We start from the raw sequence: 70,898 nt of genomic DNA, 5'->3' as shown, positions 1-70,898 counted from the left end.
AAGAGTGATAAACTCAGCCGTTGCATCCAAGGCCTCTTCACAACTCAGCGAGGCCAGGAGAGGCGCGGCGCGTCGGGACGTGTCTTTTCTAAGAACTGCTGCTATTTGCTCCTGGAAACCAAACGAGTGTCACTGCAAACTGCCGGCTTTCACCTTGAACTGAACGGAACAATGCCGACTTCAAGGAGTTGCAGTTCAGTCTGAATGTCTCTAGGAAATGTTTTGCCTCCAGTGGTCATTTGAAGAGGGTACACTGAATAATGTGAGAGTAAATGTGTTGGTCATCATTTTACTGGTTGGAAAGAAACATTTGTCAGCTCTCTACATGTGATGTGTGGCTGGTTCAGTTTAACTTCTTCTTTGATGGTGCAGTTTGTCCCCGTTTGGCATTTCCTGTCATGATTTCTTGAGATGGTTCTCTTTGCTGTGCATTGGACCTTTTGAAGCCTTAAACCCAATTTGGACTTGACATTTCTAGACGTAAAACTGTCCTTTACCCACGGCCTCATACAATGTTTATGCATATCCAGCCAAATATGAGATTTGAGTGCATCCGTCTCGGCGTTCTCACCCTAAATGACTTCAACATCTCAAATAAACTTGGAGCAACAGTGGAAAATAACATATTTTAGGTTGATATGGGAAACTTGCTGGTGTGCAGTTGCACATGTGCACGTTCAGAAGACACAGAGAAACATTAGCACTCATTTGGAGCGTTGTTTTCCGGCCACCTGGTGTACATTAGTCTAGTATTCACCAACTCTTCGGGGAAATATCTGGCTTTTCAGCTGCTAAATGCATCATTATGTTTACCAGCTAGTTGCTAGCTTTGTCTGCCTGCCATTTGGTAGTGAGCAGGTAGTGAAGGCTACACGGTCGGGGGTTAGAGCTTTTCTACGGAAAGCAGCTGTCAGCTGTTGCCAAAAACAACGCTGCTGTGAGAGCAGTGAGAGTGAACCCTTACAGTGCAGTTGCGGGCCATAAAACCGAAACAATTAGCTGAAAGGTGCTGCAAGAGCTGTGGGGAGCAGTGATCGTCTCTGGGTTCATCATAACGAGCGACACCTTACAGTCATTTGATCCAGTGATCATAAAAAATACTGATTATATCAAATCAATCAAACTTTATTCAGAGAGCACCTTCAGACAAATCAAATGAAGACATAAAAAGTTAATTGAAGACGACGACAATAAAAGATGGGTAGTCTAAAATGATAAAATCTAAATCATAAAAGACAATACAAGCAATATAAGTGATTTAAAAAAAATGATTTAAACTTGCTAAACAGACACTCCGGTCCAGTAGATGGCAGTAATGTAACTAAAAAAAAAAAAAAAACAGGATTAAGAAAAGGCAGAGCGACTAGCATTTCTGAATACCATGTACTGAAAACAGATTAACTAGCCAGCTAACAGCTAACACATGCAGGTATGTGTCATTCAAGTGTCGATTGTATATGCAACCTGCACCATTTAATCATCTGAGTAACGTAACTAAACGGCAGTCAGTCTCTTGTATCACCAAAGTGTTCAACTAAGAAGCAACAGATAGATAGAGAGGGGTGTATCTGCAGTCTGACAGTCTACATGACACATCGCCTGAGATCTGTTCCCTCCTCTGTTTCCTGCTGAGGGTTCACATGTGTGTACACTTGCAAAATGGTCAGCCATGTTTCTCGTTTACGTTTGGCATCATGCACCTGGAGCATTTTTGGGTTGGAAGTTGGACATTATAACATGCAGTAAAAGTGATTGGGATATATTATTATGACTTCACTGTGTTTAGCTGGTGTTTCAGAGAATGTCCTCTCTGTGGCTCGTGTCATGGCTAAGCGGCTGCTGGCACGTCAGTAACGGCAGTTAATCATCTTCCTCCGAGACTCAGAGGTTTACAGACCAGAAGAAGCCGTCCAGCGTCCTCAGAGACACCAGATTCTGAACATTCAAAGCTCGACGATCAGACGCAGGCCACGATCACATTTTAACAATTCTTTCATCCTCTTTTGTACTTTTCCAAACTTAGCTCATCTATTCTTAGATAATGAAAATGTAACTTGATACTTGAGAGGAGACAAAGGAATGAACTGGGACCAATATGATGTAACTATTACAGGGAAGGAGACTTTGAAATCTCTTTTATCTCAGTGTAATGATGTGAGAATGTCTCGCCTGGATGGGCAGTTTTCTCACCGTGGTCTCGTCTCATTTATCTATAATATGGATTATTTTAAATATTGATTACATCGCTTTGATACGCCATCACAGACTCACCAGTTAGATTGCTGGATTTTCGTTTCTTCTCTTTCGTGTCGAGGGAAAGCTAACTTGTTGTTTTGCGAGGGTCAAAAGCCAGAAGAGCTTTGCTTTTTTAGCAGCAGAGCACAGAGCAAGACGCTCGTTCCCCGACACTCTGTAAATTAGCACAGTCTGTGATCAGAATCTTCCCTTTCGCCCTCGCTGGTAAATGCAGCAACATGACCCGAGGAGCATGCCAATGCTCATCGGCTGCCATTTCCCGGCTTCTCCCGCTGAGCTGCGTAGGCGTGACTCAACAGAACGTCCCCCTGCTAGGCAGAGAACAGCCACGAGGCCCCGCAGCTAAACCCCTGCTGGAATATCAGAGCATCTGTCCCCCCCGCGGCTCGCCTTTCAAACAGCGCAAGGCCATCTTCTCTCAGCACCAGCATTTTTCAAAGGCAGAGCCAACGCCTGGGGAATACATTATCATCGCATCCCGAGCCCATCTGGTGGAGCAACACCTGGGAGGGCGTTCTCACTTATTCTCAGGCCCACACCGGGAGGGAAACTCTTGCCCTGCGACGCTAATAAAGAACCCCTCCGCCATTGTGAGGAGTTCATCATTAAAATTCATTTCCATGCACTTCCTTTTCTCCGTCTTGCAGAGGTGAAGAGTAAAGGTGACATCTGATAAGAAAATGGCCTTTTTTTTTTTTTTTGCTTCTTTTATCTGAGTTCTGATATCAGATGGATGAAATGAACTGAGAGCTATTTCCTCGTGGCCAATGCGAGAATCACAAAGGTGCAGCAATGAATAACATGCCGGGTTATAATGTGTCATAAGACCCAGCAAATTTTCATTTAGAATAGATGACAATCAAAGGCAATAAAAGCTGTGAAGCTCCAATATTTCCTTAAAATGAAATCCCCCTTCCTTTCTCTGCTCCTGAAGGGTGTTTTGGCAGGATTTGCTGATTACATGGTTCACATAGCTTTGACAAAAGAGGAAATTGGTTTCTTCATTATTCCAATCCACTGGGACACAACAGGTCTCCGGTGGACAAAGATGGTCTTGACCTGACCTTCGTAAATATTCAGATGTTGTGCATCCCAAATGAGGGACATGAAACAAAGAGGAAGAGTGACAGAAATCACCTCGGCACATCCTTTGTCGCCCCGCTGCGGGGAGAATAGATTAGCTTCCTCATCAAGCACAGATTTCTCCGAGGTGTGCATGTTAGTCACACGATGATGTGGCCCGTACATGAACACAGAACCCAAATGTGATCATGAGCGAGGACACGTGAAGCAGAACACTGATTGTGTATCGATTACCTGAACTGGAATAGAAAGCATTAGACGTATAATGCACATTGATTTATGTCGCTCCCTGTGATATAAGAAGAGTAACAGAGCTGTATGTGCAGGTACTGTATGTGCTGTGAGCTCAGACATGGTGAAAAGCTAAATCAGGTGGCAGGAAATCAAACTTTTCAATCAGGAGTGCTTCTACATATCGAACTTCAGTGCGATCCCTCTATCCTGTTGTCTCTTGGTGTCCAGGCTATTTACTCTCAACCATTATAAGATATATGCAACAGTTCCACATTAAAATGTCTAAAAACAACTAAACCTTTTTTAGATATTTTGTTGCATTGTGTACTGACTAGGGATGCAATGATCCATTCATCTGGATCGATAACTCAATGATCCAGTATAATCAAACTGACACATCAGTCCGTGTTTTCAACTCTATGATACACCTTTATTTTGAAATCTGTCCGTGTCCATCCAAGTGCAACATCTTCCTAAACATTCAGACGGTGTCAGTGCCAGGCAGGTAGAGGCAAGCAGCCAGAAGAAAAAAAAAAAAAAAAGAAACAAGTCAGGGATATTAAGAGAAACAGGATGTCTCACTCAGCAGCCCTCTCTTGTTGCTCTCGCCACAGTAATATCAGCCGCTCGGGTTCAGCAATGTTCGGCTGAAAAAACACGCACGCAGCCTGATCTTCAACTGGGATGTTGTGTCAAGAGATTCAGTGACTTAAATCAACAGAATATGAAAAATACAATTTGTTGGGTATGAGGAGGAAAAGATCGCTAGCTGTTTTAAGCTAACAATGAAAATAACAATTGTTTTGTCTCCTAGTCGAGTTTTGAAGCCACGTTTGATTTGTTAGTGGAGTCAATTTAAAGTAAACTTTACTGCACTTACAAGTGGTGCAAATTATGTATGTGTTGTGTCCAAAAGCAGAAGTGAGGGGTGACAGCTTCTTCTGTAATAACATCATGTCTCATATCGATCGCAGGCCCCTGGACTAAATCCAGTATCCTATTGTTTTGTGACAAAGCTGGTGATTTGCACGTGTAATACTTACATTATTCAAAATGTTTCCAACGATGTCCAAACCCAGAGAAACCTGACATTTTACTTGATGATGGCTGTGTTTTATGTGGTCGCTGTAACTTCGGGGGAAACATCAGATGAAAGAGTGAAGAAGGAAGTCGGTGAACGTGACTTAACGTAAAGTGTATAAATCTCTAATCTATTAACACGTCTGCGTCAGATAGATTTTAATGTGCAATGGCAGTTGTTTAACAATGAAGACTACAACTCCCATGATCCCACGCTACTTCGCGATGTAACCAAACTACTACTTTTGTTTTCATTTGTTTTGATTGAGAGACCACTAGCGGCAGGAATTACAAACTGTGCCTTTAAGTCAGCAGCGTCATGAGCTTTTAAAAACATCTCCCTCTGCTGCTGCCAGGCGTCGGCTCTGGGCCGCTGCTGATGGGACTCACCTCCAACACCTCCTGTGTTCATCATGAGCCACAGTGGACCCCCGCTCCCGGCGCTGCTCAACATGCTCGTCAGGAAGTCCTGCTCCAGATGAAGATCAGCACTCAAAGAAGTGATTCAGGTCATCGCAGGGTCGTCGCCGTGTTCCCACAATCCACTCAGCCAACAGAATGATAATAATAGAATATTCTGCACACATGCGTCATGTTTTATTATTGTTCCCTGCAAACATGTTTTAAAATGATTATTCCCACAACGTCAGGAGGATTTAAAAGGAAAGCGCCGTTATTGCAGCTTTGTTCTTCTTTTTGTACTTTGACTATCGTCTCTGTGGTCGAAACAACTCACCAGTTTAATTACAGAGATCTCAGCAGCGACATCGCCAACACTAATGATGTGTTTTTGTTCTTTCTTGAGAGATGAATCTGGTTCGTAGTTTAGTTTTATCACACTACACAAAGCAGGAAACACTCAGAATCTTACATGTTTTTGTTCTTAACTTGATTACAGCCCGATCACCAGAATAAATGTTTGCATTGTAGGTGTCTGCAAACCACAGATATGTTAAATTTGTATGTTTCATATTGACAAGGCTGGAAAAGTCCTCCCGTTAAAAAACATCCACTTCTGTCACCAAAAACATGCCTAACCCGACATCTCGTAAAAAAAATGATCTGGTTGTCGGTCTCAGATGTAATCTGAGCTGCATTACCTCAGAAATGTTGAAATAATAACTACAGTACTAAATGTACTAATGTTACATATCTGTGGTTTGCAGAAATGTACAATGCCAATATTTTATTCTGCAGATTTGGCTGCTTCAGTGTGTTCAGAAGCAACTAAAATAAACCTAAATGTCTTTTTTTTGGACATTTTCTCTCGACCAGTCTGAAAGAAGACGTGTGAAGGAAGCCAACAGCCTTGAAATGGTGTTTTCACCTGCACCGTCTCCACCGTTCTGTCTGTGAAATATCTCTTATAACATGAGTTTCTGAAAATACTTTAAACAAGATGAATGTGCATTATACTCTTTGTACCGCCTGCGAAGGGAACATGAGACTGTTTTCAGCTCGAAAAGTGCAAAGCACTGAGGGAATCGTACAGTAGGTACACTACCAGAAGCCATATGCTCAGTGTTTTCTTCACCACCATCAGTGTGTAGATTCCAGGGGGATCAGATCATTAATTCTCGATGGGGCCTAATCACTGAGGAGGATCTTTTTAGGTGTCTGCACTAATGTCTAAAACACAATCGCATCTCGCATCATTGATCTCACACTATTCCTCTCTCACTTCCAGCTAATTCCTGTCACAAATCTGAACTCTGTTTGAATTTGAATGTTAAACATGAAACATGTTACTTCAAACTTGAGAGCAGAAGTGTGAGGCTTCGGTGTCGGCTGAGGTTGCCCTTTTTCAATACAAGCGAGTAACGTCATCTCCCTCTTATTACCTCTGCATTTAGCACTGAATGAATATTGACTGTGCCTGGAATAGTAGCTTACAAAGCACAAAGTCTGGGCTATTCAAATATTGCTCCCTTGCAAATGCAGACTCATGAGCTCCTCTGAATCCTCCTCCCAATAATTTAATTTCCCTCCTCCTTTCCCTCCTCGTGTCCTCACCACTCCGACCCTCTCTTGTCTGTGGAGTGTTCGTTCTCGGTGTTCCTTCCCTCAGGATCTCACCATATGCCGCTTTATCCTCGCTACCTTCAGCATCCCGTGTCTCTGCAATAGAATTAATATTTCACAGGCGGCTCCTCGGCCATTTTTCTTGCTGACGAATTGGAGGAGGAAAGAAAGTTTCCGACCAGCCACAGAACAATAAATATTAAAGTGTTTCCCTTGGAAGTTCTCCAATCCGGTGCTCCTTATGTACACTGTCAAACACGTGCTCTCGTGCCATTTCTCTCTTTCCCTGTCTCACCCTCGCTCCTTATCTATCCATCTATCCCTCCCATCTCATCTGCTGCACCATCTGTGCAGCTGTAATAAGCAGGACTCCTCGTGTGCTCTCTTTCACTCCCTCGCTCTCTCTTCCCTCCTGATTCTGGCTCATCCCCTCTCACCAGGCACGGCCTCCCCTGCAAGGCTGGTTTGACTGACTTGTTTGCGTCCCACGATGGAGCGAGCACGCCGCCACGCTCGCTGTGTGCAAAAATGGCTCAGGCGCCTCTTGTCACACATTACGTCCTGCCATTACTCAGCGAGCCCAGCCAGTTAACAAACACCGCTTTCATCTTGCGCTGAACGCATGCTGCAAGCGTAAATGTGATAACCTTACACGTGGCATGTACAAGAAGCGTGATCGCTCTCAATTACCCCAACAAAACAGACCATCTCCCTCTCATACTGAAGAGTGCGCAGCCCCACATCTGACAATTCAAGTCCTCACCAGCAGCACGCTATTGATCCGAGCCTGTCATCACAGTAACATCCCACTCAGCTGGATAATGGAAAAATCTGTGTGAAATATCGTGTGTGTGATTCCTTTGGCTTCGGGTTCAAACACAACAACAAAAACCATCTTTGAAGACAAACTAGTATGTGATTAGTTTTCTTTCTTTTCTTTAACCATGTAAAGTGTCTGGTGAAAGCCTTCCATCAGCAGGCAAGGACACTGTGCCACACTGCAAATGGTGATAGGCTTTTGTGGTGTCTGTATTGATTGTATGCCCACCAGAACGAAATGGCATGAGTGGAGGAAAACAAGGCGTATCATCCAACACAACAAAGAGCTCTACTGCCTCACAGTGGCACATTTGGGCAACACTGCAACATGATTTGGATGAGAGGAGGGACATCGAGTACTCAAACTGTGCATTCATCATTCTGAGATGTCTGGAAATAGTCAACAACAAATGTCTGACTGAAGGAAACTGTTGAGACACAAACACTGGGGCTGTGAGAGAAGTGTTTGTCCAGCCCTTCTAGTGACTGAGAATGTCTGTATTTGGCTACGATGATTTAATTTTCTAATTGTAATGGTATATTCAAATTTTAATGGGATTTAGAGAGGCCATTTTCACTTACATTAAAGGTCTGGAAAACTCAGCCTGAACATGAATTTTTTCTGCAGGTTTTGTGTATTTCCCGCTTTTTTCATTGGTCTGGGCGCTGCTCAGTCTGTAGCAGGTGCTGCCCGATGTAAGAACTGACCACATGTCCAATTCGCCCTCAAAACAAACAGCATACGACCAGAGTCACCGCTAACTGCTGCCAACTAGAGCAGCTGTTATTTAGTTAGCTCTGTTAGCTGTGCACATAGTGGTCCGGACTGGGAGATCGGAGCGTCCGGGGAGTGTTGGAGCTAGCTGGTTAGCATGCTAACTTCAGTATCAGTTTCATCTGATCAAACCGTACACCCACACACACACACACCCACACACCTCTTCAAACTATCAATAACTAAAGGTATTCTTCAGAACTGTAATTGCTGCATAGTGATGAATATTTAATGTTTAAGTTTTCAGGGTTGAAGTCTTTAAGTCTGTCTGTTTGAGGTGAATAATTAAGAGAGCAAAGTGAGCTCTTTACAACCTTAATATAAAACACATTAACTTTAAAACAGAAACGCCGTGTGAGCGAGTTTATCCATTCATATAAAACAAAGCAGGCGGCTGCACTTGAAAATATCAGAGAGAAATATGTAAGAGCCAACGAGGACCCTCACAAAGGAATAGAAAACTTGAGAACTGCATCAGCAAGGTGAATTGCTTTTGATGCAGCTTTTTTCTCCACAGATTCCTCCCCGTCGAGTTCAAGGGTGCAGATCAGCTGAGACAATATTAAACTCTCTCTCCCTGATAGCTCTTCCTTCCATTAGATTGGATTTTAAAATCTCCTCTTAAGCAGCAGAAATTCTATAGGAACGATTCCTCAAGAGTTATTGATTATAAAAAAGCCCGATATCTCCGGACAGTGCAGAATCAATATTACTAAGCTATCTCATATCTATCCGTATAATGCCTCCAGTTAGCCGAGCCTTCCAGTTTAGAGGTCAAGGAGTTGGCCTAATCTCCAAACAATTTAGCTGCTAAGCCGGAGACAAACCAATTTTTGGGGGGGAAGGCTGCGGCCATAATTAAGGAAATATATTACACAGGAAGACGAGCGCGGTCCCTCAATGAGTTATCGATGGGAGTTTATTGAATGGGAGTCACTGGCAGAGCTGAGGAACCATCTCTGGCTCTCTGATCCACCATCAGACGACAGACAGCCAGCCTCCTGCACATCCCCAGTGAGGGTCTTCACAGACTACGGGGATGTGGGTGGGGATTAACCTGGCAGCGCGGAGCAGGGTTCCTGTGGCGCCGAGCGGGTCTCAGCGGCACCGCGAGGACTCAGTGGATAATGAGCCGTCTTTGTGATGTGTGCTACAGGGGCCAGCGAAGGCTGAGCCAGGCTACAGTAATGAAGCTCAGGCCTCCAATCTAAAGCCACACAGACACTCAGATATGAATCCTCCTCTATTGTCCACCACAGCCACTTTTTTTTTTCCACCTTCGCAGCAGTTTGAAAAGATTTCACTAATCACCCTGAATCTTATTCTCATTATGGAAATCAGGGACTGAGTTGGCCAAAGTACTTTTTTTTCCATGGCCAGAGGTCCAAGCTGTAAAGACAACTTGTAGAGATATATGTAGAATTTTATAGTCGCATGAATAAATGAAATAGCGTCTTGAATAAAACAAGACTCCTCCGTCTTTAACTACATTCATTTAAAAGTAAAATATACAACATTCATTGCCACGAGATATACGGTACCACATCTCAGAGCAAACTCAGAACACACACGTCACAAAACCCAGATCATGCTGTAAATTTAGGCAGCGCTGATCAAATATGGATCAAGATTCTGTTTCTGCACGGCTCAAAATGTTTTCAGAACACATTTTAGTGTAATGTGAGAAAGTTTCTTACCAGAGACCTTGTTGGAAACAGCCGTGGGGAGGAGGCGTTGTTGTGGATCCCACCGCTTTTCTTGCCAAAACCAGAGCAAGAAAACAAGCAGAAACACATCTCAGTGTTCTGTTCAGCTATTGTGTTGTTTCAAAACAAAGCTCACCAAACTCGGATCAAACTGTTAAACAAGGTGGCGCTGATCAAACATCAATCACTGTTCTGGTACTACAGAGTCTGGTTCTGGCCTCAAATGTTTTAGAAATATATCCGAGTGTGCTGTTTAGCTGTAATATGAGAAAATGTCATAGTAGGCTGCCATGTTGGAAACGGAGATGTTATCATGGATCCCACTGCTTTTCTAGCTAGTATCTTCCCTACTCGTAAGCCAATCAGAGGCAGAGTAGGGAGGGTCACATTGCTCGCATGAGCGATTGCAGAACCACTTGCTTTTTACCTCGCTGCCCGTGTTAACAGGTGAAAGGAGCCACACGGCCCACGTGAGCAGCGCCGCAACATCAAGACATTCACAGTGTCGCCTATTTTTTTTCCATGTCACACATTTTGTTCTCATTAAAAATAGATCTCCTAATGATCTGAGGCGAGACATTTTGACAGCATAGCAGCGTCTAACTACAGTTACAGCGTCTATATGTGTAGAATATGTCACAGACATGAAAGAAATGTACGCCAGATGGGAAATGTTAAACTATCGCACCAGGGGCTGAAAATGATTGTATTCGGGGAAGAATTAGCATATTTTGCTAGCAGGAATTAATTAAATTGAGAGAGCGTAGACTAAAAACAAACTACTGATGTAAACGTCACAGAATATTCAGATAATACTATATTTTGTCTTTGCCGTATATTGTACAGAGGGCACAATTAGTGCACAAATCATCTGGCAACGCTGGGTGAAGGGCAGGATTTCCCTGGTGTGCTCCCTCTCAAAAGTCACGTCATCATCATTGTTGATCATTGATCATCAAGGTAAACTCCATGTAGAATAAACAAGGGCTGGCAGCAGCAGCAGCACTGTCTGTGCAGACAGACACACACATGCAGCCAATCCTTCATGAGCTGCTCACGTAGGTAAAGTGGCCCAGACATTAGCCAGAACAGCAGTGGGACCCGTAAAGATGCAGGAGGGACAGAGAGGGACTCACATAGTTGTTTGCTGCTGTATTAATGTTCAAAATCTTAAACAAGCTGCATCTTCTCGTCTTCACACTGTCCAGAAAATCCAACATTAAAAGCAATAAATCTTGAGATTCTGGACAAAATATGTGCAGCACTTTCTAAACAACAAAAAAACAAGTTTGTGTGAGCGTGCTCGTTTGTATGCAGTGGCAGTGAGTGGATGACTGGCGAGGACAAGACACCCTGACCTTTACTTCGACAACAACATGTAATGCACTTGTCACTGCTGCTTTACAATTCATGGACCGCCCATGGAACGTGCCGCTCAGAATAAAGTCCTCAGATTTGTGTAATTAAGAGGCTCACGCACGTGCACACACAAACACAAGCGCATTGTGTTTTCACCTCGTCGCCACTTAACTGCCGGACAACTTGTCCCACACTTTGCAGCTCCATCTCATTAAACGAACACAGCACATTTCTGCTAAAACGGCATGGTAATGTCCCAGTTATCAAAAGGAGCAGGTTCTACTTGAGTTACTGCCGTCAGCGAGGACTGAAAACATAATGACGGCTGCCTGCTGCTTAAACCTCTCTAAACACAGCATAATACACACGGCTGCTACTGTATGGGTGTCACAGTTCTGCGTGGGGGCCGGCAATATGACTTGTAGATGGAGGCTCACAATAGCACAATACCACAGTGTGATCTTTGGGTTTGCACGGACCGCTGCACCTATTGGCCTTTTGCCCATTTATGTTGCATAGTCAATCTGTTGTGTGCACTCATGCTCAGGAGAGAGATGCAGTGAAATCCCTGCCTGGGCGTCGTATCTTCACAGCCAAGAGGGATGCAATTTCGTCTTTAAGAAAGCGAATTTCTCATTACTTTTCTTTTTCTGACAACTATTTGAATATCTATATGGACTTAATTTCATGCTTGACCTGCATTTCACCAAAGATGTAAGCAGAAATGGCAAAGAGAGAACGAGTTGCTTGGAACAATCAGAAATGGCTAAAAAACGTTGCCTCGTCTTTGTTTTCCATTTAAATCGATGCCACTTTCGTGAGAGTTACAGTCGTTTTTAAGCCCTTTGACTCTTTGTCCCGAGTTCAAACTGAGGTAAAATTATATAAGTCATCTAAAACCAATAACCCAGAATGTCAAAGTAGACTCTTTTATTGTGAAGGGGGTTTAACTGTATAACTACAGTGGCCCTGAGGTGCTTAACACAACATTTCACAACACAGGAAAAAGTAGATACCGACCATTTGTAATTCATAAAACTTTTACTTATAAAGTCTCCATTTCGCAGTAGATCAGAGTTTTAAACTCTGGTGTCTTGAGTGTCTTTCCCACACTGGTGCATCAGAAGAAATAAGTTTATGTCAACCACAAAAGCTGGAGCAACAGAGAGCCATGAGCACGTCCACAGTGTTTGTCTAATAACTCTCAGAGCCAGAAGTGGAAACAAAAGATCCACACTGCAGGTTTAAAGTTATAATCCTTAACATTTTCATTAAATCAGACCCATTTCCATGCCCGATTCAAATTATTTTCACATGCGCAAGTTATTCACAGGAAAACAATGCACGCATGAAGTCCAGTGTGATTTTATCTCATTGATATCACCCTCACAGCTTACCGTTCACTGTTTACATCATGTCAGAGCCATTAAAAGGGTAACATTTTCAACCCAGACCCAGATTTTTCCATGTTTGTGTGACTAAAGGGGACAGCAATAATGTTTAACTGGTCCAGTACTGAAGGAGACTCCTGCAGCAGCAGCCACAAAACAGGCTGTAATGATAATAATCCCCTCAGGCAATTGCTCACCGTCAAAGTATGTACACTTAAAGTACTTTCCACTGTTTCTGACAACATTACGGAAAGGATCCCTGCAGAGATGGACCCTTTTGTTCAGGAATAAAATCCTTTTTTGTTGAACCAGAAACAACTGCTCGCCAAAGCCACCAGACTCCATTTTAAAACACAGAAAAACAAAATAAAGCTCACAGAAACCATCTCTTTTCCACTTTTCTAGCAATCAGTCTGATTATTTTTCGCTCAATACTGGACCAATTTTTTAAATTGTCACCATTGGTTACTTAAGACACAAACACATGGGAAAATTGGGTCCAGGTTGAAAAACGCCCCAGTTATCCTTTAAGTTACTACTAATATTAGCTGCTGCTGCTCTGCAACATTAAAATCTTTCATCTGGCGGGAAACAAGGAGGCTTTTTATTGTGAAGCAGCCACAGAAAAACAACGTGTTTGTCACTGTGGTTGGCAGAGTTGTGAAAACGCTGCTATATACAGCTGTACTGTGGGATCTTATCTATGATGTTGAATGTTGGTAGGGATATGTAATTAGGTGAAATCACGGCGAGTAATGAATTAAAAAATGTTACATTACATTGTAAATAAACTGAGTGAGTGCTGACAGTGTGCAGGAAGTCGTCACTTTATTTCAAACCAGCGTCGTCATCCAACACCCTTTGGTTGACGCGTAGAAATTAAATCAATGCATTCACTTCACATTTTATTTCTCACACGAGCTCGTTTCCTTTACATTGCAGCTTGCGCGCCAATAGACGGCCTCAGAGGGAGTTAAGCTACAGTTCAGCAATAAACCTCATAATTGAATTAGGTGAATAACTGTCTGTGATGTCGGTTCAATATCTGGGACAAGTTAATGTTGTGATCCGAGCAGCACAGAAGCGCCAACAGCCTGCATTACTGGAGAGAGTCCAGAGGAGCCTATATGATCTGCATCTTCTGATATCACCAGAGACCATCCACCTCTGAGGATGAACACTAAAATATTCATAGAAGGAATTTCTGGTTATGATAAATCACATCCGGTTACTCCCGCAAATCAAAGTGATCCTGATCATATAGGATTACAGAAAAATATCAGATCTGGTTAAAATATTCACAATTTAGTCTAATTTTTAATGTCGGTGTGTGTTTGTCGGTCTGTCGGTCTGTCAGCGGTCCAGAGTGAGTTCGTGCTGGGAAACCAGGAATAATAAAATCCAACCTCCAGTCAGGCTCCTTTGTCACCTCTGATTCACTGGAGCATGAGAGTGGCAGAGATGACCAGAGGCAGGAGGAGGCCAGAAGACAGATGTCTGCTTCCTGAGGTGAGAGTCGCCCCATACTGGTCCAGGAGCTGCAGGGCCACGCCATTGGTCCAGCCGAAACCCAGCTACAGGGCAAAACAAGGCAAAACAACGGAGCACAGGGGATGTTTTTGTTTTTATTTAGCATTTTAGAAGGCAGCAAAACATGGTGATAAAAAAAAAGACTGATAAAAATACATGACAAAGGAAGACATGAAACAATTAGTTTATGCTGATGACAACGAGAACCAACAAGGTAGAAAATTACACAAAAAGGGAAGACAGATAATGACAAAGACGTGAGGAGCAGTGAGCGTATACTGTATGTGTGTGTGTGTGTGTGAGTATGCAAATGTGATAAAGCTAAGAAGCAGACGTGAGGCAGAAAGCAGTGACAGGGCCCAGCGTGAAATTAGAAAGACGTGTGTGACTATAAGCATATTAGTTTTACCATCAACACATGAAAGGAAATACCTGAACTTCATATTCTCCTCCACCGCCAGGTTTGCCATCTCCGTTCACATCGTACTGTCAGGAGGAGGAAAAGCACACACTCTGAGCCAGCTGTGTTATCACTGAGCAACACCGGGTCGGAAACACTGAGACTTCAGAAGATTCACCTTTTCAAACATGGCTTCGTACTTCGTGTACGCCAACCAGTTGGTCTTGATCCAACGCTGGGCCAAGTTGAGTGCTAGTTGTTTAGCGTCCTCTGAAGGCAGTTTGGATAAACCTGGAGATGCGAGAAGATTTCAATCATTACACAAACCAATGAAACTCTTTTTTAACATTAGGCTGCTCATACATATGAATAATATAAGGTAGGTTACATGTTTTAACCGTGTTGGTTCTGTACTCCAGCAGATTGGATGTAAATTAAACAGTGACTGAGTTTTAAGTGCTGCTGACGCTAAGTAAATGTGATGAAGTCGTCTTTCAGGTGGGACTGCTGGTTATACATCAAGCAGTAGGTGAGAGGTTGACCTGAAGTCATGCGAGGGGAAAATGCTTGCTGATGGTAAACAGCACTTAACAACCACTGCTGATGAAAATCTCTCTGATGTGACTCAGGCGAGGTAATTTTTTTGTTTTATTCGCGTTATGTTAAGTCTCATTCGCCGCCTTCCTTCCTCACTCTCTGACTCTCTCCTATAAGTTATGGCGACCAAATGAAACATTGAGTAAACGTTCTCAGGGTTTGAACATTGTTGGAAACGTTTGGGATGATGTAGACACACAACTAAACAAAATATATAATGATGGTCTACTAGTTTTTAGACATTTTGATACAGAAATGTTACATAATATGTCTTTAACTGATGACGCACTTGTCTTAAGGCGATGACATTTGAAAGCAGCACCCTCTAAGTACTGTTTACTACTACAATGTGGAAGGGTTGTTGGTCGCCAGGCTGCTTATCATCCTGGACTTTCAGGCTGTTGTTACAATCTTGTTTGGTGTCTACCACAAAACAGCGACAGGAAATCAAGATGGATCTGGAAGAGGGAGCTGCCATTCCTCCCTGAATGAAGACAAAGCCCATCTGACGTCACCGCAACCTGCTCGGAGGCGGTCCGGCACACTTTAACTTGGGTCATTTAAACTGGTAATGGAGACACAAATCAACAAGGCATGGTTTGACTCTGCAAATGGAAAAATCCTAATGGTTCCCTAGTCTGAGGAAAATTCAGCAGGACAGTGATCTTAATCATACAGACTCAGCAACGAAGGGGTTTTTAGGGCAGGAAATCAGTCACTCTCTGATCATGTGTCACACTTTCCAAAGACCTGACTAAAGGCAAAAATCCTTCAGAATAAGCAGGAAGTGAAGCTGGCTTCAGTGCAGCTCTGGCAGATCATCACCAGGGCAGATGCCAAGCGTCTGCTGATGTCTGTGGGTGGTTAGTTTGAAGTCGAATAATAATTACGATGACTTTATGTAACTATACCAATTACTTTCTGTCCCCTTTAACCTTTAAAAGGTATCCTGGGAGTTTTTCAGGTCGCACTACAGCGCAATGTTTTTGTGCCTGTGAATGATGTGATACATATTCGTGCCAGTAGAGAAGAAGACCGCTCGCAGGCAAATGTGGATGATGACAATAGCAGTTTAACACTTTTATCTTTGCAAATGTTGACTGAGAGAGGGAAATACATTCAGCGTGTTTGTTAGACCTCGAGGATACACCGTGCGTTTTCAGGTGAGAACTTTTGATTGTTTTCAAGGAAACTCCACAGGGCACCTCTAAAAGTGTGGACGTAAACAGCCTCAAATTAAACCTGAAGGTCATTTTTAACCTGCTTTTGTTTCGTTTCAAATCCATGTGGTGAGCGCTCCAGCAAACAAACAAAAAGAAAAGCACTGGCTGACTAACACTGTGCTTTTAAAGACATTGTTATGCAAAGACGACAGAGCACCACGTTGAACAATTGGGAATAATCAGTGAAGGGTTCAGGAAATTCTCACGATGGCAGATCAATGTATTGCCACCTACCGCTGATGAGCATGTGTTGCAGAGGAGGCCAGGCGTTGGGATAATCCCACTGCTGCCCAGAGTCGGTCAGCGACGTAGGAACACCATTAGGGAACCGGAGGGCACCGCTCCTCTGTACAGACATGACGAGCAAGAGCAACCACATGAGCATGCATGGATGAAACCAGTGTAGTGTGTGTCTGCCATCTGCTGGAGCGCATGAGCACAGTTCATGAAGCACGTGCAACATCCTCGTGGGCGGGGTTCAGATGGGGAAATAAAATGAGCAGTTTCTCCTCTTTGAACAAATGTCAGGAAGCACTTCAGCAAATTATTAAAGTCCAGCTGAAATCACATTTATTCATCCTGCTTTGTAGTCAAAAAATAAAGTCAAGGGGTTAATTTTTTTTGTGAAATTTCTTTGGGGAAGAATCAGAAATGCTCCTTTTCGTGAACGTTTCCACAGGAGATGTTCGTGTGGTGGTTCGTTCAGCAAGCAAAATTCTGCCTTTTGGTTCCAGATGCTTTTCTCAAAGGCCAACACAGGACAAGTGATTCACATACTGTCCATGTAGCATGTATTTTTTCTTGGTTTAGGACTCCCTGCCAAATATGTGCACAAGCTGTTTCACAGACCAGGGGAAACACTGCATGTATCCTGTGGCAGACCAAAAAATATCATTTCATTTCAGCTGGACTTTAAAGTCTAAACTGTCAGAGTGGAGCTGCGACAGAAGGGACGAGTCATACTGGGCAGCTGTGCTGGCATCGGTGAAAAAAAATCCTCTGCGCTCATTCAACCATGAATCCAGGTTAAAGGGTTCTTCCACACAAATGGCATCAATACAGTCACTTTATTACAATGTGTTGCAATATCACCTGTAATGTTTCAAATTTTTCACACCGTCATCAATTCTTGCTCTTTGAATACACTAAAAATATTCATTCTTTCACATGTATTTGTTAACTGAGACCGCAAAGAAGCCAGAATGTCCACCAACCTTCAGATACTGTACAGCTTTCTCTCCCATCTCAGGCTGAGAATAGCACTGCGCCCAAACAGGCGCCAGGTTAGAGGGGTAAAACTCAAAATGTTTGGAGTGCGTCACCAGGCTGTAGTCGAACCAAGCTCCCCTCTCAGCATCCCACAGCACAGACTCTATCGCCTGCAGTCTGCGGGCTGCAGCCTGGTCATACAGTGCAGCTGAGTCACCATCACCTGTCAGGAAACGGCACATCACGGTTACGTAACACCAGTTAGGAGCTAAAAGCAGCATGTAGACCAAAGTTAGTGCCAAGGTCAAAGGCTCTTTGTGTACTCACCCAGAATCCTGTGAAATGAAGCGAGAGTCTTCTCGCTGAGGCAGAGCAGAGCGTTGAGGTCAGCAGGCAGGATCTGGCTGGTGCGGGTCTCTCTCAGGGTGCCGTTGTTGTGGCCGTCACCATCTATATACCAGCGGGATGTGAAGTCCCAGCCCGACTCTGCTCCCGCTTTCAGATCCATCCACAGCTGCTCTTTACGCTCTGAGGGCAAGAAAAAAAAAAAACATGGACTCACGAGCAGAGCCGCAACAAATCAGTATCTAAAATGTGGTTGTTAGTCATGTTTGTCTTGTTTGCTGGGTTAAGAAAAAGTAAAATATGCAGCCTCTGAACAACATGTTTGTTTTCTTGTTTTGAGACAAAACATAAAATGTCTCTTCCAAGGAGGAAGAAATAACTTCATGTCCTTGACTATTTGTGATTAATAAAAATATATATTCTTACATAAAAACGGGAGAAATCTTCTGAAGTGAAATAAGAGGAAACATTCGGGTGGCAGGATGTTCAGCAGCTTTTCTTAAAAGTCGGATTGTTCAGCGGCGATGTGAAAGAATGAATGTGTTAACATTAAATATTCATTACAACATGGTGCAGAGGTATTTTCAGAGCAAATTTGTTTTGCACAGATGATCCTTGAATCCAGGGGAATGTATTCCACTTTCTACTTAGGAGCAATTATAAACTGCATTACGTTCGTATTTTCTCTCTCACTGTGTAAAATGACTCGAGCAGGAAATGTGCACAGACTCTCACCATCAGTGAGTCCTTCAGCTAACTCCAGATCATCTGTGTAGGATTCAGGCCTAGAAAGACATCATTAGTTTACATGAAGGCCTCCTACAATACCCACATAACTTAAAGGGACAATTCACCCCAAAATCAAAAACGCATATTTGTCCTCTTAACTGTAGAGCTATTTATCTATCTGGATTGTTTTGGTGCGAGTTGCCAGGTTTGGGAGATATCGGCAATAGAGACGTTTGCCTTCGCTCAAATATTGGACCTGGATGGCCGTTTCCTGTAGGAACTATTGTCTTTCTACTAAACTACGCCACATCACTGTGCAGAAGGACACGTGCATCTACTCATGGACAAGAGGCTTATTATTATTAGAACTACAGGTAAGAGGAAAAATATGTATTTTTAATCTGGGGAGAGTTGTTTCATAATAATTTGTTTTTATTATTCACTAGATTATTTCAGACATACCTGGGCAAGCCAGCCTGCACATGATACCGGTTCAGTACATGTAATGCTCCGTTTAGTAGCACAGCCACAGAACGGTTCTGCATCCAAAATCGGTACTCCTGCTCCAGACCCGGTAAAGCTGATCTACGACATGCAAAATTTGTACAGACAGCAGGGAGAAGTTGAGCGAGGTTTCATAGTCCACCAAACATTTCTGGAGCTTCCCAGCAAAACAGTGTTGTAGCATTCTCTGACATTGAATTGTTATATTTATAATTTTTTACATATAAAAAATCTTCATCTTCTTCAGTTGTTTAGGAGAATGCTGTAATGTTTTTTTTGTTGTAAAAGCCTCAAAATGTTTAGATTATGAAACTTCACCCGACTTTCAATTGTCCTGGGTGTGAGTGGATAATGACTGAATTCTCTTTAACATTAAATACAAACATCAGGGTGTCACTTTCTAATTAAGCATGTGAGGAAAAACACCAGAGGCTCAGAGAGACACCAGAACTGAGGTTTTGATGTGTAATGCGCCTTTTTTTCTGCTCTGGAGGAGACACGCAGCAGCTGAAGAATGATAATGTGTCTGGCAGGACATCAGCTCAGGCCTAAATATCACCTGAGGAAATCTTTATCCTTGGTTGCTTGATAGTAGCTCTCCACCATTAGAGTGAGGAATGGAGGCTGACTGCGCCTTTCATAGTAAATCCGCCCACCATTTGGAACGAAGCCATATCTGCAGGAGCGATAGGAAAAAATCTTTTATTCCACAAATCATGAAACCCCCCAAGAGCTCCACATCCAAAGTGTACAAGTTAGGTTTCTAAATGACTTATTCAAAATGAGCCGGCTGAACGACCTGCAGCAAGCTGGACTTTTTCTCTTTTAAACTGCTGCGAGAGATGAAAAGGTGCTCTGAGGCTCACCTGTTGACAAGGTAGAGGAAGTTTTGAATCATCCCATAGGCCGTGTCTGTCATCTCTGACAGCAGGAGCCCGTTGATGACCCAGTAGGAGTCCCTGTTGGGCACAGAGCGGCTCGCATCACTGTCTGCACACAGCGCCTAGGTGGGCTCTCAGCAGAGACCCCTGGCTGGGTCTCGCTGTGATCTCTTCTCGTTTAAACCTCGCTCAGCTCTGACACTCAGACAGCTGATAGACGGGCTTCATCACTCACCAATAGTAGAGTTCCCTGAAGCGCCCTCCTGGCACAACAACAGGATGTGGGGTGTATATCTGCGAGTAGAGCTCTGGGTGATCTTTAACACTGGCACGGATCTGCAGAAAATCGTTTTTTATTTCAAATGTTTGGACTCGGTATACATGCAACTAAAGATTATTTTTATTGTAGATAAATCTGAGTTATCATTCAATTAATCGTTTGGTCTATAAAATATCAGAAAATTGTGAATGATGACCTAATAATTTCCTAAAGCCCTCAAGGTTCACATATTAACATTACTTCTTTTGTCTAACCAACAGAACAAAACCCATAGACGATCGATTTACTGTCAGTGGAGACAAAGACAACTGTCAAAAAATTGACAGATAAGCTGAAAACTGAAATTGCAGGACAATGGACTCTGACATGCCGCAAAAACTGCTCAGAAATGGCCCGAGGAACATGAAAAAGAGCTCAAGGTGTCGACCTGGCCACCAAATTCCCCAGATCCCAATCCGATCCATGAAGGCCCCACTGTGGAGGCATGAACACCGGACCTCTGGGGGTGTCACTTGGGTTTCTTTCTCTTTCAGGGCGTTGGTGGTGGATCCTTTGAGTCCTGTGGGTTGTGAGGTGGAGCCTCCATGGATTGGACTTCCAATGGAAGCTTAATTGGACTGAGATCTGGGGAATTTGGAGGCCAGGTCGACACTTTGTGATCTTTGTCACGTTCCTCGGGCCATTCCTAAGAAGTTTTCATGGTCCTGCGTGGGGGGGCTACTGCTATCAGGGAGTGCCATTGTCATGATGGGTCGAACTTGGTCTCCAATGTTGTTTGAGTGGGTGGGTGTGATCAAGACCCAAAGTTTCCACAACATCGCATTATAACCAGATGATCAATGTTGATCACTTCACCTATTAGTCCTTTAAATGTTGTGGCTGACTGATCGTTTGAGATTCGCTCGTTATCGTCACCTTTCTGCCGAGAGACTTCCACAGTTGATGGATCTTCTCAGCCCAGTTACGTAGCTCTTGGTCTGCTATTCGTCCGAGGAACTTCGGCCTGGAAAGAAAAATCCACTCTGGTCAACCAAGCACAATAAAAAGATTAGAGTAATGATTAGAGTACAAGCCCTCGGATTGGATCTCACTTGTCATGCCAGTCTGGTGGCGTCCACGACTCAAACTCTGTCCCTGGTTTCTCAAAGTACGTAGTGAGGAACTCCTGCAGTTCACCAGGCGGGACAGTCATGTTCGGATGTCCCTGTGAAAGGTTACGAAAAGCCGACAAAACAACATCTGCAGGAAAAAACAGAAGGAGCAAAAAATAAAGTGGAGCCACACACTGGACTCATGAATAAAACAAAATATATAACAACTTTCTACTTACCAGGAGTTTCCCTCAGCTTCATGTCAACAAAGTACTTATCATCATTGAATAGTTTAGCTTCCTGGACCTGATGTAAGATGGGCCCAGTGCAGTAGATTTCACTGAAATTAATTTATAGTTGTGAATTATTAAACAGATATCATAAAAGGCTATGCTTGTATTAAAACACCACGTTACAGAGTCCCACAAGGAAGCAATAAAACCATAACAATCAGTAAAAATAAGCAGGTGAGGGCAAAGGTCTGCCGACGGCTTCATACACGGTATTAAGGAGAAAAAAAGACACATTATTGGAAATGTATGTTTGCCAGCCGCAGTTGATGGATTCAGCACTTTTTTTTTCTTCCAGGGTGTCCAGCAGCAGCAGAACGCAGATTTTATCCTACTAACATTTTGTTAAAACAGGAATGAAAACAGCTCAAAGCTGCTTCAACAGAAAACAAAGTAGGAAAGTCTATAAAACAAGACAGAAAATCAGTCATTTAGCAAAAAGGAGGCATTAGTTTAAACTACACATCAATTACTTTTGGTAGTAAATTTAAATTGAAAAGGTTTAGAGATTTAGTTTTGTCACAGGTGCCTGGAGACATGTTTTGATTAACTGGTCGGTTTTACAGCCAAAAATTAAGAACTTTCACTTTCTCTTCTACACAAAAAAAAAGTTTAAGGAAAAACCCTTTGAGGCACGTTTCTCACCTGTCACATGGTGGAGGAAAAACACTCTTTACACAGGCCAGAAGAGCCACTGATGAAAAGCAGAACACCGTGAAGTTATGCATCTTGAGCTATGAACTGAAGTGACACCAGAGTATGAGTAAGGCTGTGGTCTGAGAACTGCCTCCAGGTCAGAGTTTATATTAAGACATGACGCGAACACAACACAGCAACATACTGACACCTAGCTTCCACTGAGCTGAGCAACAGGACACTGCAGTGTGGTGAAGGAAAAGAAAAGCTTCAGACACAAAAATAAATTTCAGTGAGCTTTATTTCAACAAAACTTTCAAATTGTATCCAATAATATTGATGACATCCTTTTAAACTCAAGTCCAGCGTAAAATTAGCTTCACTGAAAAATCTGCCAATTAAATAACGACCAATTTGTTCATCAAATAAAATTAAAAAATGAACTCAGGCTTTAAATTCTTCACTTAAATTTGGAGACTTTTTAAATAATGTGTACTCCACATGAACATTTCCATTTGAAAGAAAAATTCCAAATTTAAGGGCAACTTTTTCAAACCTTTTTTTTTTGTACCCGTTACCAATCACTTTGGATCTTTAGATCATGTCATCCTGTTTCTTTAACGCCCGAAGGCTCCTCCCCGTGTTTTTTTTAAACTGATGCATCCGTCTTGAGAGAAATCCATAACGGACTCCTCTCACATCCTCCTCGACAGACGAGTGATAGGACGGCCAAATCGTACACAAAAGCTGTGTTATCATAAATGTGTCAGCGCTGTCGAGGGAGGATGAACATGTGCATCAGGGCAGCAAGAGCACTAATTTAACCACCCCACAAATTTAAAAAGACCTTAAAGAATGAGACAATTTTGTTCAACAAACTATCCAATTAGTGACCCGATCTGGGGCAAGATGCTCTTGTCTCAGTCTTTAAGGTTCTCAAAATGGCAGCCACTGGCAGTAAAGCAGCATCCCATCAAACGTAGCGACGCACTGAATCTTGTAGGAACGTTGATTAATCCTTGAAAACATTCGCTGTGGCCATTACTGCCAGTGGGCTGACAAGAAGCAGACAGCTGCCAAGTGTCTGCACGGTTAGATCCCTGTTCAATCAGCTAATGCTTTATTTAATTTGGATATTTTTAACAAATACAACCCCTCCCACCCCCCAAACAATGAGCCAAATTAGATGTGCAAGTATTTAGGGGACAACAATAGAGCTGAGTGAACAGGGATCTCAGTCCTAACCAATGAGAAATAAAATGGTTCTCTTAAACTGATCAATATCGTCACACGGTTTTCTTTAAAAAGAGCTTAAATTAAATGTGCAATAACAATTCTCATTGATTAGAACAGTCAGAGAGCATCTCACCATAACAAAGGGAACCTCATTTGCAAAAAGGTTTGAGCTGAACAAACAAGTGTTCAGAAACCTTGATGCACAACGGGGTTTTAGCAAATTGCATAAAAATGCAAAAAAGTAACCCAAACCCAAAATAACAAAGCAATAAACGGGCAGAGAAAGAAGCCAAACCTCAGCAGTCTGGGTGCCCCGTCTCTTTTTTTTTTTAAACAAGCAGTCTGACTAATAGTCATTTTGTAATCCTTCATGCCCATTCCCCCTCCAAGCCAAATTTTTTTTAAATGAATATTCTGCGCCACCATACACTTCTTTTTCATTTGGGCATCATGAGTGTACAAAAAGCAGTGCAGTCAGTGTTATTGCATGAACCCATCTCTCTGTGTGTTAAGTGCAGCCCAACCTGCTCAGGTTGTTTCAAGTGAGGCATCTTTTATTAGCGGCTCTTAGTAATGCCGGCTAACTTGCAATGCACAGAGAATGAATTCCTGCTACATTTTAGGTCAGATGGTTAGTTTTGATGCATTCGGCCGACATTCTTCAAAAAAGGGGGAAAATAAATCCACAGCTTCCTCAACATTTGTGAACTAACGTAGCTGTGCTTAAAGAGCACGCAGATCAACGTAACAGCTAACCTCCCCCGGAAAAACAAATCCTCTGCCAATTCAGCTGCACTGCAGCGAGTAGTACTACTACATGATAGAATATTATTTTCTCTTCCGACAACAACACTCACTGTAACTGGAGATCTTTGAGTGTGTCTCAAGAGTCAATTTCACAAGTTAAGGCTGGTGACAACAAAGAATTCATGACTCCAATGCACAAGCTTAACAAAGCCATCTGTCTAGACTGAACACTTGTTAACACTGGTAGCACGAGAACACGGGCAACAATTTAAACAATATCGTTTAAGTGCAGCTTTGAAGAATTGCACTCGCCATCAAAATTTGGAGGGGCTAAAAGATTATCAGTGATGAACTCTGCCTCCAAAAACATTTCATGCACAAAGTCATTCAAATGTTTCAGATTCTAATAAATTCTGCAATTTCTAAAATTATAAATAAATTCACAGGCCAATATTGCAGATCAAACAAACTGGCAATTAAGGAAACAATCTCCAGTGCTAACAAGAGAAGGGGGGAAAAAGCTTTTCAGTTTGTCAGCCAGCCTTTTGAACTTGTTTAAAACAATCTTAAAATGAAGGTATATACACAAGGTGTCGGGTGCAGCCCACATGTTGGCTGCACGTCTCGCAGAATTAAGTATGGCCATCCATAGGAAAGTGAAACACAGGACATAAAAAGGAAAGAAAAAAAAAAAGCGTTCCCTACAATTAAACTCCACCGAAACAGGAATCCTCATGACTCATGGTGTTGACAGGCTGCTTATTCATTTTTAGTGTTTTGATGCTGAAGACAGAGGAAAGGGTCTGGGTCTTTTAGAAGCACACGCTTCTTCACAAGTAACTGGACAGTCTGGCTGTCTCTTGGAAAAAATCCAGCATCTCTGTCCATGGATGTCCAAGTTTGTCCTCATTTGTCAGCCAGACAGAAGTGCAGCTAAGCCAGCAACAGGATCATTCAGACCAGCCTCCCCTCTTAATGATCTCCATTCCTTGCAAACGGATGACCAAACCAAAAACAGTTATGAATTCACCTATGTGGTCGGACATTAAATTAGTGAGACAAATTTTCAATTAGGTGAACGTGAGTGTGTGTGGTATGAAGTGAGCAAGATGGCGGATAATGACGGGTTATTACTTTAGAACGAGTTGAACTGCTTGTTAAGGCACTTGATACAAATTGGTTAAAACTTCCAAAATAAAACGTGTAGAATGGAGGGTGTCATGTAGCGGTCTGTCGGTGCTGGCTTCGTGTCACCGGTGGATATGAATCGTCACGATGTGCATTGATATATTCTCAACTTGGTCCCATGCTTTCCTCCGGGTGCTTATGTCTTCAGGGTGTGGTGGTGCAGCACAGCGCCCCAATGAAAGGGCAAATGAGTTCTTCCAAAACGCGTCCATCAAAATACACATTCCTTACGGTGGCATCCAAAAAAGGAAGACAAACTGTACATTAAAAAAAAAAGAAAAGTAAAAGAAAAAACTCCAAGACGGGGGGGATGAAAAAAGGTACAAAGGGGAAGGGAGGATGGACTGATCTGTGGAGAGAAGAGGGAAACTAAATTAGACCAGATTGCATTCAAGTAAATATGTAATTTAAGTGCATGAAAATATTTACACTGAAAAATAAAAAGAAGGAAAGCGTCCTTGAATTCTCTCGAAAAAGTAAGCACTTGGATCTGTATGTGTACTTACTGGCTCATGGCTTGACTTCTTCACCACTCTCGCTGTGGTACTCTGCCACATATAAGCTCTTGTCAATGATGCCAGGGATGGGCTTGATCTCTGTTCCAAGCTGCTCCTCGATCCCTTTCAGGTTGAAGCGATCATCGTAAGTGATGAGGTTGATGGCGAGACCCAAGTGTCCAAACCGGCCTGGATTATAAGAACATGGTTTAAAATTATTGTTTTGTCCTAAAAATAAAATCTTCGCAAAAGAAGCTGCACAGCTGAAAAGCAACAATCAATACAGGCTCTTACCAGATCTACCAATGCGATGAAGGTATGTTTCTCCCAGCTTGGGAAAGTCGAAATTGATCACAACATTCACAGCTTGAATGTCAATTCCTCTCGTAAAGAGGTCTAAAGGAAACAAAGCAGGAATTCAAAAGAAAGACCAACACCAAGATATTATACATCTGGACCCAAATGTTAATTATCTGAAAAATAACAACTAGCAGTAGTTTATTACATCCCAGTCCCTCAAACTGAATCTCAACAATGTAAACAACAGCTGTTTGCCTCCACCATAAAAGCAGTAAACGTGGACACACCTGCAGATCAAGTCTAACCAACAAGCTGTGTGCATACGTGTCACAATGAGTCTCACTGTCTTTAGACTCTCACCAACATGTCATTGTAGCAAACGTTCCGTTTACCAAATCCAATGTCAACAGTAAACTCTAAACAAACCTGTTTTGTGTTATCCCACGGGCAACATGAGCTCACTGTGGTCCGGCTCCGTCACCCCATTTGGCTTTAATCAGCGAGCTCAGGCTGACTAGATAAACTTATCATAGTGCTATATTGTTCCATGAGCCGGTATGCAATTCCAGTTTATGGCTATGTGGCAACCAGATATTGAATAAATCTCCCTACGTGGCCTGAAGCCTGAAAAGCAAACCATCCTATGTGCATGTCCTCCTACAACCCCTCTGATAGCCTTTAGTCTTTTCGCTCTGTGCAGTTTTGTTTATGTAGGCACATATGTCAAAGTAAGGAGCGGCCTTGCTCTGTATTTGTAGACGTATTGCATAGAGTAGAGACAATGACTGGCCACTTGAGGGACTTCGGCTTCTCACACAGGATGAGCTGTACACACTGCTGTGTGTATAGCTCATGACACCATGAGCTCAGCTCAGAGCTGAGATGTCAACATATAACTTTTAAACAAGAACAAAAATTTATGCAAAAAATGAGCCTTTAAACACATATTAAACTACAGAAATATCACATCTCAGGCAACTCAGACACTTAGTGTCCAAGGATCTAGGTCAACTGTAATTTGATTGGACATGCCCTGAAAAGTCAGAAGCAAACAGGGTTGATATTTCATCTATAAGCTCTGTGGTGAAGTTTTCAAATCTCAGCAGTGGGCACTGAAAACCTCTACATGGAAAATATGACGGCTGTTGGTGATGTGTCATCAGCCTCGCAATAGCTTCAGGTTGCAACAAAACAGCTTTTAGAGTATTTCACAATTCTACAATGCAGCAGATGTGCACACTTGTCTCCACCACTTACCAGTGCAGACAAGATTCCTGCAGAGGCCGTTTCTGAAGTCGTGGAACACGCGGTTACGATGCTCCTGGAGGGCAGAAAAGCGACAAATGCATTAAGGTGCCACATTCACTCACAGGCAGACATCTACTTCACAGAAAGATTATATACAGCAACATGTCAGTTCACCCTGATAGAGTAAGACATTTACATGTGGAAAAACAATGTGTATAAGCTTCTCTTCTTGTTCATACTTTATACTACATTAAGTATAAGCTAAGCCACAAAACTAGGCTGTAATATAAATATATTTCATGTATTCAAAGTAACCTGTAACAATCACTAACAAATAACAAGGCACCTCTGTGACCGGACCACATGCAGTTTCTCATCGAGAAAAAAAAAAAACTGGCAGTGGTCGCAACACTCCAGAAATAGAGCACTGGTGTGAACTATAGCAGCAGATCAAGTACGGACACATTCCAGTCTACACAATGCACCACTTTAATGCACAACAGAAAGTAATAGTAGCTGCTTTTCTGGCATGCATCTATAGCAACCAGTGTATTTTCGTCTTAAAGTTGGTATTTCTGGAGGCAGTACTTTGAGCTGACCTGTCTCATCTTGGCATGAATGTAGAAACATGAATAACCAAGCTGGGAGATCTTCTTGGCAAGGAGCTCCACTCTCTGAGAGGAGTTGCAGAAGATTATAGACTGGTTTATCTGGAGCTGGAAAAAAGAACAGACAGCAGTGAATACTGGTGAAACCAATGCTTCAGTTGTGAGTTGCCAGACATTTGTGTTGGGTGTCCAGTGTTGAAGCATCTGATGTAGTCAAATTGGCCCTTTACACGGCTGTTTTCATGACACAACAGAAGTTATTTAAAAACAGTATCATTAAGGGCAGAGAGGCTACACTTACCCTGGAGAACAAGGTGTTAAGGCAATGGACCTTTTGCCTTTCAGTTACATAAGCGTAATACTGAGTCACACCCTTCAGCGTTAGTTCCTCCATCAGGTTGATCTCATAGGGTTTCTGCAAGTGCGCGCTCTATAAAGCAGGTGGAGACGTGAGCGGTTATAATCAGGTTGTGTTTTTTTAGCTGATAAATGATTAAACAAGTACTTAAAACAAATGAGAAAAATGTACCATAAACTTCTGCACGCTGAGAGGGAAGGTAGCAGAATAAAGCAGAATCTGCCTCTGTTTGGCCAGAAAGCCCAGTATCTCCTCCATCATCACCACAAAGTCCTGAGACAGGAGTTTGTCAGCCTGTTGAGCAGAAGGAGAGACACATTAAGAGCCGTCTCAATCAAATTCAATTATTAAAACCAAACAATGTGGGACCAACAGAATGAAAATAAACTATTTAACTTACTTCATCCAGAACGATCATCTGCACTTGATTGACTTTGGCCACTCCTTTTTTGATGAGGTCTAAAATCCTCCCAGGAGTGGCAATGACCACATGTACTGTTAAACAAAACAAGCCCTCAGTTGAAAGGGTACACAGGATTTGCAGTACAGGATGGCAGTGTTATTACTTGGATCATGGCTATCATAATTGGCAAGAGCCACCCATGACTGCAGTATAGAGAGCTGTATCCAGTACTTCAGGAGAAATTATTTGGCAGTATCACTCAGCCACAGAGCATGTGTTTCAATTGGCTGCCATGTTTCAATCATCGACACCACTTGCCTGCCAATAATTTAGCAGTACAACCACCAGAGGTATTAAAAAAAAAAACTGTCATCAGGACACATTTCCTGATACTCCATAGAAACAACAGTGTGGTTAGTAATTACAACCTGAACAACAAATACCTCACAATGTGCTCATGTGATGATGCCATTAAGTTATAAATAGATTGCCTTTTGAAAGAGTAGAGTGCCAATATCCCACCAAAGAGGACAGTATGTGACTCAGATAATGAGAGGGCTCGGAGAACTTTCTGGACTGCAGACAAAACAAATGAGCCAACATCCGCCATCATTAGTCCCCTTCTGTCTCTCACCTCGCAGCCACTTAAGATCCTTTCTTGGCATAACTGTATTTTGATTTGGGGATATTTTCATGTCAACATTTAAGAGGAACCATTTACCTGTTTCATCAAGTCTCATGATGTCATCACGTAGGTTGGTTCCACCTGTGGTTGCCATGACCTTCACTCCACCCATGTGTTTGCTGACCTGGATACATATTTGGCTTACTTGGAGAGCCAGTTCTCTGGTGGGCACTATGACCAAAGCTAGACAAACAGAAACATTTTATAAACTTGAGCCAGCTTTGTCTCTTGAAATATAAACCAAGCTTTCAGAAACACCAGAGGATGATTCACACAGAATGTTACAGACCTCGATTAGCGGTGCTTTTATTATGTCTAACATACAAGGCCAACAGAAAGTCCTTTTACATTTCATCATGTTCAATTACTCTCTTACACAAATGGCTGTGAATGATCAGCAGTGGTACATGTACTGATTTTATTCCCATTCTGTCTTTACTTTTTTTCCATTTTAAAACAGTCCACAGTTTGTATTCCCATCCTCCTGATGAATGACACTGATGGAGATAAAGAGAGAGACTGGTGTCAACTGTTGCAGGAAAACCTTCTCACCTTGTATGCAGTCCTTCTTCAGGTCAATGCGTTCAAGTAAGGGAATGAGGTAGGCTCCACTCTTTCCCGTGCCGTTCTTGGCTCTTGCCAAGATATCCCTTCCTGACAGTGCAATGGGAATGCTTTCCTCCTGAGGAAACCAGTAACAACAGATTAATACTACATTTTATGGATGGGTCAGTCACACTCTCACAATATTTTTGAAAATACAATTCAACTGTTTGGTCACTCAGTTACATGAAGAGAGACTGGATGGAAAGCAAAATATATTTTTTTTAGACCTGCTTCACTGGTGCATGAACACCCTTTTCAGACCATTTAATCTGATGATGGCACTGGAGGTAAAGTCGGTGTCACAACAGTGATTATAATTCTTCCTCTGGGGACCACAAATGTATGTAATTAATTTCATGGCACTCAATCCAATAGTTGTTGATATATTACAATATATAGTCTAGCAGCCATTACTGTCTAAACAATTTGGTGCAGTTTCATTAAAGAGATAATTCATGGAAAAAATGAAAATTTTGACCAACAGGAAGAAAAGTCAGGGGATCACCAAAGTTATAATTTATCCTCTGAATGTCTGTACAAAATTTAAGGTCAATCAACAAATAGTTGTCAAGATATTTAAGCACTTTGGACGGACTAGCCAACAAATGTTGCCCTGCCAGGCTAAAAATAGTCCAGTGTAACGGCTCATTTTCTTACTGCATCACCCGAGTGAGACAAAACCCCAAATCATATCTTAAACAGAAACCCCACATTAGGATCAACCATGAACTAGATGCTGAAACTACAATTCCACCATATGAACTCTGTATTTTTATGTTTTAATGAGACTTTAGAGTCATTTAATAAGAGAGTCAGCGTGGGGCCAGTTTACTGACAGTCCAAAAGGGATTAGACTGCAATTATGTTGATTGGTTAATAAGGTAGTACTTTATATCATTTCATTATAAAATACAACCAACATCTTTCTTGTACAGCTGGCAGAAGGGCTCAAATCTGAGCAGTGTCTGGATGTACCTGAATTGGAGATGGCTTTTCCCAGCCCATCTCGAAGATTCCCATGAGCAGCTCCCTCTTTAGGCAATAATCTTCAAACTCGTTGCCTTTAGTTGCAGTCACATCCTGTAATGACCATTAAATATATAAATTAGCATTTGGTTCACAAGATGTAGAGAAATCATCCATTAAAACAAATTAAATTATAGACTAAAGTGGTCAGGAATAAAAAAATCTATTGAAAGTGCCTTTTTCCCCCACAAACTAAATGACAACTGTCATCTCAAATTAGAAATAAAGTATTTCTGAAATCAAATTCTGTCACCATCTTATAGCTTTAGTAGGAGCAATGATAACTCCACATAGGACATCTGCATCAGATCAAAACTAACATTTGTACTACCACCTTTAAAATGGTACAGTGGCTTTCTTATGACTATGTTTATACTTTATAAAGGACTACATCACAAGTTAAGCATCCAAGATCATAGTGCAGAACGCTTTCTAAGGCATAACAGTAAATATACAGATACCACTTCACAGTTAACTATGCATATATATTGCAAGGTATTTGTTTTAGATAAAAACAAAAAGGCATGCATTTTATCATTCAGCACCTTCATTATGGTGACAGAATACACGATCAACTCCTACTCTTCATATAAAACAGTCCATAATTAAGCTTAGCTGGATTTGCTAGTATTGGGTGAAGGTCAGCAGTATGACAGTAGTCACTGGGGCAACACTGGCTTCACATTGTGAAGAAAATCTTCTTGAACAGTTTCAAAATAAAATCAGTAACAGTGACATCACATTTACAAGCATCCACAGCTTCTACCTCCTTTTCCTGCACAGTAAAAGGAGAACTGTTGTACTAACCGAAGTTTTCATCCTCATGTCTTTTGGGGGCAATTTTAAATTTTTCTTCCAGTCATCTCCAGGCCTGCGGAGGGTAACGTTCTTGTAAGTAACGAGCATGACAAAGCAATATTTTTTTTTTTTTAGAAAAAGTCCAAATTCTTCAAATGACTTACTTGATGACAGCGTTAGTTGTTGGGGCCGGCTGGGAGTTACCATTGTTGATTGCACCTTTTATCTGGTTAAGCTGCTGTTGTTGAGGGCCTCCACCTCCACCTCCTCCTCCACCACCTGGTGTCCCAGCAGGCTTCACCGAGCCCCTGAGCTGTCCATTCTGGTTTGACAAGCCCAAAATCACTGGGTTCTCTGTCCTGACGGTACTCATCTTTACTTAGCTCGACTTTTCTGTTCCAATAAGCAATGAAACCTCTAATAGTCTCTTGTGAATCCACTCTGCTGGGACCACTTCAAACTTAAAGATTGTCGTTCCCTCTTGAGACTTATTTAATAATAATTATCCAAATATAAATTGTTCAAATCTTCTCTCAGCAGGTTCCTCAGCAGTCGTGTTGATTCTGGGACATCAAACAAATTCCTCTTATCAATTTAAACTTATGAGCATCGATTTCTTGTGTAAATTAGGGCTGATCATAGATGTTTTGTACCATTGCTATCTGTAATACTATTCACCAGGAGGGCTTAGCTAGCTTTCAAGTACTGGCCGACTGGTTAGCTAGCCATCTTGTGTAGCACAACTGAGCCGCTGCGTCCTTCCACAGTCTCCAACCCTGAAACAAAACGAGACGCAGTGTTAGGAACAGCATCCCTGAAGAGAAATAACACATTACAATTACCTGCTTCTGTGTGGCAGAGGGCAACATTTTGTACTGGGCTGGCAGTGAGACCCGCTAAGTCAATATTTAACGAGCTGTCAGTAGACAGCTGGCCTGGCGTCAGAAGTTAGCCGACACAGCGGTGGTGGTAATGTTATTTCGTGTTAACCCTTGCTAACGATGTAGAAACAGCTTTGACGCACGGACAGTCGAGCTCATCAGTGTTTGAACCCTAAACTTACCTCCGACGGTGATGTCAGAGGAGTCTAGTGGGTAAATACTTCAATACCTGACTGCCCAGGGGCATTTTCTCTCCGTTAAATCAAACCAACTACAGATGAACTAACCGCTAACCCTGCTGCTAGCCACCGACATCTGGCTAACTAGCATATGAAGCTTTAGCGTCATGCTAATATTGTGGCGTTTCGCTAATCACCGTTACGACACTTGATTCAAAAACAGTTGAATCCAGTCGTTATGTTATAACGACAGTGAAAATAATGACTGACACCTTTTCCAAGCTAACACACAAAACTGGACATCCACAATCAACGACTATTAGCCTGCGCTAGCTCAGTCGTAGCAACTGCCGTGCTAGGTCAGCTAGGCAGCTAAGACAAACCGGCTAGCGATGGCGAAATAACAGTTAACGTTGATTGTAAAAATCACCACGAAGCACAATCATATCTTGCTAAGCACTGCCTAAAGCATACATCGTTTGGACGTACACGCATTTACCTTGAATACCTGAAATAACCGGTTCTGTATGCGGTGTTTGTAAAGGTGTAGCTGACTACGAGAGAGTCTTGTCAACCAACCGTCCAAGATGGCTTCCACTCGTATTTGAGCCCGCCCCCATCCGACTGATCAGCTGATTTCATTTCAAATCAAGGATTTACCTTCAGGGTGTCCCAGCTAAATCATACTTTCACACTATTTTAAGGTTATACTTATCCACTCCACTGCATCATCTATCAAGCCTGAGTGTTTGTTGGTGTTTCTCTGACATTCATCTACTTTCTAAACATGAGTCTGCTGCCCTGCTCAGGATCAATGCTACATGTGTGCTCTGCAAACATCTAATACAATAATATCAATGTCACTGGGTGTCATCACTGGCAACACTACCTGTGTGTATGTGTGTGTATGTGTGTGTGTGTGTGTGTGTGTGTGTGTGTGTGTGTGTGTGTGGAGGGGCAGCTGTCACCTGCCCTGGGTCAAAGCACAGTACTTCCACATTCACACAAACAGATCTGTGCATGCTCCTCCATTTTTCTCTTTCTTCTCAAACTACAGTTTATAAATGTGAAGAGATGAAGGTGATGGAAACAGGCCCACAGGAAGCTGCCCACACATGTGCAGCCCCCACATCTGCAGCCCCACCCCGACCCTGAGGTGATGAAGACATGTTGTCTCTGTCCCTGTTGCTCATTTTCTATTAGTAGTTTCTATTATTATTTATTTTAATAATTATTTAGAAAATTTAGATTTAACAGCTGAGAAGCTCTGGGGTTTTGCTCAAGTAGCTTTCTCCACCTGAGTTTATCCATCGTAGGCCTTCTGGATACTCCCCGAGCCCCTTTCTCTCTCCACTGCCCCACAAGTATCTCCAATATATCTTAGTTGAATTATCAATAAACTTCATGTTTACCTTGTTATTGTGATAAATATCGCAATCAGAACACAGAACTGACACCAGTGATGTAACTGGATCTGGATCTTGATGTCATATTCAGATAATATTTGTAAGGGCGTGTGGTGGGTATAAATACAATAAATAAAATAAATAAAATAAATCTGACCACCTCAGTGTAATGGTCTCCTGCTGGTATTGGTATTGATGGTAAGATTTGCATTACTGCTCGTGCGCTTGCATCCTCACTATAGAAAGCCTGATATAGGACATTTTGCCTGTTTTGACTTTGTGTGTCAACCAAAAACTCACACCCAGCAAAGAAATCACCAAAGCAAATATAGAAGAAGCAGCACAAACAGGAAGTACAAGCACTTTTAACCGCAGCGTTCCAGGCTATACATTCAAGTGACCAAGGTTCACCGACATGGCTGTGACAATGATCTTCTCAGATAATTGGGTAAGACGGCAGTAAGGATTTTTATCTTAAATGGTGAATTTCCTTTGTCTCTTAGACATCTTTGTTGTTCTAGCTTAAACAGAGGGACTGTTCTGCTCTTATTTTAAGTTTAGTTGTTCAAATGTGGCATGTGTGAGTTAAAATTATAATCTCTTTAATCTAAAAGTATTCAGTTACTTTGCTTTAGCTTGTGGTCAGATGTACTTTAACTGCTCGTGGACTCTTTCCAGCTGCTACAGTTTTCTGTTTAATACATAATTGCATTACTCTTAAACGTCATCTAAGCCTCAGCAGCAACATCAGGCATCTTAAAGAGAGAGATCTTAAGGTAACGAGCAACATGTATTGGCCTCAGATTAAGACTCAACTAAAAAAACGTTTTAATTTCTTACAGTAAGGTGAGAAACATAAACTTGTAGTTTGAATTACTGAACCGTAAAAAAGTGCCCTGAAACAGAAGCGAGTTACTTACATCGATGCATATCTTCTTTCCTGTCGACTCCCAAGAGACATTTAAGTGAGGAAGAAATTCACTGTTAAACATCCTACTGCTTTTTTTTTTTCATGAGAGGGTGATAAATGACATTTTTTAGATCACAGGCTTCAAATAGACTGAAATTAATTTGACATAGGACGTTAAAATAACATATATACAGAATTCAATCATATCTGTGGTTATTTCAAATGTCAAATCGCAGGTGCGAAGGACAACATGTATCGGTTGTAATATAAATTTAAAAGTACATTTGTGGGGGGAACTAAATTTTCCCATTTTTAAAAGAAGGGGAAACGTGGTTATATCTAAATGTCACAGAAGCCTATTTACTTCTCCGTCTTCCACAAAATCTTCTAGGAGTTACATAAAATACTCAAGTAACTGTATCCCAGAGTATATTCTGCAACTAGTGTCACATTTCAAGTGGATGTGTTTAGTGTTGCTGTGTGTAAAATTGTGAATACATTTTTTTTTAGCAAATTAATAAAAGTTAATCTCGTACCACCTTGTATTTATTTTATTTTTAATGTATTTATTTACTCAGTTTAGGGTTTAATAGCTGTTATTTCCCCCATCAGATATAATATTTACTTAGTTGCTGATTGGGGGGAAAAAAAAATCACAAGAATTCAGTCATGGTAGGATGTTTTGTTACTTTTGCCCTAAAATGCATCCTAGTTACTGTAAAGAGGAAGTGAAAATCAGCTGGTTATTCTGTGTTTCCTGCCAAACAGATTTAATGAGAAATCTGCAAGGAACAGAGAATATAATCAAAGTGCTCATTTTGAAGCTATTATTATTTTTTATTTCGTCGTCAAAACAACTATTAGTAGTTAGCCTAAATTAATTGAGCACACAATGTGTTTCTTGAACTATGATGAGGTAATTAAAGTCCCTTTTTTATATTTTACAGCCGTCATACGCTGACTATAATGATTCAGACTACGTATATCCGTCAAGCGAGCCAGGATTCTTCTGTGGCGAGGGTGTGGACCTGCAAACCTTTCAGGCCGTGTTCCAAACTGTGCTGTACAGCCTCATCTTCCTGCTGGGTGTGGCCGGGAACGGCCTGATGATAACAGTCCTCTTCAGACGTTGGCGCCTCCTGCGCATCACTGAGATCTACCTGCTGCACCTTGCCCTGGCTGACCTCATGCTCCTTTTCACATTTCCTTTTGACATAGTGGACAATGCCACCGGTTGGCTGTTTGGCAACTTTCTCTGCAAGCTGATCGGCCTGGGGAAACAGCTCAACCTCCTCTGTGGGAGTTTCCTTCTGGCTTGCATTGGGTTTGATCGGTATTTGGCGATCGTTCATGCTATAACTAGCTTGCAAAGTCGACGTCGAAGAACAGTGCACCTGACGTGCATCTCCTTATGGCTGCTCTGTTTGGCTTTGTCGCTGCCAAATATTGTGTTTCTTACTGTAAAAGGGGAAGGCACAAACAATTCAAGTTTCACGTGTTCCTTTCATGATTATGAATTTCACGCACACAACTGGGTTCTGACCATGAGAGTCTTGGATCATGTGTGCTTCTTCCTCCCTCTGGCTGTAATGAGCTATTGTTACACAGCAGTGGTAGTTACTTTGATCAAGAGCCAGAAAAGCCAAGCAAAGCAAGGAGCAATTCGACTGGCTTTACTCGTCACTCTCGTCTTTTTTTTCTGCTGGCTCCCATATAATATCACCTCATTGATAAAAACTATGGTGGACCTGGAAGTTATCTCGTATGAAGAATGTGACCTTTATGTTGTACTGCAACCTGCTCTTCATGTGACGAAAAGCCTGGGTTTCTCACACTGTTGTCTGAACCCTTTCTTGTATGCCTTTGTTGGGGTGCGCTTTCGCAATGAGCTGATTCAGTTACTTTGCAAACTGGGCTGCAGCCGTGTTTGCATGCCTTTCATCAGAGCTCAGGGTCACAGTCGACCATCCATTTCTGATGGAGAAGGGTTAACAACCACCACCTCCGTCCACATGTTTTAATCCTTTTACAATGTCAGCTGTAGCTAAAGTGCTTCTGTTCTACAGTGTGTTGTTTGTAATGCTGGAAAATGTTTTAACTGTATCAAATGTTCTGACAATATAGTACCCAATGCTACTTTGACTGCATTTAAAAGATGTTTTATTTACCCAGTCAAGAAAAAAATGTTATTGTTAGCCAAAATATGCGTTTGCTTGTATTTTAGCTACTGCTAACTGAACTTAATAAAGATTTCATATATACAGCAACCATGTCCCTGTGTCAGTGTTATCAAACAACAATAATTGACAACACAATAACCAAAACTAAAATCACCTTAGAGATCAGTATTATTCTATTTTTTAGACTTCTATTAAAACACAGTTATACAGAACAACTGCAAACAATCACAAATTGCATCTTATATACAGCAAGTATATATATTATGTATATATATATATATAATTCCTTTGCACAACAGTTTGGTAGCTGGAGAAAATAAATCAATGATATTAAAACAAATAGAAATTTGAGGCACTCCTCTCCTGACTGTCACTCTGTTCCCACAACAAATACACACATCTTTGAAATATACATATTTTACAGTATTTTAGAAAATGGCTTCAGATTTGTTATTGGACCGTGTTACAGTGCTTTTAAATATTCAATATTTTAAATCAGTTGTACCAAAATTTGAGTATCGCTGATTTATTGTTTTTACAGATCCTCTTTTCATACAACTGCAGGAATAACATTAATGAAAAAACTTGGACACAATGGGAAGGTAACCTAGTAGACACTTTTTTTTGTCCTTTTTTTTTTTTTTTTTTTTACAGTTTATGTGAACTGGGTCAGAACGGCATATTGGCCATACCTCCGGGGCCGTAGCCAATGGGACTGTCCAGAGACATTCCACGCTGTCTGAGAGACTGGGGGCCCATCATACCAGACTGTGGGTGAGAAGGGGCCATCATGGGACCCTGAGGGGACATTAGAGGACCCTGGGGGCCAAATGGATCCCCTGACATTGACATGCTTCGTTGTTTAGCCTGCATCATCATAATGTTCTGCTGTGTCATCAGATTATGTGGGTGCTGCTGGGTGGACATCATGCCAGGGTATGGGTTGGAAGGATGGTGGAGAAGGCTGTTTGCCATCATGGCCTGCTGTTGCTGGAGCTGCTGCTGAGGCACCATGCCTGTCCTTCCAATCATATGTCCAGGGGGGCACATAGGGCCCATGCCACCAGAAACCATGCCCCTAGAGCCCCCCTGAGGAATGCCCATGCTTTGGCGTATTCCACCATGCGAGGGGTGAGGTGGCAGCTGCTGTTCGGCCATCATATTCTGCAGGTTTGCTAAGTGGGGGTTGGATGAAGGGCCACTGCCGTGTGGGGGGCCAGAAGAAGACAGCTGTTTGAGGAGCTGCTGTGGAGTAGGTTGCTGGGATGGTGGCCCCTGATGTGGATTTTGATGTGGGTCACTCTTTGGGAAATACTGAAGAGTGCTACTGGGCTTATCAGAAGGAATGATGCGGGAGAGATCAAATTCAGGGATCCCTGTGTGAGTGGGTCGTATGACTTCACTTAGATCTGGGCCATCCCCCATGGGCAATGATGCAAATGAGTCTGAGGGGTGAGGGGGACGTTGAAGAGGATGGCCTTTGCTAAGCAGGTGTAACTGCTGAGGTGGTAGAATATCCTCATTAGACTGAGGGAAATTCTGTGACATTGCTCCAATTGGTGAGTGCATGGGCCCATGAGGTGTTTGCTGGATGCGAGTAAAACCTCCCATCTGGTTCTGAGATAAAGGTGAAACATTGCAGGGCCCCATTCCGTCAGGTACGCCTCCTCCCATCATGGCAGAATTCATGGCAGGCATGCCCATTTGGTTTGGGGAAGAAAGCACAGGTCCTGAGGCCTCATGGGACAGGTGCTGCTGACCTTGGCTTACAATACCCATGGGGCTTTGTGGATCACTGTGGGGACCAATGGAGCCCTGGGAGACGAGTATCTGGGCGGTCTGGGGGTTCCCCATGTTTCCTGGTGATAAAACACAGCCAGCATTGTAAAAAAAATCACACTATTATATCAACACATTAGACTTAAATATAATTTTGAGGTCTATTTTCAAATAGCACTACTACAATATAAGAGTTTAGGCTGAGAATTCTGTGTTGCTCTTCCTTCTACAAATTAACACATTCAGTTAGTTCGTCAATCTTTTTCTGATGGCACGGCAAAACCTACAAAAATGACACACTGAACCGGAGCCATTCTACCGCTTCATCTCTGCGTACTGCCAAACAGTTTACAGTATTTTCCGTTTTCCTACCTCCAATGCTGACACCAGATAGAAGCGGTCGGTCCGGCAGCATCTCATCATCGGAAGTGGCAATTGTTTTGATTGCATCATGGTAGAGAGGAGTAGAACTGGGCATGGCATACTTGGACATCTGAGACATGATGAGAGACAAAGGATTCTGAGATGGAAGGGCATTGGGAGAGGAAGTAAATGGCATAGTAGGATTCATAGATCCTGGCTGGCTAATGGGCGTAGAGTTGGAACTCCTTGGAGGAAGCGATTGGCCTGCAAAGAAAAAACAAAAAAGATTATAGTCACAGAAAAACAAGTATCAGCAATAATGATGAACCAACTTCATCTTGGAGTTTGAGTGTACCTGTCTCGGTGGAACTACTTCCTCCATTGCCCACTACTTTACCACTGGGTGGACCACCTGGACTTGGAAGAGCTGTTTTGGGAGACGCCCACCCTGGAGAGCCCACAGCCATGGCTGGGGACTTCAGCCGTCCAGGAGAGGCAGATGGAGAGTGCAACACAAGGTTTGAAGACCCCATTACCTGGGGAGACTTCATGGAAGCAGATGAAGGAGTCCCAGCACCAGATGCAGGGGGAAGAGGGGGGTGATGCCCAGCCGAGGAGATCTGTGAGGGTGACTTCAGTCCTGGAGCAGAGGGGGAAGGTAGGAGAGGAGATGGCTCTTGGTTGAGGGATGGAGACTTGAGCTGATGAGGAGGAGGCACTGAAGGAGATGTCAGGGGGTTAACATTGATTGATAGGTCAGATTGGTGCCTTGGACTGAGGTCTGGTCCCCTGAGTCCTCCAGTCATAGGCATATGACTAAGCCGTGGTGTACCTCCCATTTGATTTGGACCTTGATGGTCAGGCCCAAACATCTCAGGACCAGACTGTTGAAGATACGGTCCTTCCACCTGTCCACCAGAGAAGGGACCTTGATTGGGATACTGGAAGGGTCCATCAGGTCCAGGGATCATTCCTTTATTCCCTCCTCTTCCATTCTGTGAAGCTCTGATTCGTGCAATCTCTCCAGGGCTAAACATTTCGCCTAAAGATAACCCTCCTGCAGGACCTCCTCGGAGCTTCTGAGATAGCATCATCTGCTGTTGCTGCTGAACACTCATCTGTTGGTTCATGTTCATCGTGAGGTTGCTACCGAGAGGAGAATCCACCAAGTCTCTCATCTGAGGACCCCCTCCAGGAGAGCCCATAATCTCCCGTGAGCCAGGAAAGTCCATAGGATCACCTCGAGAAGAGGGTGGACCCCGGCCCATTGCCAAATTAGGGAAGTCTGGGTCCCCAGGGTTATCCATAAGTCTTGAGCCAAGGTTGCCCTGTTGCTGCTGTTTAGCTAATCTGTCAAGTTCAAACCTAGGAAGCCTCTGCATCTGCAACTGCCGTTTTTCCATGATGCGAAACATTTCCTCATGCGTTAACGTATGCTCTGGGTCACCTTGCAAGTGCTGGGGAGGTCCACCAGGGTAGCAGCCATGAAAGGGACCTCCACCACCCATGTTATTTGGCATATCATCGAGCCAAATCATCCCTGGCCTGGTGGGCCTTTGGGGTCCTAGACCCTCCACTGATAAAACTCCCCCTGTACTACCAGGAAAGCCACCTCCCCCAGGTGGCCCTCTCTGCATCTGTCCCAGGAACCTTGGGCCACGTGGTCCTTCTTGATGAATGTCTATCATTCGTGCATTTCCACCCATTCCTCCACTCATCATATTGCCAGGACCCCACTGTTGGTCTCCAGGTTTACTGTGGTAAGGAGGAGGGGGTCCTCTCATCATCATGGGACCGCCATGCATGCCCATCTCGGCCATCATTCTAAAGTGCTGGGGATGCGTGGGGGGTTGAATATCCTGTTGCCGTCTTTTCTCTAGGTAGTATTCTTCTTGAAGTTTCCTCCACGCCATTTGCTCTGGTGTCAGCCCATCTGGTCCAAGTAAGGGACCCATGTCGCCACCAGGTGAAGACAGCTGGTGATGGGGGTGTTGTGGTAGGTTATGGTGAGCATCCATTTGAGGGCTATCAAGGGCAGGTCCACCGAGGGACTGTGTTTGAGAAATAATGGACTGGAGTGGTTCTTCATATCTCTTCATCCCTCCAATCGGAGCCAAGGCTGACGATAGCATATTACCACTACTGCAATTTCCAGAGTTATTAGTACCATTATCACCGTCCTCGAGAATACCACTCCTATCAGTACTGTTATTATTATTTAGGTTGGAGGAGTTACTACTGGCATTGTTATTGGAGCCTCCTGTTTCTCCAGGGCCACCACTTCCCCCGCTTCGCAGAAGCAGCCTCTCTATATCTCTCAGGGTCTGCAGAGAGCGCTCCCTGTGCTCCAGCTGCTCTTTGGAAAGACCATCGGAGTTCCCTGGGCCACTCCTCTGGCCTGTATCACTCTGTAGGTGTGCAGATAGGATGGAGGGACTCCCCGAGGGAGAAACAGCAGCAACAGGAAGAGTCATAGCTCCTGCACCTTCCCCATCTCCAGTTCCAGGGACTGGACCTCCCGGTGTGGCTGCCCTTACTCCATCTGACCTATGGGCGACGATGCTGTTATTGCTGGAGGTTCCACCAGGTCTGGTCTGAGAGGTTTCATTATCAGAGTGTCCTGCTGATGATGGTGTCCCTACAGGATGCAATGGGCCTACAACTCCTGCCGAGGCTGGCCGTGGAGTTCCACTTTGGGATTTGGGGGTGCCTATGGGTGGAGAGCTGCTGGAGTTTACCTTCTCAGATGGGTTAGGAGGCTTCCCTGATTGGTGGCCCTGTGGCATAAAAAAGAACAAAAAAATATATAAAATTCTATTATTACATCTACAGTTACATTATTGTAATTTTTAATAGAAGTATTATTGTTGTTTATTGTTTTTATTACATTTTATAGCATGTTGTCAATTTTGTTCTTTTGCCAAAACAACACAGTGCATTTCCCCTGTATCAGTACAAATATTCACAACAGACAAAACGTCTGCTAATGAAAACAGGAACGAAGACATATCTGAGATCAAAATAGACAAACAAATTAAGCTTCCCACATACTTTGCACCTGTGGTCTTTGCTGCGGCCAACACTCTTACTCCCTTGTGGTTTAACAGATTTAACACAAACTTTACATTTTATTCAATCTGCCACTGAGAGGATGTCTGACCTGCCCCAACTTGGTGCGTGCAACATTTTGCTGGTGAAACAGGAGGATGGAATCGCTCTGTCCTTTCATTACTGCCTCTGCAGCACTGTCAAACAAAAATAGCAAAATTACAACTTAAAAGGTTACTACAGTTACATAATTCAGTGTTGAGCAGGAGTTCTAGTCAAAATCTAAAAAACATGAAGAAACTCTGCATCTCCTCTTCAGATGTGAATAATCACCAGTATAGTTCTCACCTGTTGGCTAGGCTGGTTGTGAAAACATACACCACTTGCTGTGAAGGCTGAGGTGGCTCTGCCTTTATCCCTGGTCCCACTCCACATCCCATTACAGGACCCACAGGTTCAGACATGGGCCTTGTAGGCAGGCGATCAGAGAGCCCTTGGATAGGACCTGCCAGACCACGCTCTCCTGAGAAAAATCCACAACACACTGGTTTCATTTGTCTAAAGTGGTATCCAGGTTTATAATTGCAATGTCAGTAAATCCTTTTGGCTGCAACATCTAAACACTAGATGGAGCTAAAACACATGTAAAGTGAAATCATTTGAAAGAGACAGTATAGCACTCCAAGCTGACAACCTCTTCCTTTCAGCGTGTGTGCTGGATCTGAGAAACAGCTATGGATAGTTTATAGCTTTAACCTGATGTTTTCAGGGAAAATGTGGCAGGGGATTTCTACATGCAAGTCATGCACCCTTCACAATTGTGGTCACGATGACACGACTGTTAGTGAGGACTGTGCAACATTCAAGTGAAGGCAACCTGCAATGTGTTTCCCCCTGTGTGGAGGCAGACAGACTCACGGTGGGTTGCAGTGTGTGGCTTGTCTTCATCTTCCTCAGTGTCAGGTCCAGAGCACCATTCATCTCCACTGTATGGCTGCTTCTTCTCCAGAACACAGCGCCGCTTACTGCGCATAACACCCTCTAGAGGATAATACACACACATCAACAGTTGGAGATCAGATCTGTCATAGTATTGTACCTTTAAAGGCTATTACCAATGTTATTTTGTTTTTAACATTCACCACTAATGACTAATGCCAAATGAAGAATCCCTTTCCATCAATTATCAAATGGTCTTTATTAAAAACAGCAATTATCTGCGTCATAAAGCCATGTTGGTAAAAAGTAGAGCCGGACTGATGCGTGATTTTTGGGGTTGATACCGATATTGGGAGTAAAGAAATTCCTTTACTGATTTATCAGTACATCATACATATTTTGCAATGATCCTTCAAATGTGTGTACAAATACTTGTGAAAAAGGTCTGTACACAAACAGAAGAAGGTTATGTGAGATAAGTAACTGTGCATCGTGGTCTGTAAAAAAAGTTTCCATATCAGCACTAGTGATGTCACGATACTGGAATTTCTAACTAAAACTAAAAATAGCGATATAGGATACCATGTTCGATACCATGGGGGGAAATTGACACAACATTGAGGGCATGAAACAGTTTCAAATATTCAATATCGATATTCATCAATATTTTTGACAATGCTAATCAGCTCATCGCATATTGGACCATATCATGTAAAATTATGGATTATGTTAACCATGTTTGGTCTCTGTGACCAAAATGTTGAGTAACTTTGGCAGCCTATGAGGTGAAACTTAGGTTAATGCATGCACCAATGCTTGAACCATGCCTTTTGCAAATACGCACCTGCTGTTGTGACCACAATGTATGCTTATACAAAAATGTGCTGTTTTTAAAACCTGAAATAAACTCAGCTGACCTACACATTTATTTTAAAACATTTTACATAAGTGATGTATGAAATATGTAAAATGACAGTAAAAATAAATCATCTGCTCTTCTGCTCATCTCTGTCTTGGTTTTCGTTTCACAACAATGTGCCATGCATGCTAATCACATCTGCAGATGCAATGTTTCGCATGTGCTGAGCCTTCTCACATGGCGCAATTAAGACTTAGTTGATGCACGAGCTGCTGTGCTCCGGTGGGTGCAAACAGCTGCACGAAATATGCAGCAGCTTTAACACTTCCAGAAGGCAACCTGCAGTGGAAGAGGCAGAACCAACTTCTGACAGCAAATACAACGGCTGGTTTAAACTCCAAATGGTGACAGGAAAGAGAAGTACGCTGACAATATCCCTGATTACTGTCACATATTTAGAGAAGCTTTATAAACAAATCAGTGAAGATTTTTCAGGTTCATTACTCAAAGTCTCACTGACGCTGTGGCAGAAAGCTACCTTCTGATAAACACATCAGATGAGCTTGGGTAACCACAGACTTTTAAGGCTGTGAACGTACAGTAAGGAAGGAAGGAAGTGTGCAGTGACAATGCAGAGAGAACAGCAGAGGGAGGACTGCTACCTTTACAGAGCGATGCAGCAGAAAAGAGCTGACCTCTGTCTTGTCTGAATGTTTTTCAGCAGTTGGTTTATCTTAACAGGAAAGACAGCTATTGAGTCACGTCTGCTACCATGTTCAAACTATTTGTTACAGACAAAATTTTGTCAGTTTGATGGCAGTGATTTGAAGTAAAGAAGAGGGAGGCTTGTGTTTCATTTTGAGTGCACTTTTCTTTTTCTACATGCAGAAATTAGATCACAGCGAGACAAAAACAGACAGACAAGAGTGTGTGTGTGTGTGTGTGTGTGTGTGGGGTCGAGGTCAAACGATATTTCCCTTCAAGTGATCCACCCTATCTTTCATTCTCTCCGTCTGACAGCTTCCGTCACTCTTTGTGTTAGAAACACACCTCTGCCTCTGAGGGTGTCAAGATGTGTTTGTGTGAGTATGTGTGTGTTTTTGTGCGTGTGAGTGTTTAAAGAGGAGGTTCAAGTCATGTACAGGAAGCCAAGACGAGTTTCACATAATCAAATTAATGTCATCTGCAGCCAAACGCTCACGTGACCACACAAACCCTTAAATAAGCAACAGCAAACAAATGCACATCAAACACTTTGTACTGAAACACACGAACACAAATGTTTACCGGGACGTTCACAAAAAGGTTTTTTTTCTTCCCACCCACTCACTGTCTCCCACTCTAATAACAACTTCTCAAGGCTTAATAAGTTTTAGCAACCTCATGACATGACTACAGAAAAGCCCAGATGCTTTTTCATCTGAGACACGTCACTGCAGCGCAGGCATGGCACAAACTATCAAAAGCCAGGGGGAAATTCTGACGCTTCACTGAAAGGTCAGGGCATTTCAACAAGAGAGAAAACAAGTTATTTTGTCCTCTCAGTCCTAACATTCACTTCCTGCTGTGGAGGAGGTGAATGCACATAATCTGGTATTTCGGGTTAAGATTAGGCTGATATGAGAGTAAAGGAAGTGAACTTCTGCATACTTAGAACAGAAACACCCAGTCTATACGTCCCAGAAGCTGACACAGTTTCCTCTGTGAGTGCACGCCTTACCTCCTTTGGCATCTGTCTCCAGGGCTGGAGGAATGGCATTTCTTGATTCGCCAGAGTCAATGGAGACGCTCCGCTCGCGTTTGGATTTGGTTTTCAGCATCCCTCCAACGTTGCTCACTGATTGGCTGACAGCCTTCAGCCCAGGGTTGCCGGGGGAAATCTGGTTGGTTTTGACTCCATGGCTGCCGGCACCCACGCCCTTTGGACCCAGGTGGCCGGCAGCTCCCTGCTGCTGCTGCTGCTGCTGCTGAGCCTGCTGGTTTATACTGGGTATCTGGGATCGGCTGTCACTGGTGACCTGCTTGCCATGATTGGCCAGTTTATTGTCCTGGTGCATTTGATTGGCTGGTGATTGAGGTGGAGGTCTGGTATGGAGAATAGCTGTGCCTGCTTGTCAGTTGAGCTCACATCGCTAACAGGCGACACTGATGGAGGGAAGAAAAATCATGATCAACAAGAAATCAGATTTCAGATTTTCACTAAGTGATTATTCTGCAACAAAGAATTCACAAAAATGATATCATCGTGATATCTACAGAAAATACAAAATCTAAAAACCTCCCATACTGGCGAGCTTATGTTTTTCAGGTGTGGGTAGAATATCTTGCTCTCTTCTGTAATTTCCTCAGACATGATTATGATTATTAGTCAGAGTTACACTAGACCTTTAATTTCTTTTTAAAGTTATTTTTTGGTCGAGAGGAGATGACAGGAAACAGGATGAGAGCGAGGGGGATGAAATGCAGCAAATGGCCACAGGTCAGCCCGAACCCTGGGCCTCTGCGGTGAGGACTCGGACTCTGCCGCTGCAGTACGTGGAGCACGCGCTCTACCAACCGAGCTACCAGGGCGCCCAACATGGTCTGCATTTAAACAGCAATAAAACATAAAACACACAATCACTATGATCCATTATGATTTGTCCTACCTGCCCACTCACAAATGCTGCAGAGCATTTTGTCTATTCTGACCTCCTTTTCATGCTCTGATGGCGTGCGTGGTGCGCCTGTGGGGCAGGCTGCGTGCAAGTTGCCTGGGCTAAGTGTCACATTGACAAGCGGTGCAGCATTGCGACTTACACTAAAAAGTTGAGTCCAAAAACTTCTAGAAAAGCATGCACTGTACCGCAGGAAAACATTAGTTTGTAACATCTTGAGTTGTTGTATCTTCCATTGCTTGACACTTTTCTGTTGTCCTGCTGGCCTCAGCTGCAGTAGACCTACATGTTGCATCATTGCTTGCTGTTTATTATTATTATTATTATTATTATTATTATTATTATTATTATTATTATTAAAATTATTATTATTAACCTGGCCCAGGGATGTCTGCCTCACCCTCAACATTTCAGTCTTGTATTAACTGCTGTTGCAGGAGTGTGTGGTGTTTGTATGTCGTGCCTTGTTTAGGCTTCGTCCATATTATTATTAATTTCTTTCCAGGAAGAAATCGCTATCAGTGGTGGTGAGTTCTGGGATGAGGCACATGTGTGGGGAGACAAAAAAACACTGCATATGACTAAACAGTGTCTCTCTCAATGCCTTATTCGGAGATTCAAAACCAAATCTTCGCATTCTGTAAGTTTAAATTTTAAGTTGATTGATCTTAGAGGTCACACAATATTAGCTTATTTAATACGCTATGAAGAAACGGATATGTTTACTCAATATAATCTGAAGTGTATTAATAAAATAATATCAGCATTTCCTTGTTTAATATTAGAGTTATCATTAATACTGGTATATCGTGACGCCCCTATTTGGGCCCAAAATTGAAAGACAAACTCAAACTATTTTCTCTACAAGGCCTGATATAGGAGTAAGACACATCTGGACAGAGTTTATAGATACATAGTTTTGTAGTTTCTATATCTATTTTGGATTATTCGGAAAAATAAACCATATATTGAGGCTGGATGATTAGTAACACACAACGGTTCCAGGTCAGGCCTCTAAAGCAAACTTCTCAGCCTGTTCACTCACCTCATCTCACCCAGACGCTCAGCTGAAACACTGCCATGCTGTTCTCCAGGACACTTCACTGACCACACATGGACCTGGGGGAAACCAAGACAGTAATATCATCAGTGGATGTGACAGCAACCTTTACAGTCAGTGCTATCTGTCAGTGTGTGCGTCCTCAGCCCGTGGGTCAACAACTTCATGAGCAAAGACGGAAAAGAGAGACAAGATGCCAAAAGATTGATAACAGACCAAGGCCAAAGAGACAGTGAGGTAACTGTTCCTTTAAGGGAAAGAGAGCAGCGACTGAGCTCGGGCTGGGGGAGGGACCTGCGACTCAGAAGTAGCTCAGCAGTGTTTTAGGTCCCTCCTCCAACCAAACACTTTGCAAACCACAAAAACTCCACCACACATTCCACAACACTGTCTGTAGCAATACCTGTCTCTCCCTCCCTCCCTCACTCACAGAGGCTCTTTCTCCCAGTTTCACACGTCGACTTTAGGCACTAATGGGCAAAAACTCATTATCTGCTTATTACAGATTTTATCTTAGGACTATTTAGATACACCACCAAATCTCAAGGGTTTGTCAGCGTTACTTGGGTTTGTTTGAAATCTATTTTAGTGTGACCTGAGACTGGACTATACCTCAGCTCTCAGACATCTACTTCTAGCTTTACCTGGTAATAAAAACAGCTCTATATCTAGCAGGATTCTCAACATTAAGAAGACACTTCTCTGTTCGTGAGGCTTCATTCTGGGTTTAAGTCCATAGCTGCAAGCTGACGCCCTCTTGACATTGCCACCTGCCTGTGTCCATAACCCCAAGCTTCTGATTTTAACCTTTGCGACTGGGGTGTGCCTTTCTGTGTGTTGAAGAATTTGCGTGCCGTCTACAAACCAGTTGTACACCAGTTTTCTTGCCGTCTATCCCACAAAAGCTGCTCACGCACAGAGCATTGAGCAGTTCTTCAGAATCTGCAGGTCTGAACAAGACCCTTCCACACCTGTTGCTGGCGAACAATAGTTGGTCAAAACAGTCATCACAGCTTGTTCAAAAACATCTAGCTGGGATATTTGGCAGACATAATGCCGATCTCATGTAAACATTTCCACTGGTTTCCATTTTTGGCCGATGACACAATCCCACCGCAGCACACGGCGCACTCAGTCAGGTCAGCTGTCCCGCTCTGACAGAACCATCTGCACCACTCACTCACCTTGACAGGTAATGGTAAACACAATGCTGTAATTAGTCATTAACTAACACAGGCTCAAGTCTGCACAGAAAGGCGCCTTGTTTGCTGGCTGAGGACTTCATCACTCATTAACTCAACCGGGGACAGTCAGACGTCGTTCCTGTTGACAAAGTGTGACTCACTTGCTTTGTGCAACACAAAGTGGAGGCAGACTAATCATATGGTGAGTCGGTGACCTTCGAGTGGACAGTTTAGGAGAGACGGGCCTATCTAAATCTAGTCTGGTAGATATCCCAGAGACACCCTGTCATTTCTGCTGTAGTCGATCTGATCAACAAGAGAAAAGTCTGAAGAATATCGAGTCCAGTTTGGAGTGGAAAACTTTGAAGCACGTACAAGTCATTGAAGTGTAAATGTTGTGTCTCACTTGAACATTTTGTAAACCTGGAGTTAGGCCTTGCACTACTATTATCCCCACTCTGTGCCACGTGTATGGAGCCTATACTTAAGTAATCAGCCACGAGGAACATTACAGTGACTTTAGAACAGTGTTTTCAGGCTGGGGGAGATTTTACTTGAGAGGTTTCTGAGGTGCTGTGAAGTGGTTATTCACCAATGTAAGAAAATGATTACAACTACTCAAAGCAGTCCACCCTCGATGAATTTTACAGAATGTAACAAACGTTATTCCCTGACCTTCTTGAATAGTAGCTAGACAAGGTGCTGGTGTGACTAGCAGAAATTTTGGCTAGCACATTAATGTTTAACTGAGCTGTTGTGCAGTCACATCTCTCAAACAAAGCAGGTTTCCCAATTCAAGCCAAGTGTATTTGTACAGTGCTGTTTACAGGCTGCAAATTTCATTTTGAAGAGTCTGAAGAGCCAGTTTGTGTTGCAGCATCTGGAGAAAAGTGCTTCAGACAGGAGAGTACAATTAAAAAACATCAGGTTTAATGAGAGTTTATTTTAGATTAGACCTATGACAAAGAAAGTCTGGCTCAAGATTAAACAAAATAATAATTTAAAGTACAAATTATTAAATTGAGTATGCAAATGAAGTCATTTGAGGGTAGTTATTCATTTGAGGTCTATTAATCCTCAAAAATCTCTTGTCACACCTTGATTACACACAGCCCATCTCCATTCAATCCATTATGCAAATTATTAATACAACTGGTTGCACCATTTATGGCTTATTGCATCACAGTCAGCAGCGTGGACTTCTTGTATTTTGTAGTTTATTTGTACTTAATTTAAAGTGACTAAGAGGAACTTTCAGTTTGTCAATTCTAGCGACCACTTTTGACAAAAGCAGTACGACACCAGCGCCTGCTGTTGTAAAGATCTTTGCTAGCGCGTGCCAGTGTTTGTTTTGGACATGAGTGACGGGGAGGCCACAGAAAGGATTGTGATGAGGAAATGTATTTATATAGGATTTTATATGTGATATGGGTGATCGGGCCCGAGCACAGGCATTAATAATAAATATATAAAAAAGTATTTTCACTTTTCATGGTCTCGTTTGCTGTTACAGGTCATTTATAATCATCAGAGGAACCAGGAGACTGTTTCATAAACACTTAAAACTTCCTCATAGTCACTTTAAACCATTTGCTTTCACTTTTACATTTAGGTCCTTTCTTTCTGGAGATCAGAGTAAAAAATGTGATTCAATGCTCCAAAACATAAAAAAAAAACAAGGGGTTTAAAGGAACAGTTCACCCAAAAAAATTAAAATTCAGTCATTATCTACTCGCCCACATGTGGATGGAAAGTCAAGTGAGGTTTCGTAGTCAGTTTCTGGAGCTCCACAGCAAAACAGTGCTGCAGCGTTCTCCAAAACAACTGAAGTGGCTGGGGACTGTTTTAAAACATTAAAAAAAAAAAAAAAGTAAAAAGCCAAGAAGCCAAGGGATCCCAAACTGATTCGAAAGGATGCAATTAACTCCCTTTTTTAAACTGGGCTGTTGAGCTAAAAACATTGGTGCGCATGCCGTCTGAAGTGGGTGTACAAGCTTTAACGTGCGTCGAGGGTGTAAATAAAGTCTTTTTAGAACTTTTTAGGATCCCAGGGGTTTCTGGAGACTTGGATTACGCCGGACAAGCAGTATGGAGTTTTTTTTGTTTGTTTGGACGTTTTTTGGACTACGAAACTTCATCTGACCATTGGCATGAGGATGAGAAGTTAATGACTGAATGTTCATTTATGGGTGCACTGTTCCTTTAATACATTTTATATATTCTGCTTATTGCGCAGCAGTTCAAAAGCTAAATCTGACTGGCGTGTTCTGCCATCAGCTCTCATTTTTGTTTAAAGAGGGCGTCGACTCATCAGACACACCTTAAGTACCAACACTACACTTAATTGGTGTCATCTGCATTCATTACATCCTGACCTCAACACACACCAGCATAACAAGACATTTAACAACCAAGACCGAGGAATGATTAGTGCTTAATTATGGTGACATTTGAATGATGGAATTAAATCAAATCAACCTGGCTGCTATGCAATTAATCTGTAATAAAATCGAGGTTGTAAAATCAAAGTTAATGTCCCTTAAGGGAGGTGTTCTCCCTTTCGCTCCCACTAGTTTCTGCCAAAGCAGGTTTGAACGCTCATTTTCAGCCTAGCTTTTGTGTTCATGTTGACAAGGTTGCAGCTCTCCATCTGGCCTCACAGACTGTAGCTCTCCTAATCAAACAGGGTCTCCTGCAGTTCTCATCTAATGGTTTAACAACTTCTCAATGGCAAGAAAATATGTTGCTCTCGTATATTGGTATCTGCACGTCCAAAATGCCAATTGCACCATTTAAGCCCTTTAACCGATAGATTGGAAAGGAATAAGGTAAACTGACCGAGGATAAAGACAGAAGCGAGAAGAGACAATGGACAGATGGACAGATGAAACCTGATTAAGAGACAGATCAGACTTACTGTGCAAAATAGCATGGTGACACAGTTTGGAAAGGTACAAGCCAAAGTTTAGCTTGTTATATAAAGGGTACAGAGTGTGCAAAGTGTACAGGGACTGACTAACAACACCCCTGGCATCACCTATGCTGACTTGCAGGTGACCAGTTACTGAGAAAACACATGAAAAAGACACCAATCATTAATCATTTCTCACAGTGCTAAAAGCTTGAAAAATAATTACAGCTAAGACATGTGATCAGTGGATAAAACGTTAACCTGCAGGCTCCCAGAAGCTAGATTAAAATAATCACATGATTCATCATAGGTTGCAACCAGATGGGTGCAGGTCTGCCAAGTACCAATGCAGGTCCCTTTATGATTGCCTGCTCTATTCAAGCTGATGAAATACTCAGATTTTAACTGTGTGCCATCACTATTTCATGATGAAGGTCACAGATGCTGAGCCTGTTACACGGTGCTATGGCTTAAAGTAACAACAGTGGTAATGTGTGGATGAGATGCTGAATGATGCTAAACCTCCTCCGCAGTCCTCCAGAGAAGAACCAACAAAAAAGATGAACATCATGTTGTGAAAGACTGAGAGGCGTCGCTGAGAGACCTCTGGGCAGAAACAGACCAGAGTCTCCTACTTGTCTGCTGAAATGGTCTGCCCATGCTGCTCTGGGTTTTTAAGTATCAAATCATGTGCACACATTAGTAAATCTTTCCCCTAAATTATAAATTTGTGCGCATGAATAGAAAGAAAGCCACCCTGTACAACACATTGAAGGGCTGTCTGAGACAACACAGTATTCAACAGCTCAAGTACATCCATGTATCTCAGTCAATACAACTGTATTAAACCCATTCAGATTGTCCATGACCTGACAACCCTCACCGTCAATGCGCTGCATTATACAACTGCACGTGTGTGAATCCATCATCCAACACTGGCAGACCGAGAGTAACCAAGTAGAGCTCAAAGCTCCATGTAGCATCAAGAGAAAGTGTGCCAAGGGGACACAGGCAACTGTAGTGGATGAAATAAAGCAATTATTGCAATAAATCTACCTTCATTAAGGTTAGAAGGTGCAACTTAATGGTCATTTTGAAGCCTGTAATTTACGGTGCAGTTGAGTTATATTCCATCATACTGACATGTCACAAATTACAACAACTATCAAGTTTTATCCCTAGAGCATCCCAACATGAGCTTCCCACGTGTCACTTAAGATAGCAAGACGGACCGCACAACCATCAAGAACCATATTTGTAAGATGCTGAAAAGGTGCAAGCGACACATTCTTATTGTTAAAACTTGGTTTAAATGTTGAAGTTATTTCACTATAACCTTGAATATTCATGGCCAAATATGTAACAATCAAAGTCCTAAACCTCACTTTCACTATATTTTGTCTGCCAGTGGGCACAAAATCTGCTGGAAAAGTGAAGGCTGACCGGGGATCCAGTCAGGCTGGCAGCCTGGCACCACTTCTGTCTGCTTTCATGTCTCCATTATAAACTAAATTGATGAATCAACTCTTGCTTTCGTCCTGTGTTGTTTAGTTACTACACTGGGGAAAACAAAAACAATCCAATTGTCTTCGCAACAGCAATGCAAACAACAATTCCACTTCAATGCATTATTAATTAAGAGTTTAACAGTCATCAACTCAGCTAATCTGCTTCAGCTGGGCTACATGAGTTCGGACTGATCAGATTCAGAACAACCCGACGAACTGTCATCAGATTTTGATTCAAATTCTGCTCAGAAGTACATGAATCACCTTTTCCCAACATCGACCAGCCTGCTTGAAGCCAATATGAATCATTTAGACAAAAACAGAAATACAGAAATCGCTCAATTGAAACACGTGGCAGAAATATCTGGAGTTCACGTCAATCACTGGACAATTGTAGCATCAAAGTTTCAAACTGCTTGTGAAAAGAGGTTTTTAAGACCTTAAAAGCCACGCCTGTATGTTCCATAGTAGCAGTAACTCTATTTTTTCAGTACATATAGTGAATTAAAAATGTTTCAAGACTTTTTGGCCAAATGTCTGAGCTGGAGGAGGAGAGATAATCACTGTTTGCTAGGGTTGAATAGGCTGGTGCCTTTGGTTAGAACAAAAAAGTTATTGTGTTACGCCGACTGTACCAAGTAAGCTGTGTGCAGTTATAAAACGTGTTCTTATTCAGGAAAGATTTTTACAGCCGATGTTCCTGATGTGCACATTACTAATCAAGATACCAAAAATGTATCTAGCTAAATGTCCAACTGACACCTGTAGATGATGTGGAGAAGTTTTTCTAATTACGGCCGTCCCTCTGCGCATTCACACCTTCATTACTTTAATGCTTCTAAGAAATGATCTGTTTCTCTACCATTCATTTTAATGGACTCACAAACAAATCAGTGGTTGCCCATGAGACGGAGAGCCAGCAGAGACACTGAAAACAAAGATATTAGGGCTGGTATTATTATGTTCAGGCCCTGATCTACATGTTTTGTTATATTGCCTTCTCTCAAGTATGTGAGATACTAATTGAGCGTTTAATCAAACATGTTGATGGAGTTGCTCGCTTTAAAGCAGCTGGGCAAAGTTGAGCTGTTATCCAATCAACAAATGTGTTAGGGTACAAAATGTTCTCCAGTTGGCTTTCCTCATTTGACATTTTCACTAGTTGTTTGGGAAACAAATTCAATTTAACAGTTGGACCTTGTCCAATCACTGCTCCAAACAAATTAGGGAAATAATTCAATGAGTTTTAAATCCCATAGCATGTGGTCTTTACACATAATGCCAATTCATTTAGAGCCGTGATGAGAAGTACATATACACACAAAGCAGGCCAACACACACAAACACACACCCCTGCATTCCTTCAACGTCAGTGGAAACAGCCATCAGTGTTCTCAGTTCGGCCTGAGGGTTTGATAAATGATTTAAATTAATTTGCCATTTAGTGTGAAAAAAATACTGATGTTCCATTTGTTTTGTTCGGACGGATCCAGGGATCTTGTATTCTAAGAAAATCAGATTTCATAACTGCAGGGTGTGTGTGTGTGTGTGTGTGTGTGTGTCAGTATGCCTACGGTAAGAGGTTGAGCTCCTATTTAGTCCCAGTGGGTCACACAGTACTCTGTATTTTTAGAGCGAGCTGGTATTAATAGACCCAGAGAGCCCTGGGAAGTCAGGGCCAACAGTGAGAACAAAATACTAAGCCAAGTCCAAAACACAGATGCCACAGTACTGCTCTGTGGACCGACACCAGTAAACACTGAGGCCAAACTGTTTAACAGAACTGATGAATGAATAATGTGTATGACGCAGGAGCCCACACAGTTACACAGTCGAGACTTTTTTGACATCAGCTGCTTCACAAACTGCATTTGCACATGGCGCCAGTCGAAATGTAGCCTAAGAGAAGGCAAATAAGTTAAACGTGCTTGGACACTCTGTACTCTCACTTAGGACAAGGCCGCGGCTAACACAACATGTATGACTTCACAATTTAAATCCTCTGTGAAGGCCAGTTCAGCGTTAAACCATGTCCTTCCAGGGTCTATCAAGTTCTTCTTTAGCTTTTATCAAATGTTATGGTAATCTAAGAGGACAGCCAGGACCAACGTTCATGTCAGGTTCACCAGAGGGCATTAGTTGGGTTGCTTCAGGTCATTTGTATCTATCTAACCTTTATCAAGACCCTATATTCAGCCTTTTTCAAATTATCAGAATCAGTGCTGTTTTGGTCCGATAACCGATAAAATAAATTAATTTAAAAATGTCCTAGTTCGGCTCTGATGCAGGCGCCTCTCTCTCTCTCTCTGTCTGTCTGTCTGTCTGCAGTCACCACCACCTTCAAACTTGTTACAAAGTTTGGTTTCTGCAATCTGTCCCGAGTAAACACTTTTTCCAAAAAGAAAAACAAAAAAAAAACAAAGGATCTCTGTAAAAGAAAACAAATCCAACATCTCCACACTGTTGAAGTCAGTCGTTTGTCTTCATGCACACAGATTTCTCCAACAAACAGTGCTGTAACTATAACATGCTTTTAAAGATTAGTCTAAATTTGAACTCTCGTTCACATTTGCTTTGTTTCCATGACTGTTTTTTCTTCACTACAAATGAGTTCTCACCACCTGAGATAAAGTTTCAACTCGACCACATCATGATCAAAATATTCCCATCTTCATCTCAGTGTCTAGCCAACATCTTCACTGCACGTAACAAGTATGAAATCATGTGTCAGGACTGTGCACTCTGGAAAATAATCAACTAGTTGTTTTTAAAGTGATGGAAAAGTCCCTGATACTGAGATTCAAACTGTCTAGAAAAAATGACTCAGAACTTCAAGAAAGCTCAGTTTTACCAACAGAATGATTCCTGTGCAATAAAATGAACCTAAGAGTCCAATTAAACATTAATCACAGTTATAATTTACACATTTAATAGTAGACTTGATGTTTTTTTCCTTTCACTTGCAGGTACATTGTTGACAAATTAAATCAAGTCTGAAACTTTCGTCTTCTGTTTCTTTTTGCTTTTGACTGTTAAACTTTATTAACTATAGCTTTTGTTTTTTAGAAAAACTACTTATGAAACATGTTTTTCACTGTTACGCAATGCTTCCTAAAAGGTGAACGTACAACTCCGGTTTAACACAACCTGCTCACATGAAGAACACAACACACCTCTGACGGGCTTTTCCCTCGCCTGCTCTTATGTCACACTCATGTCATGCGGTTATGTGGCTGCTGTAATCACTCCCTTCATGTCCACACACAAAAGACTCAAACAAGCCCAAAATTGTCACCCTTATCACCACCTTCCACTGACACAGACATTGTTCTACATTTGTAGTTTATACACAGTATTTCACTGAGTTTGTACTGGTGAAGCTACCGGCGGGCCTTCTCTGATAAGCTTTATGTGACAACTTTTGTGAAAGGTGTTGTGACACGGACAGTTTTGAACAGTCTTTGTTTGAAAAGTAGACTAGCGGCGACAAAGACCGACAGGTGTGTCCCCTCATTTCTCCTTCATCTTGGTCAAAAAGCTGCGCTTGAAAACATCACAAAGACTAAAGCTGGTGGCCAACAAGCTTGTATGATACCTCTCTGCCAGTATACAAACAGCTGTTATGATTAAGCAGCATTTTTTGACACAGCTCTTGATAATACAGCTGTTCCTAATGGAGAATATGTCTGATGAAAAGTTGAAAACTGCACTGGCGAAGAGGCAGAGGAGAAAAATAAAGAGAAGTGGGGCAAATCATGGATACTACAGCGACAGACTCAAGGGGTTTTCCCTTTCTTTTTACGTTTCTCTTTTCTGCACGAACACCGCTAACCTGAACAGCCAATCGGAGGGATTTCTCTCACCAACGAGCCGCCGCAGATTGAACGTGCTCAATCAGCCAAAAAGCCACTGACGAAGGCTGTGCAGTGCGGGACACACTGCACGGACTAGGGCACAGAGCTAACAGCTACAGAGCTAATAGAGCTAACAGCTAAACACACAGCAAGACTGAGAGTCACTGTTCAGAGAAACACAAAGCATTAAACACAACAGGTTTATAGTAAATAAAAGTACTGAAGTACAGTTTGGAGGTAAAAGTACTTTGAAGGCTAACACTTTTTAAGTAACAACTACAGATGTTAATAACCAAGCAAAGAAACAACATTATGACTTCAGGATGGTTTACAATCTGTTCTGGATGGTTTGAATTGTTTTTCAGGGTGATCCCAGGACGTCTGTGAAAGAAGTTACTCTGGAGCCATGCCTTATCACATCCAGCTAACAACCGGCTCAGACGAAGCAGCAATTACACAACTGAAACTGAAGATAGGACTCTCAGTTTCTTTGCAGCAACACGAAGTATAGAAGTATAAGGAGTTGTTGGTATAAGGAGTTTATAATTGTATGTGTTAAAGTGGTACAGAAAACTCAACACAATAAATGTCAAACATCACAACTGACACTCCACTGATCTGAAATCTGCAGTGAGTCTTTTAAAAATCACTGCACTACGCTCTTGAGAGGCTGAGAGCTGAATGTTAAACAGAACATTTCTGTCAGCTACTGTATTGATTTGCACAGCGTGAAACTTTCAGAAAAATCAACAAGGATGATGACAGGCGAGCTAGAGATGTTGACTAGAGATTACTTGGTTTAGAGATGTTAAATAAGCTATCAAGCCCCCGCCAACTTTCACTCATGGAAAACCAACCTGGAACAATAATATGAAGCAGCGTCTAAGTGACACACATCAGTACGTTGTGAATGATTATCAGAGGCAGCACCCAATAAATTACAGCCCTCAGACTCTCTTTGGGGAATGAGGTTTTTGATTTTGCAGGCTTCTGTTTGAATCATACAAAACCAATGAGTTAAAAAAAAAAATAAAAATAAAAAATATTTCCCTCTTACCAATGTGACAGCTGAAAGGCCCCTATTTGGAAAGCACCAATCATCCATGTCTGATAATACAGCGATTGTTTCCAAACTATGAACTGAGAAACTACTATCGATCCTGGAGACATGACTTGATGTTGATGCAGCCGGAGCGAGTGTTGCTTGCACAGAGGCAGTGAATCCAAAACACGTAACTTTTAAGAGGAGAGGTGGAGACTATATTCGTAAGCTGTCAGAGGCTGTAGGCAGGGGAAGGACACAACTGGAACTTGTTCAAAAGTCTCGCAGGAGGAAAAAAAAAAACTAAGTATACTGCATTTTTGTCATTTTTGGTCAGAGCATTCAAGTGTAACAAATAGGCTGGGAAACCCAGTCCATGGCTTGTTGACCACATTCAGCCCAATACCCGTATTTATTGCCTGATTTTTATTGGTCCCTTTCATAACATTGTTTTTTTTACTTCCCCTTTTCTTCAATCACAAGCGTGTTTCTCCTCTCCCAACATGCACTTTGTTTTTCTGCAGCCTGGTGTTGGAGGAATGCATCAGTCTATGAGCATAACAAGAGGTTACCTCAGGTCAGCACCCATTTGAATAAACATCTAAAAATGAGATTCAGCTGAAAAAAAAAAAAAAGGTATTCCTACTTTGAGAGAAGTTAATCCACAAACTCTGATCTGCTGCTCCTTCTGCACTCACAGTCCTCATACTTGTTGGGGGTAAACTGCAGTGCATTGTGGGACAGTACACAGGTGACAGCCAACGAAAAAAATCAGCACACTAGGGGGGTTGTGGCAGGTTGCTGTGGCAACAAAACATGTCACGGGGCTGAGTAAATATAGGCTAACCAGTAGGCGATGTGCACAGAGAAGGCCTGCAACACAGGAAAGGCCACAGAAAAAAGAAAAACAGAGACATTTGTGAAGATCTCAAAGCTTTGCTGTCTTTTGATGAAACCACCCTCGCTGAGCAGTGATGACAAAAGAGATGACCTGAGATGTACCTTTCTTTATACCCCAAGGGAAAACATTATGAAGCAGACAAAAGCAGTGAGCTAAGCAGAGGAGGAAGCGAAAATATGAGGCCAACTAATTTAATGAAACCACGACCAAGGTGGATACGGCACTTCTATGTGATCTGGAAAATGTGAGCAGTTTACACAGAACTTGTTGGCTATTTCAGACAAACACCTTCTCAACAGAGTGAAAATTAATTGGTGAGAAGACTGTAGGCACCTCATCCATGGTTTAGCCTCAGCTCAGCTCAGGGACAGGGAAGTACTGGGCTCATTTTGTACAGAGGGTCAAGGGTTGTATCCTTTCCAACACATTCTGGGAAGAAAGCCAAGTAGAGCAAGGAAAAAGACCTAACTGCAGCCTCGGTGCAGGCGTTACAGCACAGAAGCAGTCGGAAAACGGAGGGCTGATGGACGGAAGCCATTCAGTGTCAAGATGAACACACACCGATCAGAAGACGACCAGTCTGTCCAATCAGATACGGTGTCGCAGGTTTTCCCCACAGGTCAAAGATCATCATCACTGAAAGCACTCCACACATGGTGCACAAACATTATTAGAGCTGCACTGATGAGTCAGCTAATCGTTAGTAGATTGACAGAAAACTACTTTGATCATTTTTATCGATAGTCCTTTTTGGTATAAATATGGCTGAAAATGCTGCTTTCATCCTTTCAAATATGGAGATGTTCTGCTTCTCCGGGGTTTATATCATAATGAACTGAATCTTTTGGTTCTGGACTGCTGGTCAGACAAAACAAGACATGTAAAGACATTACATTAGAGTTTGAGAAACTGGGATGGACTATATTTTTACTTTTTTGTGGACTGTTTTTTGATTGAAACTGTTGCTTCCCTGGGGAGCATTCAGGGTTGTAAACAGCATCGTTTTCCCAAAACAACACTGAACAAATCATAAACAGTGACCAGCCGGCATAACCTGACCTTCACTAAAATAACTCACCCTAACATTAGCCCAGCTGAGCGACAGAAGGACTACAATTACAGATGTCCAATCCACAGTCAAACTTAGATATCACCCGACGATGACTTTAAACTGTTTTAAAAGTGGTAAAGGTAGAAATAAAAGGTAAATGTCCTCACCTGAAGAAATGATGCAAGATGGGAGAAACTGAAAAGGGACAGTAAAATCAATAATACATATTTTATCCTCCTTCCTGTAGTACCATTTTTCCATCATGTTTGCTTTGATGTGGGTTGACAAGTTTCGGAGATATCGGCCGTAGAGATGTCTGGCTTCTCAGGAATATAATGGAACTAGATTGCACACAGCTTGTGTCTAAAAAAAATACATTTTAAAACCTCAACAGCATTGTCTGTTTCTAGAAATCATGACCTGGTTACTCAAGATAACCCACAGACCTTGTTGTGAGCAGTTTCATGTAGGAACTGTTTTCTTTCCGTATCACGCAGAAGGAAGTGTGCAGTTAATCATTGATGAGAGGCTAGATAACTAGGCTAACTAAGCTAGCTTACATTACAGCTCAGCCAAGGCGGATGCCATTAATTCATGTTTACATCAGGCATAAGTATGTTCCCTCGTCCATGAGTAGATGCACACTTTATTTTGCGTGGTGGTACAGTTTGCAGGTGTAGTTCAGCTGAAAGAAAATAGTTCCTACATGAAACTTCTCTCTTGGAAGGCAGACATCGCTTCGTCTAATATCTCCAACACTCTGCAACTCACATCAAAACAATGGACGGATAAGTCGCTCCACAGTTAAGAGGAAAAATATGCATTTTTGATTTTGGGATGAACTGTCCCTTTAAGATGGAAAAGAGATGAAAGAAAGCCAAAGACAAGATGAAAATTCACCTGGATTTAAAAAGTATACTTGCAATTATTGCAATGGATTTAACACAAGGGAAATTACCTCCACATTATGAAAATGTTTGCACATGTTTAGCCTTTACTGGCTAATCCACAGTATGTACTCTATCAGACGCTTTGTGAAGTAACCTATCTTAATTTGAAAGTAATGTTCTTTATCTTGTTTTTCGGTAAAACAGTGAGATTGCTTTTCAAATTCTAATAAAACAAACCAACTGTAAGCAATGGCATGATTACAAAGCATAGGACAAGAAAGCTTAAGAGGATAGAGGTGGTGACAGACGCAGTATCCGGATGTATAATCCCAGTTAGAGCCTTGTTTGTTTGTTTGTGCATTTGTATGTAATACAATTTGCAATACACCCTACTTAGAGGGAATAATGGTATGCACTGCTGGAGCCACACAGAGCTCCATGAGACCTCCACAATGATCAAATACTATTGTGCATTCACACAGCAGACTGTACAAGTCAAACAAGCCTCTGCCACGTTGTGAGGAGTTGAACATTCACATACCAGGAAGTAACTTAGTGATTTTCTCTAGTCAGCGTATGAATCAAAATGTTGTGCATTGTTTCTCTAATTGTTGCATTTTTAACACTTTTTTTTTAAACTTCCTATCAAGTTCGGTAAAAGATCGTCCACCACTTCCTTGATGCATTTTTTTTTGTTACTAACCTGAAGTTTTAGCCAAAGAAAAGATGATCTTGCAGATGATTTTAATAATGTATAAGGCATAAACAATGTATAAATGCAATGCGAAGCGCAGTCACAGCCTCCTCAACGAGACTTGTGATTGTTATCTCTTTACATGTAAACGCAGTACTAAGTTCCCACGTTAATACACTCTGTTTGTCAGATTGCTAAAAGGGCTTTCATTGGTTGGATGTGATCAGAGCCTCATGGTAAAGGAGGAACGTGGGCTCAATTCTCACAGAGCCTGTGATCCCACCTACGGTTGGTTTTGTATGTGGAAAAGTTTACTTTGATGCATTTTCCTGTTTGAGTCATCTAGTCTAACACTGACGAGTTTCAAAAACTTGTAAACAAAACTCCCACAGGCCCAAAAAGTATGTCATTCTTTTGGATATTGAGACAATATGGCAGCACGACAGGGGTCAAAACAAATCAGGACTCCTCTCCCTGTGATCATGAAGGATTCACCCTTCAGTAGATTGTACATGTTCATATGTTCACATCAGTTGATGGAAAGAAAATGAGGTGCCAACTATTTTGATAATCGATTTTTAGAGGTAAAAACGTTTGCTGAGGATTGTCAAACGTTTGCTGAGGATTTGCTTGCTTTTTTTGTCAGGTATTATATCAAATTTTGGGGATTTTGGACAGTTTGTTGGACAAAACAATCAATTTGAAGACGTCATTGTGGGCTCTGGAAATTGTGATGAGCATTCTACACAATTGATTGTCTTGATTAATCGATTATTTTTGAAAATAATCTGTAAATTATTCGAAAATGAAAATAATCATTAGTTGCAGCCGTAATCTTAATCTTCTAAGTATACACCAGACTCATCTTGTCACACAATGCCTTCCGAGCATAACTAAGTGCTGACAAACAGAGGTGAACATCCGACCTCCTTCACCCATGTCACGAAACTGTGTACAGTATCTGAGGGTTAAATCCTGTAGTTGGTTCACATTACATTCTCACTTCTAACAAGAACCACGAACTGCAGTCTCACAAGGTCTCAAGTGTGGTAACCTGGTGCACACCTGAGATCAAATGGTATTGTTCACATCTGAATGAACAAACTGAGGTTAAAACACCGGCTCTGACAATTCCTGGTGTGACTAAATATAAGAATGTAGCTGGAAAGGTTGAGGACCAGCAGCCGTGTGGACAGAGTACTTTTGTCAGCAAAAACTGTATGCAAACATATGCAAAAGACGAGCACACAAGGAGGCACAGAACTACAACAGACACTAGGATAGTAACGCAAGTGTCACAAAAATGCCTAGCCTAACTGCGTCTAGTTAAGGATTAGACCGAGGCCTTTCCTTTTTTCTTCACTAGGCCTATAGAGTCCGTTACTTAAGTGTCTTCGTATGCTGTCGTGTGGAAACGTTCTCAATATCACATTATTCTTTCATAGCTCACCTTAGCGGTGCTCCCTGTAACTCACCCCAAAGTTCTCAGATCACCTAACCAGATAAGAAACACTTTGTCAGCAGCTCACCAAATCTGTCTCTGCTTGCACCGGAGCAGTCTGTGTGGACATGCAGCGGCTGCCGCATGCCTGTTCATTCAAATCGACCCCGGACAAAACAAAAGAGGCAGGAACTTACTATACGATCATAGATACATCAGCCTTTGTGTTGTGACTGCTGCATCATCACCTTTTATGTCACTTCTGTTAGCCACTCAAGTCCTATTAAAGGATAAGATCACCCAAAAATGAAAAATTCAGCCAACTGAGGAGACAACTGAAGAAGCTGGGGACTTCTGGTCTGGTATAATCCAAGTCTCTGAGATCCTAAATTAATTTTAAGAGATTATATGCACCCTTGATGTGCGGTCGAGCTCGTGCACCCACTTCACAGGGGGTGCATGCTAACATTTTTAGCTTAGCAGATACAGTGAAGATTTCAGCCTAAAAAGGGGTTTAAATAATGTCTTTTCAAATCAATTTCTGGGCTTCAAGAGACTTGGATTACGCTGGATGAGCTGTATGGAGCCATGTTATGATGTTTAGGTTGTTTCTGTAAACTTTAAAACAAGTCCACATCTACTTCAGTTGTTTAGGGAGAATGCCACAATGCTGTTTTGCTTGAAGCTCCAGAAATGTTTTGTAGACTATGAAACTTCAGCCAACTTTTTATCAGCATGGGGGTGTGTAGATAAAGACTGAGTTAAAATTTTTGGTTGAACTTATCTTTTAATACCTCTATTTGACAATGCACAGCCAAGAAACAGATGTAGGGTCCTTGAAGGTAAGAGGTTTTCCCCTCAGGTGAGCTCCTTTAAGTAATATACGGGGTACAGAGTAATATAACGCGTTACTTCTAATATTTCAGTAATATATTACTCCAGTGATGTCATGTAACGGGTTACAATCCCGTTACCGACCGGAGTGAAGCTTTTATTGTGGGTTTTTTAAGAACCCATCAGAACCAACATGACCGTATTAACACAGGCTCTGTGTGTGTTTAATATAGCCGAGCCTATAAGTTCTTTGTCGAGTCTGTGTGACTGAAATGAGCCTAATGATGAAGCCTAATCCTCCGAGCACACTTTAATTTACATTCTTGTATCGCACCATGTATTCCTTGTTCTGTGGACTAAAATAAAAAGAAAGAGATTTTTGTCTTGTCGTGTCATTATAGGCTACATTATAGAAGGAATAGGTCTGTTGTGCTTCATATGACTGAGCCTACAATTTAAAATAAAATGTTTTATCTCATAATATATCGGACTGTGATCCTTTGTCTGCCTGCTCTTCACCGTGTCCAAGGCCATTCAGATCTAGGCTATTTAATTGTTCTATATAGGGTTTGTTGAAAGTAACTAAAAAGTAGTGTAATAAGTAGTATATTACTCTACAGACAGTAATATTGTAATTAATATATTTCTTTAAAGTAAAGGTAACTAGTAATATATTGCATTTTGAAAGTAACTTGCCTGTTTCACACAAGGTTTCCTCATTACTCACGACAATAAAATCTACGGGGACCGACTCAGGACAAAACACATACAAAAACACAATACAGCAGGCTCGTCTGGAGGCCTACAGGTCGGCGCCGGTGGACCGTCCCTCTTAAACGAAAGTCAGGAGGGAAGAAGATGCTCTGAACCAGGAGATATTTCACTTCCAGCTGAAAGCAGCGCACAGTGTACTGTGGCTCTGAGAGACAATTCGGATCAAGTTGCAAACTCTGTTAGGTGCTATATATAGCTCACCAGGATATTGTAGATACACAAACAGCATGACGTGCCTGCACACACACACACACACACACACACACACATACAGGAAGAGAAAAGCTGTAGTATCTGTGTGTGTGTGTGTGTGTGTGTGTGTGTGAACAGGTTTAAGTGCAGCATTATCACACTATATTCAACAGGCTGAACTAGCAGGGGTCATGGGTTGTCATAAGGCTGAGACCACACACACACAAACACACACTCACAAACACAAACACACACACACATACAGTGAGAGAGAGAGAGGGAGGAAGGAAGAGACAGGAAAAAGGGTGTGTGTGTGTGAGAGGAGAGCACTTTTCACCGGCTGTATGTCAACATTTAGCCTTAATATTATAATAAACTAACACTAATCTCAACTATTAGCATCAACATATTCATGTTAACAACTAACTTTAACCAACACAACGTGTGTAAACCTGTAGCTTGACGTCCAGCTTGTACGCTTGACTTGTGTGTGTGTGTGTGCCTGAATCACAGCGGGGCAGGAAATGACTTTCAAAATAACACATTTTGTAATCACAAAACATATATTTTCCTACACTGAGTTAACGCTGAGCACGTTACAAGTGTCAGACGCAGCGTTGAGCCGCGGCAGCATTAACCTACATGTCGGTGTCCACATGCCCACACGCTGTGTGGAGGTGACAGCCAGGTGTCGTTACGCAGTCAGTCACCTCCTGACGGGGGGGTTTTTAGCTGCTTTAGCTCACTAAACCGTCCAAAAAAAAAAAAAAAACCGTTGCTCCGGCTGTTAGCTTCCTGACATGCTAATATTAGTCATTTACGCACACATCTGGATTGAAACGCTTTATCGGCGGCGGGAAGCGTGAAAGTGGAGCAAAGCACCGCATTCTCGTTAGGAGGATTTCAGGACACATGCCCCCGGTGTGAACCCCGCCGCTCGGGAGGGGAGACTTGCTGCGCCAGCCAGGTCCAACGGGGGCTAACTTAGCATGCTAATTCATGTCTTCGCTAGCTCCACTTGCTCGTAAACTGACGTTGACGTAGCACACATCTGCAAGCGAACCGATGCTAGCTAACGGGATTGTGAACTTTGTTATTGGCTTTTTGCTTTTTGCTAGCGACCCCGAAGACTTTAATAAAAAAAAAAAAAAAGAAGGAAGAGAAAGTTACACGAGTCAGTCCCCAAAACACGTAAAAGGAGAAACGGGCTCCGTAAATACGCGAACAGCTAGCAACGCTCCGGCAGTGACAGTGTTGTTGGGGGGGAAAGGCTGTGTACTGTACCTGGTGTGTGAGATCACAAGAGGCCGATGTCAGGCAGCACTGACGGCCAGTCGACATTCCCCGGAGTGGCCGCTGCCGCCGCCGCCGCCGCCACCGCTTGCTCCGCTCCGCTCCGCCGTACCACTGCGCAAGATGGTCCCGATCCCGATGTTTGATAAGAGGAGGAAAAAAAAGGGGAGCTGGTGCAGTTTTGACGGGGTTGATAAATAACGCGGCGTGTCTAGGTTGAAGTTTCGGTTGAAATCAGAGGACGCGTCACCTTGCAGCGGTTCATGACTCCCACTATTCAAGATGCAGAAGGGCAGGACGTTGCATTGCTCTGCGAGTCCATATCTCACTCCCAGCCGCTGACGATAATTAGTGTGGCCACACGGGCATCCGTATGTCACTGTGCTGATATGTCACACTGGACTTGTGTGTGCTGCTGCTGCTGCTGCTGCTGGATCACAGTGGGATTATTTTTTATTATTATATCATTATCCTAATATTTCCAGATAATGATGATGTCAGTACACTGACATGAAACTGACTTAAAATAAACTGTGGGTGTTTTTTTTGTTTGTTTTTGTTTTTTTTTTTATTCCTGGAAGGCGATCAATCAGTAAAATACCAGATATGACGTGTTTTAGATCAGCCTTCACATCTCAGATGAGGATCTGATGATTTCAGATTGTCAGAGGAGCAACATCAGAGACACTCAGCTGAGCTCAGACACTTTAGGTTTTTTAAGAGGAGGATTCATTATAAAGTTACTCAGAGTGAAGATCCAGTTGTTGCTCTGCTAAACCTGCTCTTTTTTTTTCAGTTGAATACTCCCTCTGGTGGTATGGGTAGCAGAAGTAGGCTTTGGCAACGTGAACTTGGGTGAACTTATGGGATGGATGCATCTCTTGCACGCGCGCTGACAAAGAGAGTGCGAGTCCAGCAAATGTTTCACGCGATTTGTTGACGGACAAACGTGCTTTACTGCAGATTTATGCAGGAAAGACCGCTTACAGTAAGCCAGATGTGTAGCCCTAATCAAGGAGAGGAGACATGTTTCTGATGGAGAGCACATCCTATCCTTATCCAGATGTTTCCACTGCTGCAAGGATTTGCACCTGCAACAGCTGCTCCTCTAACCTTGATAATGTAGGTTTCTAGACCACCCGGAGTGCTTGAGTCTTTTCTCCTTTGGTGCAGAAAGTTTGAACGTGAAACCCTGCTCTGATTTTCTTGAGGCAACCAGCTAAATATTAGAGAAGGACATATACAGGGTAATTCCTACATTCACAAGGAGGGAGCTGCAATGATTTATATCGAGAGGGAGTGGAATAAAACACAAATCTGCCGCAGATATGGGTCAGTGTGGAGCAGCGGAAATCATCACAGAGCACAGAGGTGACTTGCTGCGACCCCCTGACCTGCGGACGTGGAGACCGGTCAAAGTCGTGCAGGAGACCGAGCACATCCGTCATGACCTTCTCCTACCAGACGAGGCAGAAAGGACTGGCATTAATCAGCCGAGGACGCCATCACACCTGTTGGCATCAGACATTTTTTAATCATTGAGTAATTAAATAGCTTGAGATTTTAATTATGCCATTGGGTAGAGATCTGCACTCTACATTATTCTGCTGTTATGTGCCAAATCAGAAGGGAGCTCAGGCTGGATTCAGGATGAAAGCCTCCTCTTTTTTTTTGTTTGAATGTCTAAATTAAAGGATGAGGAAACGTATATGGGTATTTAATAGAGACGTCTTGTATTTCTTATTGTTCTTTTTTTCCCCTCCCCTTTGAGTTGCGTGTGTGCTATTGTGTAGACAACTGCCGAACAAGAGTATTGTTTTAATCAAAGGCGAGAATACTCTGCTGCACATTGTTTTGATTCAATAATTTTAGGCTCCAGGCGTCACTCCTGCCAAATAGACCAGCCCGGGGATATTTAAGAGGGAATAAAACAGCCCGGAGACACAGTATGCAGCGTTTGTATTTTATGATGAAAATGCAAAAAGATGCTGTGAATCCTATCCCACCGTTCCCTCCCCCCCTGAGATATGTTTTATCTGAGTCCATTATTCTCCGCTGGGCTATGGCAAGCAGAGGAATGAGCTCAATTAGGTGAGGAAATGAGAGGAGAGGAGGAATTTGGAGGGAAAGAAAATGAAACATTGGAGGAAGGTCAAGAGAACATAAGAAAAGGAGCAGTGGGGAATGAGAGAGAGGGAGAGAGGAGGGAGATAGAGGGAGTGAGACAGAGAGGATGAGAAAGTGAAACTATGTTGTCATGGAAACTGGCATGGATCTGAAGAGCAAAACAAGAATGTAAATTGGTTTACCCTTAGGGAATGTGATGGCGCTACAGGGAAGAAACAAGCAGGGAGATGTATTTAAGGGAGGACCGTCCATCACATTATATGCAAATAATGACATTTGGAGCAAACGTAAAATCACAATAGTGATGATGATGACAAACTACGGATCTTTAAATGTACTGACCTCAAACATCATATTTGGAGACAGCCGGGGAGGATCACCACTCATCTTCCCAGGCTGCACACAGCTCTCCATAAATGACTAATTAAAAAAAAAAAAAAAGCAGCAGTTTGAGAGGTGCAGAGGTCAGTCTGAGCGGCTGAATCACTAATGTGGGTAAACAACTTGTGGCTCGGCTGCAGCTGGAGATGGAGACGCACCTTGACCCTCTTCACACTTATCATTCAAGAGTATTGCAGATGACAGGATTCAAACCCAAAATGTGAGCCTGCGCCGACCCATTCAGGCACGGGGACACGAAAAGAGCAAAAGTTTTCTGCACCTCGTCATTATTTCCCCTCTCACCTGTGAGCTCTTTCACACCGACAAAGCCTTTGCCGGCACTTTGCTCGCAAACATTCTCCTTTTCACCCGACTGCAGGAATCCCATCATTAGATTTGATTTTAGAGGCGGCTAGAAATGATAGGAATGTTGCCAAGAAACGAATGGTTTCCGTGGTGACAAACACTACCCCTGCCATTGTGTGTAGCAATGTAGGAAGTCAAGTCCCTCACCTACAATCTCTGTAGCGCTGCTTTCAGAGTGGAGCAGTACATCTGAGAACAGCCTGTACTCCACAGACAATAGCAGGTGCTTTAATACGCACGTGTGTCTGTTCTTTGCACAAAAGTATCAACATCCTCAGGTTGTTTTCTCGTGTTAAACACACATACATTAAACTATTATACACTGTATGCAACACATGTATTTGTGCATGTTGAAATTGTGCGATGTATTCAATATTTTGGGTTGCAGGAAAGACTGCACAAAATGATGCATACAATACATTACACATAATCAATTAAAGCTTATTTATATAGCTCCTTTCAAACAAATCAATATGCAATTCAAAGTGCTTTACAAATGATTGATAAAAACATGAGATACTGAACAAAAAAACATAAATGGATTTAAAAACTAATCCACACCAAAACAGCTATAACATACATAACATACTAGTTACAAATAATAAAAGATAATAAGATTTAATAAATGTTAAAGGCTCTATTATAATTTTTGGATTATTTTTCCTTTCCTTCAGTTTGCTCTACAGGTTGTTGTGCATGTAAAAGGTCTTGATGGATAAAAAAGTGGGCGTGGAAGTGCCTGAAACACCTCGTCAGTAGTCCCGCCCTTGAACCCCGTGACTTCTTGACATCACACTTCATCATAATGTCACACATTTGCCTTATATATGCCTTTATTCATCGTAGAAATGAAGCAAACTGGAAGCTTAAAACATGACAGAGGCGACCGGGGACACGGTGAGCAGTGCATCTGTGAGATGTCTGAAACACAGCGTTGCAGAGGGTAAATACAGCTGCTGCACTGGACAGCATGAGAAAACTGTGGGGGGTTTTTTACCATTAAAGGTGCTGCTTGTTCCCAACTCGTCAGATAATGATGCTTTAGGATGGCAGC

The 70,898-nt window shown here is 42.3% G+C and overlaps 4 protein-coding genes across 10 annotated transcripts; 1 reads left to right on the top strand and 3 right to left on the bottom strand.

Moving 5' to 3' along the window:
- Positions 1-13,536: 13,536 nt before the first annotated feature.
- Positions 13,537-22,617, bottom strand: treh (trehalase (brush-border membrane glycoprotein)). The gene is made up of 15 exons (XM_084351025.1): positions 22,450-22,617; positions 21,754-21,854; positions 21,515-21,662; positions 21,339-21,426; positions 20,379-20,479; positions 20,129-20,221; positions 19,822-19,938; positions 19,221-19,343; positions 18,765-18,814; positions 18,012-18,212; positions 17,690-17,907; positions 16,710-16,821; positions 14,834-14,946; positions 14,688-14,741; positions 13,537-14,299 (listed from the first exon to the last, which is right to left on the bottom strand). The coding sequence occupies exons 1-15, from the start codon at positions 22,530-22,532 to the stop codon at positions 14,162-14,164; spliced, it is 1,740 nt and encodes a 579-aa protein (XP_084207151.1). The 5' UTR covers positions 22,533-22,617; the 3' UTR covers positions 13,537-14,161.
- A 106-nt stretch (positions 22,618-22,723) lies between these two features.
- ddx6 (DEAD (Asp-Glu-Ala-Asp) box helicase 6) lies at positions 22,724-33,801 on the bottom strand. 3 transcript variants are annotated; one of them, XM_084350088.1, is made up of 14 exons: positions 33,780-33,801; positions 32,305-32,916; positions 32,150-32,213; positions 31,292-31,396; positions 30,263-30,392; positions 29,747-29,893; positions 29,023-29,117; positions 28,794-28,916; positions 28,566-28,694; positions 28,256-28,372; positions 27,666-27,729; positions 26,403-26,504; positions 26,118-26,297; positions 22,724-25,960 (listed from the first exon to the last, which is right to left on the bottom strand). In XM_084350088.1, the coding sequence occupies exons 2-13, from the start codon at positions 32,511-32,513 to the stop codon at positions 26,122-26,124; spliced, it is 1,461 nt and encodes a 486-aa protein (XP_084206214.1). In that variant the 5' UTR covers positions 32,514-32,916; positions 33,780-33,801; the 3' UTR covers positions 22,724-25,960; positions 26,118-26,121. The 3 variants fall into 3 exon arrangements, with proteins under 3 accessions (XP_084206214.1, XP_084206212.1, XP_084206213.1); XM_084350086.1 differs by having other exon boundaries at positions 33,700-33,792; XM_084350087.1 differs by lacking the exon at positions 33,780-33,801 and adding an exon at positions 33,709-33,765.
- A 1,177-nt stretch (positions 33,802-34,978) lies between these two features.
- Positions 34,979-37,554, top strand: cxcr5 (chemokine (C-X-C motif) receptor 5). Its single transcript, XM_084351900.1, has 2 exons — positions 34,979-35,054; positions 36,464-37,554. The coding sequence occupies exons 1-2, from the start codon at positions 35,022-35,024 to the stop codon at positions 37,535-37,537; spliced, it is 1,107 nt and encodes a 368-aa protein (XP_084208026.1). The 5' UTR covers positions 34,979-35,021; the 3' UTR covers positions 37,538-37,554.
- Positions 37,555-37,659: 105 nt separating this feature from the next.
- On the bottom strand, positions 37,660-69,847 carry bcl9l (bcl9 like). Of its 5 annotated transcripts, XM_084351896.1 has the most exons (10): positions 69,782-69,847; positions 69,440-69,517; positions 48,387-48,460; positions 46,405-46,829; positions 43,805-43,927; positions 43,235-43,409; positions 42,999-43,083; positions 40,194-42,615; positions 39,848-40,102; positions 37,660-39,555 (listed from the first exon to the last, which is right to left on the bottom strand). In XM_084351896.1, the coding sequence occupies exons 4-10, from the start codon at positions 46,739-46,741 to the stop codon at positions 38,366-38,368; spliced, it is 4,587 nt and encodes a 1,528-aa protein (XP_084208022.1). In that variant the 5' UTR covers positions 46,742-46,829; positions 48,387-48,460; positions 69,440-69,517; positions 69,782-69,847; the 3' UTR covers positions 37,660-38,365. The 5 variants fall into 5 exon arrangements, with proteins under 5 accessions (XP_084208022.1, XP_084208023.1, XP_084208025.1 ...); XM_084351897.1 differs by lacking the exon at positions 69,440-69,517 and having other exon boundaries at positions 69,782-69,804; XM_084351899.1 differs by lacking the exons at positions 69,440-69,517; positions 69,782-69,847 and adding an exon at positions 66,962-67,371 and having other exon boundaries at positions 39,848-39,968; positions 40,375-42,615.
- Between the last annotated feature and the right edge of the window lie 1,051 nt (positions 69,848-70,898).

This window comes from Pagrus pagrus (assembly GCF_965226575.1).
Source record: "Pagrus pagrus genome assembly, chromosome: 4".
NCBI lineage: Eukaryota > Metazoa > Chordata > Actinopteri > Spariformes > Sparidae > Pagrus > Pagrus pagrus.
Note: the sequence above shows the minus strand (reverse complement) of the source record. Positions and strands in the feature narration are given on the sequence as shown.

Bases quoted from the DNA above. Each gene is read 5' to 3' on its own strand.
- treh (XM_084351025.1), bottom strand. From the start codon at position 22,532: ATGCATAACTTCACGGTGTTCTGCTTTTCATCAGTGGCTCTTCTGGCC. The intron at 17,908-18,011 runs GTGAGTACACAA...GTTTCCTGACAG, and splicing joins TTCATTTCACAGGATTCTGG to GTGATGGTGACTCAGCTGCA. The intron at 14,947-16,709 runs GTAGGTGGCAAT...TCGCATCTCCAG, and splicing joins GCAACACATGCTCATCAGCG to GTTTATCCAAACTGCCTTCA.
- ddx6 (XM_084350088.1), bottom strand. From the start codon at position 32,513: ATGAGTACCGTCAGGACAGAGAACCCAGTGATTTTGGGCTTGTCAAAC. The intron at 32,214-32,304 runs GTAAGTCATTTG...TACCCTCCGCAG, and splicing joins ACAACTAACGCTGTCATCAA to GCCTGGAGATGACTGGAAGA. The intron at 26,505-27,665 runs GTAAGTGGTGGA...TGTTTCCTTTAG, and splicing joins CAGGAATCTTGTCTGCACTG to ACCTCTTTACGAGAGGAATT.
- cxcr5 (XM_084351900.1), top strand. From the start codon at position 35,022: ATGGCTGTGACAATGATCTTCTCAGATAATTGG. The intron at 35,055-36,463 runs GTAAGACGGCAG...TATATTTTACAG, and splicing joins TGATCTTCTCAGATAATTGG to CCGTCATACGCTGACTATAA.
- bcl9l (XM_084351896.1), bottom strand. From the start codon at position 46,741: ATGCACCAGGACAATAAACTGGCCAATCATGGCAAGCAGGTCACCAGT. The intron at 43,410-43,804 runs GTGAGTCTGTCT...GATTTTTCTCAG, and splicing joins GCCACACACTGCAACCCACC to GAGAGCGTGGTCTGGCAGGT. The intron at 39,556-39,847 runs GTAGGAAAACGG...TTTTATCACCAG, and splicing joins ATCTGGTGTCAGCATTGGAG to GAAACATGGGGAACCCCCAG.